This window comes from Meriones unguiculatus, chromosome 14, assembly GCF_030254825.1.
Source record: "Meriones unguiculatus strain TT.TT164.6M chromosome 14, Bangor_MerUng_6.1, whole genome shotgun sequence".
NCBI lineage: Eukaryota > Metazoa > Chordata > Mammalia > Rodentia > Muridae > Meriones > Meriones unguiculatus.
Genome location: NC_083361.1, coordinates 43,878,055 through 43,950,143, shown reverse-complemented (window position 1 = coordinate 43,950,143; position 72,089 = coordinate 43,878,055). Strand labels below are relative to the sequence as shown.

At 39.1% G+C, this 72,089-nt stretch overlaps 1 pseudogene; it reads left to right on the top strand.

Annotated features, from left to right (window-relative positions):
* The first annotated feature begins 32,401 nt into the window (after positions 1–32,401).
* Positions 32,402–70,563, top strand: LOC110562722 (large ribosomal subunit protein uL10-like; annotated as a pseudogene).
* Positions 70,564–72,089: the final 1,526 nt, after the last annotated feature.

Below are 72,089 nucleotides of genomic sequence, written 5' to 3'. Positions count from 1 at the left end.
TATGAGGAAAGTAAAATTTTCTTAAGGATCCATAAAGCAACCAAGCGATATTTCCAGCAAACTGTGTCTCAGTTGAGCCATCTTTCTATGAATAATCTTTACACTCTTGTCAGCAGTTTAAGTGAAGTGAACAGCAAAGTCAAATTCTTCTAGAGCTTTTGATGCACCTGGCTGTATAGCTCCAGGTCAAAAGAGCATTTGCAGGGCATGGAGCATGGTAACAATGCGTGTCGAGGACCAGCACCTCGGTAGCAATATCCAGGATGCACTTTAAAGGCCAGACCTTTGGATAAGTTGGTCTGACGAGAATTACTGGCAGGAAAAAACGGGTTCAAGAAGAGCAATCAGGTGATCAGGGAAGTTTTTGTCTCTGAGATGAAAAGTGACATCACAATTACTGCCCCTGTCATACCACAGAATAGAGTGGCATCATTCTATTCATGTTTTTCTCTATCACTTGAGAATCCGAAAGATTAGTTTAAAGTATTGATATTCTTCCTAAGCTTTGCAGGATAGACAAGGAGGGAATGCTTAGACATGGCGATAAACAGATTCTTATGCAGAGGGGTGGCATGATTATCTCATAATAGTCTCCTTAATTCAGGAGAGCCAATCAGGTGAAGTGATAGCTCCCGGGGATTAGTGCCGGCAGGTAATCTTTAAAACACCTCATTCAGAAAACAAAGTTCACAGTATGAGCTCCCTTATAGTTAGATCCCGCAGACTCTCAACTCTCAAACAGTATACATGTTTAGCCTCTTTTCTTACGAAATTTATTACTTCTAAGAAATACTGTTTTGGTGATCCATTATAGTTGAAGTGAAATTTCTTGTTAAGAATATCTTGAAAATGAATCCTAAAGAGAAATAAACTCCGGAATAGAATATTCCCTCCTCTGCCCAACCACAGTCAGTAAGTCAGTAGGGAAGTCAATTAATGTTAAACAGTAACCCCTTAAGTGTTTAATTATTTCTTTTAACATCTGTGTTAGATGTACTGCCACACAACATGACTTGTTTATTTGCATTGCTTCAGCTGTTTATAAAGAAATAGGCAGGCAATTATTAAGACACTGTGAGATTCCATCTCAACAGGGATAAATATCATTTTCCCTCAAAGGACGCTTAAAGAAAATGAGGCTATTATATCCTAAGAACAAAATAAGGCTTGTGCCATTAACTTTGGCTATTTACTGAGATTTGAAGAAAGTTTTTTTTTTTAATTTTTTTATATTTATTTATTTTTACAGTGAGTCCCATCTTCTTTGAGGTGCTATGGATACTAAAACAACATCTCATTATTAAGAAATAGATTTTGATAATGGCAAACAATCCAAAGATATTCTATCAATATCTGTGTCAACGGTTGATAAGTGTGCAGATAGACAGTGCTAGACAGGTAGCAAGGAGGGGAGAAGCAGAATGGACCTGTGGATAATATTGCAGAAAGGATAAGTAGCCAAATTTCAGTTCCTTTCACAATACTTTCTAGTTATGTGATACTTTGCTGGCCTGGCTATTGTGCTGTAACAAGCTTTGGGTCTCATAAACATAGATAGATACAAAGTGAATTCTCGAGGATCTCCTCAAAACTGTGCATCCAACAGGCACATCATGGCCTTGAGAGGATATAATGGACAGTCAACAACAGTATTCTGTTACCAGAATAAGATCATCTTGAGTGAAGTAAGCCAGAAGCAGAAAGACACACATGGCATATACTCACTCATAACTGAGTGAGGAAAGAACCCTCCTCCATTGCTGGTGGGAATGCAAACTTGTACAACCGCTTTGGAAATCAATCTGGCACCTTCTCAAAAAATTAGGAATAGCATTTCCTTAAGATCCAGCTATAGCTCTCCTTGGCATATATCCAAAACATGCTCAAATATACAACAAGGACATTTGCTCACCCATGTTCGTTGCAGCTTTATTTGTTATAGCCAGAATCTGGAAACAACCCAGATGTCCCTCAACTGAGGAATGGATACAGAATTTGTGGTAAATTTACACAATGGAATACTGCTCAGAAACTAAAAACAAGGAAATCATGAAATTTGTAGGCAAATGGTGGGAACTAGAAAAGATCATCCTGAGTGAGTTACCCTGAAGCAGAAAGAGACACATGGTATATACTCACTTGTAAGTGGATATTAGACATATAATATCGGACAAACATACTAAAATCTGTACACCTAAGGAAGCTAAACAAGGAGGAAGATCCTGTGTAAGATGATCAATCTTCATGCAGAAAGGCAAAGAGGATGAACGTCAGAAGAGGGAGAAAACATGTAACTAGACAGGAGTCCTCTACAGATGGCCGTTGAAAGACTTTACTCAGCAAGGTATGGAAGAAGATGCTGAGACTCATAGCCAAACTTTGGGCAAAGTGTAAGGAATCTTATGAAAGAAGGGGAAGATAGGAAAACCTGGAGAGGGCAGGAGCTCCACAAAGAGAGCAACAGATCAAAAAATTCTGGGCCCGGGAGTCTTTTCTGAGACTGATTGATACTCCAACCAAGGACCATTCATGGAGATAACCTAGAACCCCCTAACACTCTTGCAGAGATGTAGCCGTGGCAGTTCAGTCTCCAAGTGGGTTCCCTACCAACAGGAACAGAAACTGTCTCTGACATGAACTCAGTGGCTGGCTCTTTGATCACCTCTACCTTTTGGGGTACAGCCTTACCAGGCCACAGAGGAGGACAATGCAGCCAGTCCTGATGAGACCTGATAGGCTAGGGTTAGAGGGAAGGGGAGGAGGACCTTCTCTATCAGTGGACTTGGGGAGGGGCATGGGAGGAGATGAGGGAGGAGGGTGAGATTGGGAGGGGTTGAGGGAGGGGGCTACAGTGGGGGTACAAAATGAATAAACTGTAATTTATAAAAATATAAATAAATTTTAAAAAATAACAATAATAAAATAATAAAAATGTGATCACCTCAAAATGCAGTTTACTATCTATCTTAAAATTCATTATTTTTTTTAACACAGACTTTTAATCATACATGCCTAGGTGAAAGAAATATGGAAGAGAGGCACGGTGATTTAAATATTGAGGTGAAGGCTTTCAGAGAAGCAGGTGAAAAGCTTCCAAGTTAAATCAAGCATCCAAGTTTCCCTTCGGGGAAGATGATTGATTAAAGACAGGAATGCATGCGGGGAAACTCAAGGGAAAATCTTCGAGTGCAAAACCTCAAGCAGTGACAACGTGACAGTCAAGGTTGTACATATACAGTGAGGAAGAGCATGTGGCAGGAGCTGGGACTCTGGATAAGGATGATAAAGACCAGAGGGATGAAGTATTCTGTGGTGTATTTGTTTGATTGCAGGTTTTGTTAATTTTCTCCTAATAAAAACTGTAGGGTTTTCTCAACCCCGAAATTGTGAACACATGCCACTCTGAAAAAGTATGTCCAGATAATGAATCGAAAGTCACTTGATGAATGCTTTCTCCAAAATTAGCTGCAGAGTCTTGTCTTTGTAAACACAGAGTGGTCTGAGACCAATACTATATATGAAAGTAGTTCAAGAACACTAAATGTGAAAGTAGTTTAAATTCAGTAGTTTTTGCTTTTAGCTATCATTTATTACTAAAACCTTCACACCTCATTCCTACGATAATTAGTGAAAGTACTCTTGTTGGCTTTATTAGCTTACCACCAGACATTGTGTATATAAACTCTTACTTCTCTTACAGTTTATATCTGAATACAAACTCAAATGTCATGCTGTGTGTCACTAATGGAGTATTAAGAGGTAAAGTATTAGCACGTATCAGGTTGCTTGGGGCCTTTGAAGAATTTACTGGTTACATAGAAATTTTGAAAAAGATTAGTAAATTAATCTTTCTCTCTCTAACTCTGTCTCTCTTTCTCTGTGTGTGTCCCTCTGTCTCTGTCTCGGTCTCTATCTCTGACTCCCTGACTGTCTTGTTTTTCTGTCTGTGTGTCTGTCTCTCTCACACACATACACACACAATACACCTACAATTACATTCTTTATAAGTCAAAGATCCTACATCATGTATTCCCACTATGATATATTTCCTCACCATATACCAAAAGCTGTGGACTATGATATTACTAAAGCTATTAAAACAACAACCTTTTTCCATCACTTTTCATAATTAGGACCATGTCCAGTACCCATTGTCATAATTCAGGAAAACATTTACAAGCCCCCATAATTACCAACCAGCATAACATTATATCTACAACTTCTGTGGTACATAGAAAAAGTCCCTATTATCTAACAATGGCAGATATACAATACAATCCAACTCTGAAAGAGCAGTTCTTAGAAAACCTCATTATAAGCAGTTGGTACGGAAAGTAATCAAATTAAAAGCAGAATGTAATTGTACTCTCTACATTCAGTTCCTGCCTTTTATTGCTGTCTATTCTTATAGAAACAAGAACAAAGCCATCAATTTGCTGTTCTGGGCATCTCCAAGGTCGATTCCAGATACATTATGTAACTAGGGGGATGTATAGGACTCATATAATTTATGATGGCATACTATGGAGTTAAGTCAGAACACAGAAAAGGTACTTTGTACAATATAATTACACATAAACTTGCACAGAAGCTCCAGACTTTCCTCAATAGAGTCTCAAGGACTGCCCTTAGTCTCCCTAGTAATGAATTATGCTCACACAGGTAATGCCATCCTCTCTTGAACCTCAACTGAGGCTCATTGCTCAGGGATCTTAATAGAGACAGTCACACAGAAACTGAATCTTCTTTTAATATGTGGCAAAATTCCAGTCTCCTATGAAGACAGTGAGGTTTTGCGGGATCCATACCTTGTGTGTGAACATGTAGCCAGGGTGAGTTTTTCTTTGTAGTTATGACACTATGGACATATTCCTAGTGCCCAGCCACCATGAACAGCCAGCCTTTTAAGCTGGCTTTCTAAGGACAGTTGTCTTAGAACTGCATGGTGACTCTCACTGAGGATCAATATGAAGAGTTGCTGATGACCTGGTGAGCAATCACTGTGTCAGAGGAATGCCGGATTTAGGACAGCAGTGTCCTAGAAGACTGAGCAAAAACTGAGCAGATTTACCAGGAGATACAGGTTTTATAAGCAGTAGCACAAGTGCATTAATCTTTCTTACTGCAGAGCAGACTAGCTATAGGTCACATAAGGAGAGCACAAATCTGGAAGTTGTACTTTCAGAAGTGTCACAGGATCTTATTGCTTATTATATATCACTGTCCTTAGATTCTGATAAGGAGGCTGATATGAATTCAAAATCCTGGGCTTTTTACCCAGAAAATGTACTTCAGCAAATTTAAAATACTTCACAGGAGTTTGTGGTGTTCTATATTGTGAGTCTAATCTTGTTAGTTTGATTTAATGTGGTTAAAAACATGAACTTCCATATTTGTATTTCTGAATTAGATTCACTTGAGCATAGAACACCATTCTAATTATTAAATTGATTATGTTCATTATTTTTTTAACCTATAATTTATCAAATTACAGTTTAAGGAAGAAAACCCTAACATATTCTTGCTTTAATCCTCACATTATTCTTTGTAGGATATCTTATGGCTGACTTCTCCCAATTTTATTATTTGCTTAGAATTAGTAATTTCATATCCACCTTTAAATAAATTTTTTTGAGCACTTTCTCATGGCTTGAAGGGCTCAAGTGATGTGTGCACACTCATAAATTATTGAAATACTAATTTTTTTTCAATGCAGTTTATTCAGGAACCTTGAACAATCATCTGACCCTGGGAAAAGCCAGCCCACAGCTTAAATAGCCTCTGGGTAGTCAATCCCAGCGTGCCATGTGGGCAATACAGATAGGTCCACATACATGGGAAATACTAATTTTTATATCAGTGACCTGATAAAGGTCATAAGGCTAACCCTTTCAGTTAGAACTGATAGCAGTAGACGAGGTCTTGATATTCCATTTATAGATCAGTAAACCAGTGTTTACAACCATACAGAAATGATACGTGTAAGTTTTTATTTTATTTATTTACTCACTATGTGTTGAGCACACAGGTCTTTACAGACTCTACAGAAGAGGTAATATGCTAATTAAACTTTTCTATACACAAAGGACAAATTATAGAGGCCAAACTTCTTATATATAAATAAAACATATAAACTCTACACATATATTTATCCATTTGTTTATACAATAATGTCATACATTAGTTTTGACACAAACATATAAACCAAATTAAATAAATAAAAAGATAGAAGCAGGCTTCTAAATTTAGTAGACCCAACAGAACTCAACAGAATAATATTGTGTATTAATTGAGTGAAGATCTAAAAATGAGGTATATGACCAGTGGAGTAAATATATTTGAAAGAGAGCCAGTTGTAAGAGAAAACTTCCTCCTGACTGAAAGCATAATCGAGATCATGTTTTGAGTCATGCTTGTCATGAAAAAACTGGAATCAATCAGAGGAGTCCAAAGAGAGTAGGTGAGCTCAAGAATGGCCAGTTTCCATTGACAATTTTTGCCTTTAAAAACATAGTTATATAGAAGACAATGCAGCCACTTTTGATGTGAACTGATAGACTAAGATCAGAAAGGAGAGGAGAACCTCCCCTATCAGTGGACTTGGGGAGTGGCATGCATGCAGAGGGAGGAGGGAGGGTGGGATTGGGAGGAGAGGAGGGAGGGGCTTATGGGGGGATGCAGAATGAATAAAGTGTAATTGATGAAAAAAAAAAACCAAAAAAAAAAACATAGTTATAGAAGGAGGGGGATACATCCAGGATACAAAGTGAGTAAATTGTAATACACAATTAAATAAATTAATTTAAAAAACATAATTGTATTTAAGGTTTCAATGAAGTATAGTTAATAGTATGAATGTGAGGAATATTCAAGGTAGGCTCATATGTTTAAGGCTTGGTTCTGGGCTGATGTCACTATTGAACTGTCATTGAATTATAAGGAAGATAATCTCATTAATCTATTGATGAGTTTCTCTTAGAATTATTTATTAGGAGATAAATAATTGGTAAAATAATAATCTATAATTGGTAAAAAAAAAAAAAGACCATTGAGAGTATGCTTTTGAAGTAAATTTGTTATTACCAAGTATTCTTCTAATTCTTTGTTTGCTGGCCACCAAGGATGAGAAATTTTTTTCTGCAATACTTTTCTGACATAACATTTTACTTTACCAGTACCCTCATGGGTTTTTAATCTAGAAACCATGTGCTAAAACCCCTAAAACTCTAAGTCAAAGCAAACTTTTTTTTTTTAAATGTTATTTGTGTCATGTATTTTGACATAGCAATAGAAAGATGTTTTCCAGAAAGAAGTGGTAGTGGAGTAGACAAGATTTTGTGACTGTTCTTGACTATTCAGACACATTTGCAACTTTTTCTTTCCTTCTTCTTTCCTTCCTTCCTTCCTTCCTTCCTTCCTTCCTTCCTTCCTTCCTTCCTTCCTTCCTTTCTTCCTTTCTTCTTTCTTTCTTTCTTTCTTTCTTTCTTTCCTTCCTTCCTTCCTTCCTTCCTTCTTTCTTTCTTTCTTTCTTTCTTTCTTTCTTTCTTTCTTTCTTTCTTTCTTTCTTTCTCTCTTCTTTCTCATCCCAATTATAGTCTCCTCCCTCCTCTCCTCCCAGTCCCACTCCCTTTCCCTCTTCACTGTATTCTCCCTTCCATCTCCTTTAGAAAAGAGGAGCTTTACCATCCTAGAACATCATGTCATTTCAGGACTGAGTGCATCTTCTACCACATGGACAGGCAAGGCAGGGGGAAATGATCAAGAAGCATGCAAGAGGGTACTTGTCAGAGAAAGCCCCATTTCCCTTACTAAGGATCCCACAGAAAGACCAAGCTGTCCATCAGGTACATATGTGTAAGAGACTTAGGTCCAGTTCACACATTGTCCTTGGTAGGTGTCTCAGTCTCTGCAAGCTCCCAACTAGGCCTAGGTTAGTTGGTTATGTTGGTCTCCTTGTGGAGCTCCTGTTTCCTCCAGGTCCTTCTATCCTTCCTCTCACTCTTCTAGGAGGTTCCCTGTGCTCTCCCCAATGTTTGGCTCTGAGTCTCAGCAGCTGTTTCAATCTGTTGCTGGTGTGACCTCTCAGAAGATAGCTATGCTAGACTCCCATCTGCAAGCATAGCAGCGTGTCATTAATAGTGTTAGGGGTTGGCTCTCTCCCATGGTGTGGCCAGGTGTTGGTTGCACATTACCTCAGTCTTTGCTCTATCTTTATCCTTGTACCTCTTGTAGGCAGAGTAAATTTTGGGTCAAGGTTTTTGTGGGTGGGTTGGTGTTTCCCTCCATAGCTCACGAACTGCCAAGAAGTTACAGATATCAGAAATATATGTGCAATTGATAATACTTTCACTGCAGGCATCCCATCTTAGGCCAGTCTTTTATTCTGTTCTTTTTATTTTGGAGTGAAACATTTACCCTTTTATCAATAATATATGAGTTAGACTTTGAATTATTTAAGACAAACAGAAAAGTTTACCTGAGTCACAGAAAAAAAAAAAACCCACTGTGACTGGTGGCTTAGTATAACTACAAATGCAATCAGCTTTTTGTGATATACCAAGTAGCTTTGGCATTATGTGGTAAACTCAAACTTCTCACACTAGGAGATTAGTAGTTATTATGTGCTGAATATGAAAACTTCACTGCTCATATCTTTAGTACTCAGTTCCCAGTTTCTGATTCTGTTTTTAATGTTTAGGAGGCATGGCCTGGACAGTAGATATAGGTGATGAAAGAAGGGCCTTGAAGATCATAGCCATTCCTGGTTTTGTCCTGTTTCATCTGTTTTAACATGTGAATAAGTCAACCTTCATGTTCTGCCATCATAGAAGAAGCTACTTAGACCTGCCTCCCTCATTCCACAATGGGCTGAAATACCTGTGAAATGGAGCAAAAAGAAGCTTTTCTACCTCAAGTTTACTCTGTCCAGTATTTTTGTTGTTGTTGTTCAGAAACACTAGAAAGGTAACTAATTCAGAAAATTGGTACCAGAGATTTAAGGGGTGATATGATCCTACAGACCTGTTTCTAGCTGGTTTTCTAGAGGATATAGGTTGCAGATGTAGAATATTGTAAGCAGGTACAATGTTGATATGAAGGCAATGTAGAAGGCTAGAATGTAAAAAAAATGTAAACAGTAAACACTGTGGCTCACAAGGTTTTCAAATGAGAATGGGGCTGGTACCAAAAAATTGAAGTGGAGCTCATCCACTCACCTTCTGACAAAGAAACTAGCTGGATTTTGCCCATGTACTTAAAACTTAAGTAGGTCTGATGTCAAAAGCAATAGACTAATTTATTTGATGGGGGAAATTTCTAGACAGCAAAACATTCAAGCTGAAGCAAGAGACCAGAGAAGAAAGACATTAACATGAACAGTTTGGCCAAGAAAAGAACATGATTAATGTGGCAAGAATTGCAAAGTAGTTTAGCATCACTAAAAGAAGCTGTAAACTTTGGAAATGCAAAATAGCAGAGGTGATTGAAAGTTAGGAGCCTTACCATTAAATGATTGAGTTTATAAAAATGCAAATAACATCCAAAAGACTTTCATTTGAATAGAGACATGAGGAACTTCCATTCTGGAAAAAAGCAGTTTAAAGGAATGAGGTCTTAAGCATCTTTAGCAAGACAACCAGCAATCCAGCTATGATCCCAGAGGTCCAGTTACCTCTTTAGTTGGCTCCTTTACAGAGTTGGGTGCTGCATTATGAGAAGGCCCAGTGTCTTTAGGGGTGAATGTTACCATATGAATCTGAAATGTTACTCATGTTTTGAAGCTATGTTTCTAAGCATTGGTGTTCTTTTGAATGGTGATGGATTTGGGGTGTGAGGGATGGGTGATATAAGTAAGTCAGAGCAGAATCTTGAAGGTTACTTCTGTTTCTATTTATGGGTCCACTTCCTTTGCTTTCTGGACCATGGCATGTGAATGAAGAGTTACCTCACATGCCTGCCAATATGGATGGGGCCACACTATTCTGTCATACCTATTTTGAAGGGTGAAACCCTAACCCTAATTCTTTGTGGAAGAATCTTAAATAATAAAGAAATAAATAAACAATGGAAAAAAAAGAAATTATTTTGTCCTAACATGTTCCTCTAAAAAGGAGCAGAGTGGTTGGGCAGAAGTTAAATGTTTAGAAGTTTAGTTAACTTCAGTGTAGTGATAAAATCTTAAAAATGTATTCATCGTTTCCTCAAAGTAGCAAAAGAAAACCAGGACTTAAAATGCATGCCCGAGAGTTGAATGCTTCCTACAATAGATGTGATTGCTGTTGTTTTGATGAATGAATGCCACCAACATTTAAATGTTCCAGTGGTCCCTGCTAGGAAGTTCCAGCAGTCAAAGGTAGAAAGGCCTAACGATGAAATTAGTCTTTTGTAACATTTCTATAAAAATGTGAAGTCGACTCTGGCACTTAAAAATATTTACTTAAAAATCCCTTTCTCACTTAAATTATACACTGTTTTACTACATCTTATTAAAATGTTCATTAAAATGTTTAAAAATAAATCTATGACCTGACTCTATAAATTCAGTATTACTTATTAGAGGGTTGAAGGGATGGCTTAGCACTGGATATTCTTTCACAGAACCTGGGTTCTATTCCCATAACCCACATGGTGGTTCACAATGTCTATTAACTCCAGGTACAAAGGAACCAACATTTTCTTTTGGCCTCCAAAGGCACCAGTAAAAACAAGTGGCAAAACACTGATGCATATGAAATAAAATAATTTAAAATACATTATTTATCAGTATCAATAAATAACTTAGCTCATAATAGAACACAATTATATTTTTATAACTCTTATCTGAGTAAACAAAATATTTGTTAAACTGAGATTGTATCAGGAATGGAAATTAATTTTTGCAGTGAAATATGTGATCACAGCAAGGAATAGTTGCAGATTAATTTTCTGTCACAGGTCTAGAGGTTTAAAAGGGAAGTCAGAGAATACCTCACAATGCAAAACTATGAAAAGGAATTTATTTTACTTTTAATTTTAAGAAGTTAAGTTAGAGTATTCCTTTGGAAATAAGAAAATAACATGTCTGCCCTTCAAATGCTGACATTTACTGATGATGTTCAATTTATGAAAAGCTGTGTGAATACATTTTCATAACATATCTACATTTATGTGCATATTATCACCTTGACTGTGCAGAAATATGAAAATACAGGTATTTATTTATATTCAGGCCTGTAGTCATTACATAATACACATTTAATGTCTACCTAGTAAAAATTCATGTCTGCAAGCATAATCCCGATATAGGTATGACATGCTATTACACACTGTTGTGTAATTGCAGTAGTTAAAAATAATTGGAGGCAGGACAATGGCGGTGCTGGGAGGACTCTCATTCTGAGCAGCAGCACAACAGGATTGGCACAGTGACCAGCAATTAGAACTCGCGGCCATAAAACACAAGTGATTGTGTTTCCCAGGTGAGAGGATACCCCACGGTGGGGGATTCAATCAGCTTTAAATCACACGGCTAAACCACGGAAGATATCCCGGTTCCACCAGGTGCTTGGTCACCAGCCCAGAGCTACATGCCAGCGTGATCTGGTCACTGTCCCAGACTGAACTGTGGAGCCACAACATCACAGACTGGATTTTCCAGTCGAGAGATAACCCCACGGAGCAGAAACAATTGGGACCGATGTTAGGTCACCCAGACATCCCCTGGAAAAGTCTCGGGTTCCGCGGGGGCCCCAGGAGCCAGCCCAGAGCCAGAGCCGGGGACCCAGGTGCCTGCACAGAGCCCTGCCTGCATGCCTGATTCATCATCTCAGATAGAACTGTGGGCACCAGGGCACTAGAGACTGAGTTTCACTGTCAGGTGCAAACCCACAGGGAGGGAAACGGCTGGTCTGATTTCAGAGCACTCAGCTGATACCACCACGCTGAAAAGGTCTCTGGAAAATTACCCAGTTTAGGCAGATGCCCAGGCTCCCAAAGGCCAGAAAGGCGGAGCCACGGGCGGGCGTCTGTGCCTGTAGGTCCTACCCTCCATCCCAGACAGAACGGCGGTCCCCAAAGCAAAGACTGGGTGTCCCTGGCAAGAGGAAACCCCACAGCGGGGGGGATCATCAGGTCTAACGCTCAGGACACCCAGCACAAAAGACTTTCTGGATTCATGCAGACTCTAGGCTCTAGCTTTCTAATGCAGGCAGGAGCGCTGTGCTCAGCTGCCATTATTGAGTACCCATAGGGCACTGGGCACACAACTGCATCCTCAGACCTAAAAAAGCCAGAGAGCCATTACAGCTCTCAGATACTTGGCCAAGGATCAACCAGTTATTCCTAGCTATACTGACAAAACTGTGGGAATCCCTGGTCTTTCAAGAGGGCTGCACCCACAGAGTCCGGACAAGAGCACTGCCTGCAGCTGACATCCCAGACAGAAATACACAGCTTCTGGTCCAGACTGAAGCACCCAGCCTTCAGACCAGAGTGGAGGCCCCAGGCGCCAACTCAACCTAGGTGCACATTCTCCAGGCCCAGAGCAGAGCACTCAGCCTCTGGCCCAGAGACTTGCTGTGTGTCCCAGGATAACTGTGGAGAGCCGGGGTTTGGTCGCCATGGCGCTGGCTTCCGCCCTCAAAACTGGTAAACAAGTCCTAGAGCGTATGACCGTTCTGCAATAGCGCGCCAAGTCACAAGCCCAGCCCGGGGCGTCATATGGGGTGATGGGTGAGCAGCCAATCAGGGGATGATACGTCATCTCACACCACTCTGGTGCGAGCAGGGCTTATATAAACAGCGCCACTTTGGGGCTCGGGGTCTTCCTCCTTTCCTCGCTTGACTGTAATAAAGCTTGCTGCAGAAGGATCCTGTTGTCCGCGTGCATTCTTGCTGGCGAGACGATTACGCGGGTCGCAACATCTGGTGCCGAAACCCGGGACGCCAGGAGCCTGCCATTGCCGGTGCCGAGGAGACCCCCCCCCCCCCCCGTTCGCGGGGAGGATTCAGAACTGCAGCATCGAGGTAAGTTCTGAGAGGTATGTTTGGTCTTGATTTATCTCATCTTTCACCTCAGCTAGCAGGAGCCCTTATTGCTTTCCCTGTTGTGACTGTTGCCCTCGTCCTTTTTCTTTTGGTTTTGTACAAGCTTGAGGGCGATCTCGAAAGGGAAGAGATTAACGGAAAGCTAAGAGCAGGTACTAGATCACTGTGGCTTTTGGTTAAATCTTGCTTGGAAAATGAAAACTGTCGTTCCTCTATTAAGGCTGGTCAGGAAGTGTTGGAGGAGATACAAGACAGCATGTCAGAAACAGAACGGGATAAAAGGTTAAGAGCTCTTACAAAAAAGGAAAAGGGTGTCTTTAAAGATGTCCCTAAGGATAAAGACCCTTCCACGGACGGTAAAGCCGCGGGAGCAAAAGGCAAGGGAAAGGACACCCTGGGAGAGAAACATGATAAGGAGAAGAAAAAAATCTAAAAAGGAGCCTCTCTATCCGACAAAAGAACTAGATGCTTTAGAAATTGGCAATTCTGAGTCGGAGGAGTTAAGTCCCTCCGAGGAGTCAGATCTAGAGGAGGAAGCAGCCCGCTATGAGGAAGAACGATACCACCTGGATGAACGGCCACTACTGAGAAACAGGAAGTGTGCACTTTCTCGGTCGGCTGCTCCTGTTGTCCCTAGTGCTCCTCCTCCTCCCTACATCGGGAGGTACTGCCCTGACTCCTTCTTTTCAACAAAAGATAGACATAAAATTTTTCAGACTTTTCCAGTATTCGAAGACATGGAGGGAGGCCGTGTCTACGCGCCTATAGACTACCCCCTAGTCAAAGAACTGGCAGAATCAGTTAACAAGTATGGGGTGGATGCTAATTTTACAATCATGCAGCTTGAGAGTCTGGGCTCTACAGCAATGACCCCAAATGATTGGCAGACTGTAGTAAAAACTGCCCTCCCCAATATGGGAGTGTATTTGGAATGGAAAGCTTTATGGCATGATGCCTGTCAGTCCCAGGCTAGGGCTAATGTTAATGCAGAGGACAATCAACGAAATTGGACCTTTGACCTACTAACAGGACAAGGTCCACATGTTCAGCAACAGACAAATTATGATTGGGGAGCATATGGCCAGATTTCTGCCACTGCAATTAAAGCATGGAAGGCCCTTTCAAAGAAGGGTGGGACCGAAAGCCATTTAACAAAAATTATCCAGGGTCCTCAGGAATCATTCCCAGAATTTGTGGCCAGAATGACAGACGCAGCAGGCAGAATATTTGGAGACCCGGAAAGGGTCCGACCAATGATAGAGCAACTGGTGTATGAGAATGCTTTGCCAGAATGCAAGGCAGTCATTATCCCCAGAAAGAGCAAAGGACTAACAGATTGGATAAAAGTTTGCCGAGGACTCGGAGGCCCGCTTACCAACGCCGGCCTGGTGGCAGCCATATTACAGAGCAAGAACCGCCCAAGTTCTGGAAACAATAAAGTTTGTTTTAATTGCGGCAAAATGGGTCATTTAAAAAGAGACTGTTGTATGTCTGCGCAAAAGAAAGTTCCTGGACTTTGCCCTAAGTGTAGAAAAGGCAATCACTGGGCTAATGAATGCCGCTCAGTCAGAGATATTCAGGGAAAACTTATATAGCATGACACCCCCTCTGAGGAGAAGGATAAAAATGTTCCAAAAAACGGGCATCAGGGCCCCAGGTCTCAGGGCCCCAAAAGATATGGGACACAGGTAGGCAACAGGAGGGTTTATCCAGCTGTAGAGTAACAAGAGGATCAGCAGGGTTGGACCTCCGTTCTACCTCCCAATTCTTATTAATGCCACACATGGGGGTGCGACCTGTCCCAGTGGAGTTTGAAGGCCCCCTGCATGAAGGAAGTGTCGGTCTTATTTTGGGTCGCTCCTCTCTCACTCTAAAAGGACTTATGGTCCATCCTGGAGTATTAGATCAAGATTTTACGGGACAGCTCCAGGTGCTTTGTTCCTGCCCTCAAGGCATATTTTCTATTTCTCCTGGAGATAGGATTGCTCAATTGGTTCTCCTCCCAAGCCTTCATGATTGTTTTCCATCTACCGAAACACCAAGGGGCGCAAGAGGGCTTGGTTCCACAGGAACAGATTTTGCTCATCTGGTAGTTGATCTTAAAACTAGACCTACCCTACAACTACAAATAGAAGGGAAAAGTTTTACTGGTATTTTGGACACAGGGGCTGATAAAAGCATTATCTCTTCCACCTGGTGGCCTAAGGTGTGGCCTGTTACACAATCATCCCACTCCTTACAAGGGTTGGGATATGAGGCCGGCCCTTCGGTTAGTTCACGTTCTTTGATGTGGAAGGCACCAGAAAGTCAAACAGGAAGCTTCATACCATATGTTCTTCCTCTCCCTGTCAATCTCTGGGGAAGAGATATTTTGCAGGATTTAGGATTGGCATTGACCAATGAGTATTTTCAACAAGCGGTTGATATTATGAAAAGGATGGGGTATAAGGAAGGAAAAGGTCTTGGCAAGAAAGAACAAGGGAGAATAGACCCAATTTCACAAGAAAATAATAAAGGAAGACAGGGCTTGAGTTTTCATTAGCCGCCATTGAGGGTTCTATGCCCATATCCTAGCTCACAGAGGAGGCCGTATGGGTTCCTCAATGGCCCCTTTCCTCTGAAAAGTTAGAGGCTGCCACTCAATTAGTGGAAGAACAAACTCAGCTTGGTCATTTGGAGCCCTCTGCCTCTTCATGGAATACACCCATTTTTGTTATAAAAAAGAAATCAGGAAAATGGAGACTTCTCCATGATTTGAGGGCTATTAATGCACAGATGTGATTATTTGGAACAGTGCAACGAGGCTTGCCTCTGCTTTCAGCCCTGCCTAAGCAATGGAGAATTATAATAATAGATATCAGGGATTGTTTTTTCTCCATTCCATTGTGCCCACAAGACAGACAAAGATTTGCCTTTACATTACCCTCTGTTAATCATCATAAACCAGAAAGATATCAATGGAGGGTTTTACCTCAAGGCATGGCTAATAGCCCCACCATGTGTCAATTGTATGTGCAGATGGCTCTTGAACCAGTTAGACAGCAATTTCCTTCCTTGTTGCTGATTCATTATATGGATGATATTCTCTTGAGCCATGAGGAGTTAGTCATTTTGCAAGATGCGTATCCTTTGTTGCAAAAAACCCTGCAGCAATGGGGATTGCATATTGCCACTGAAAAGGTCTAGATTTCAGAGGTAGGTTCCTTTTTGGGAACCATCATTTACCTGGACAAAATAGTTCCTCAAAAAATAGAAATTCGCAGGGACCATTTACATACCTTAAATGATTTTTAAAAATTATTAGGTGATATAAATTGGCTTAGGCCATTTTTAAAGATTTCTTCTGCTGAATTAAAACCCCTATTTGATATTTTGGAAGGGGATGCTCATATTTCTTCACCCAGAGCCTTAACACCGGCTGCAAGCCGTGCCCTGTAGAGCCTGATAGGCCTAAGGAAATGGTCAAATGGAAGGATGTCTTGACTGGTTAATGGAAAGGCCCGGATCCTATCTTAATAAGATCCAGGGGAGCTGTCTGTGTTTTCCCACAGGAAGAAAACAATCCATTCGCGTGAGTGCCTCACGCGAAAGCTCGCGGCAACTGAAGACGATCTTTCAACGAATATACCTGCAACTACTTGAAGAGCTAAGGGCGGTGGTGGTGACCATTAATTCTACTTGAGTGGATTTATCGCTCACAGATGGCTTATTATCCTGGGTTTCTTCCGCCTTTTCTTATTTTAAGGAATGGGTGGGCGTTGGGATGTTTGGCACTGCCCTGTGCTGTGGTTCAATATTTGTCCTCTGGTTGTTCTGCAAACTCAAAACCCAACAAAAATGTGACAAGGTGGTGATCACACAGGCACTAGCTGCTCTGGAGCAAGCCACCTCCCCCAATATTTGGTTATCCATGCTGAAAAATTAATGTTTGACAAGGTTGCCTCTGTCTTTGCAGGCACATGCCACAATCTGGATTTACAGCCCTTGCACTCCCTGGGATCTGTTTCCCATTGCACGGGGATGGGTGTAAATCACAATTTTTCTCTTGCCAAACGATCTGGAAAGTCAGTGACGGAAGAGTGCAAATAAGTCTTCACCGACCTAAGACAGGACAGCCTCACAGTGAGGAGGTTGCTCCAATGACGGGCAACGGCTGAAGCATTGCCTTCCACCAGGCTCAGACGTTGGCTTTCTGGTATAATGCTGTATTGACAGTAGGAAGCTTACTGTTCAAACAAAATAAAAAAGGGGGAGATGTGGAGAGCCGGGGTTTGGTCGCCATGGCGCTGGCTTCTGCCCTCAAAACTGTTAAACAAGTCCTAGAGCGCATGACCGTTCTGCAATAGCGCGCCAAGTCACGAGCCCAGCCCGGGGCGTCATATGGGGTGATGGGTGAGCAGCCAATCAGGGGATGATACGTCATCTCACACCATGGGTGAGCAGCCAATCAGGGAATGATACGTCATCTCACACCACTCTGGTGCGAGCAGGGCTTATATAAACAGCGCCACTTCGGGGCTCGGGGTCTTCTTCCTTTCCTCGCTTGACTGTAATAAAGCTTGCTGCAGAAGGATCCTGTTGTCCGCGTGCGTTCTTGCTGGCAAGACGATTATGCGGGTCGCAACAGATAACAGACTGAGTTTCCCTGTTGGGAGAAAAGCCCACAGCTAGGGAATCAGCAGGTTCTTCAAGAGGACTGTACCTGGAAAACTTTAACAACAGCAGCAGCTCACTAAATTTATAATGAGAAACCCAGCAGTGGGGCAGGTGTCTTGAGAACTTTTATGGGTAAGAGGAGAGCCCCCCCTGCCTAACAAAGACCACAGCTACTACTCAGGGCTATACACCTGAGGTGAGCAGTGGCAATTCCTGAGAAAAACTGGCCATACAGTGACCATAACCAAAAAGCAGAGGAGGACTCCTTCAGGAAAAATCATCTTTCGGCCAAGGGGATTCTCCCTACCTCAGGACTCCAGGAAGCACAGAAACAAACAGCCAACACCTAAAACAGCCCAATGGGTAGAGATCAGCGTAAAAGCTCAACCAACAAAACACAGAGTAATATGGCATATCCAGAACCGAGCCATCCAGGGGCGAACAGCCCTGGACAACGCAGCATAATAGAAAATCAAGAAGATGACCTTACATCTATGCTGATGAAGAGGATAATAGAGGAAACAAATAAAATACGTAAAGAATTAGAGGAAGATAAAACCAAACAGATCATGGCTATCTGTAAAGAAATGGAGGAAGTTAGAGACAAGCAGATTATGGCCATCCATGAAGAAATACGGGAAGATGCAGCCAAACAGTTTGTGGCCTTCAAAGAAGAAATAATTAAATCACTGAAAGAAATAAAAGAAACAGAGTTGAAGGAACTAAAAGAAAAAGAGGAAAATACAATCAGACAGGTGAAGGAAGTAAACAAAACAACTCAAGACCTGAAGATAGAACTGGAAAAATTAAAGAAAACACAAATGGAGGAAATAACGGAGAGGAAGAATTTAGGGAAGAAAACAGGAACTACAGAGGTAAGCATAACCAAACAGACTACAAGAAATGGAAGAAAGAATCTCAGGTATAGAAGATACAATGGAAGAAATCAATGTATCTGTCAAAGAAAATGTTAAAACCAAAAAAATCCTGACACAGATCATCCAAGAAATCCAAGACAATATTAAAAGACAAAACCTAAGAATAATAGGTATAGAGGAAAAAGAAGACTCCCTTCTCCAAGGCCCAGAAAATATTTTCAACAAAATCATTGAAGAATATTTCCCCAAGTTAAAGGAGAAGCCAATATGAATACATGAGGCCTACAGAACACCCAACAAATTTGACCAGAAAAGAAAATACTCCTGCCACATAATAATCAAAACAGTAAGTATACAGAACAAAGAAAAAAATACTAAAAGCTGCAAGGGAAAAAGGCCAAGTAACATATAATGGCAAATCCATTAGAATCACACCTGACTTTTCAACAGAGACTATGAAAGCCAGAAGGGCTTGGACAGATATCATGTAGACCCTAAAAGAACACAGTTCTCAGCCCAGTCTACTATACCCTACAAAACTCTCAGTCCTCATAGACGGAGGAAACACGATATTCAATGACAAAAACAAATTTCAACAATACCTACACACAAATCCAGCATTACAGAAGACACTGGAAGGGAAAATATAACCCAAGAAAATTAGCTTCTGTCAAGAAAACACAGGAAATAATTAATCTTACTACAGTAAAACAAAAAGCAACCAAGCACACAACCTTATGACCACAACCAACATCAAAATCAAAGGATCTAACAGCCACTGGTCATTAATCTCTCTCAACATCAATAGACTCAACTCTCCAGTAAAAAGACACAGATTAGCAGAATGGATACATAAACAAAACCCAGCAATGTGTTGCATACAAGAAACATACCTAAGGCACAAAGCTAGACATTACCTGAGGATAAAAGGTTGGAAGACGACTTCCCAAGCAAATGGACCCAAGAAACAAGCAGGAGTAGCCATTCTAATATCTGATAAAATAGACATTCAACCAAAATTAATAAAAAAGAGATGGGGAAGGACACATCATACTCATCAAGGGAAAATTCCACCAGGAAGACATCACAATCCTGAACATCTATGCCCCAAATACAAGAGCACCCACATTTGTAAAAGAAACATTGATACAATTTAAACCACATATAGATACCACACATTAATAGTGGGAGACTTCAACACCCCACTCTCAACCAAGGACAGATCAACAAAACAGAAATTAAACAAAGAAACAATATCTCTGACAGAAGTCATGAATCAAATGGACCTCACAGACATTTACAGAACTTTACATCCAAACACAAAAGAATTTACCTTCTTCTCAGCACCTCATGGAACCTTCTCCAAAATAGGCCACATAGTTGGTCACAAAGCAAGCCTCAACAGATACAAGAAGATTGAAATAATCCCTTGTATCTTGTCTGATCACCATGGAATAAAGTTGGACCTCAATAACAACAGAAACAGCAAAAAGCCTACACACACATGGAAACTGAACAACCTGTTACTCAATGACAGCTGGGTCAAGGAAGAAATAAAGAAAGAAATTAAAATCTTCCTAGAACTCAATGAAAATGAAGAAACAACATAACCAAACTTGTGGGACACAATGAAAGCAGTGCTAAGAGGAAAGTTGATAGCACTAAGTGCCTTCAAGAAGTAATTCGAGACAGCTCATTCAAGGAACTTAATGGCCCACTTAAAAACCCTAGAAAAAGAAGAAGCAGACACACCAAGAAGGAGCAGATGGCTGGAAATAATCAAACTCAGGGCTGAAATCAATCAATTAGAAACAAATAAAACAATTCAAAGAATCAATGAAACTAAGAGCTGGTTCTTTGAGAAAAATCAACAAGATCGACAAACCCTTAGCCAGGCTAACTAAAAGGCAGAGAGACACCACCCAAATCAACAAAATCAGAAATGAAAAGGGGGACATAACTACAGACACTGAGGAAATCCAAACAATCATTAGGACTTACTTCAAAAGTCTATATGCCACAAATTTGAAAATCTAAAGGAAATGGACAATTTTCTTGACCAATTCGACTTACCAAAGCTGAATCAGGACCAGGTAAATCAATTAAATAGTCCTATATCCCACAAGGAAATAGAAGCGGTCATCAAAAGTCTCCCAACCAAAAAAAAGCCCAGGACCAGATGGCTTCAGTGCAGAATTCTACCAGACCTTCAAAGAAGAGCTAACTCCAATTCTCTTCAAACTATTCCACAAAATAGAAACAGAAGGAACATTACCAAACTCATTCTATGAAGCCACAGTCACCTTGGTACCTAAACCTCACAAAGACTCAACAAAAAAAGAGAAGTTCAGGCCAATCTCCCTTATGAATATTGATGCAAAAATACTTAACAAAATACTTGCAAACTGAATACAAGAACACATCAAAGATATTATCCACATTGACCAAATAGGCTTCATCCCAGGTATGCAGGGGTGGTTCAATATACAGAAATCCATCAATGTGATCCACCATATTAACAAACTGAAAGAAAAAAACCACATGATAATCTCCCTAGATGCTGAAAAAGCATTTGACAAAATCCAACATCCATTCATGTTTAAAGTATTGGAGAGATCAGGGATACAAGGCACATATCTAAACCTAGTAAAGGCGATATACAGCAAGCCTATAGCCAACATCAAACTTAATGGAGAGAAACTTAAAGCAATCCCACTGAAATCAGGGACAAGACAAGGCTGCCCACTCTCCCCATATCTCTTCAACATAGTGCTGGAAGTCCTTGCTAGAGCAATAAGACAGTTGAAGGAGATCAAGGGGATACAGATTGGAAAGGAAGAAATCAAATTATCACTATTTGCAGATGATATGATAGTATACGTGAGTGACCCCAAAAACTCTACCAGGGAACTCCTACAGCTGATAAACACCTTCAGCAAAGTGGCCAGATACAATATTAACTCAAAAAAATCAGTAGCCCTCCTGTATACAAAAGACAAAAAGGGGAAAAAAAAAAGACAAAAGGGCTGAGAAAGAAATTAGGGAAACAACACCCTTCACAATAGCCACAAATGACATAAGGTACCTCGGAGTAACCCTAACCAAGGAAGTCAAAGACTTGTATGAAAAAAATTTCAAATCTCTGAAGAAAGAATTAGAAGAAGATATGAGAAGATGGAAAGATCTCCCATGCTCGTGGCTTGGCAGGATTAACATAGTAAAAATGGCCATCTTACCAAAAGCAATCTACAGATTCAATGCAATGCCCATCAAATTACCAACACAATTCTTTACAGACCTGGAAAGAAAAATTCTCAACTTCATATGGAATAACAAGAAACCCAGAATTGCTAAAACAATCCTCTACAATAAAAGATCTTCTGGAGGTATCTCCATCCCTGATCTTAAGTTGTACTATAGAGCAACAGTTTTAAAAACTGCATGGTACTGGCATAGAAACAGAATGGTGGATCAATGGAACCAAACAGAGGACCCAGAAATAAACCCACACACTTATAGACACCTGATCTTTGACAAAGACGCCAAAACCATACAATGGAAAAAAGATAGCATCATCAACAAATTGTGCTGGTCTAACTGGATGTCTACATGTAGAAAAATGAAAATAGATCCATACTTGTCACCCTGAACAAAACTGAAGTCCAAGTGGATCAAAGACCTCAACATAAAACCAGACACATTAAATCGGCTTGAAAAAAAAGTGGGAAATACCCTAGAACTCATTGGTACAGGGGAAAATTTCCTGAAAAGAACACCAACAGCACAGGCTCTAAGAGCAACAATCAATAAATGGGACCTCATGAAACTGAAAAGCTTCTGTAAAGCAAAGGACACCGTCATCAAAACAAAGCGACCGCCTACAGATTGGGAAAGAACCTTCACCAGCCCTTCATCTGACAGAGGACTCATATCCAGTATATATAAAGAACTAAAGAAGCTGAAAAGCAGCAAACCAAGTAATCCACTTAAAAAATGGGGAACAGAGCTAAACAGAGAATTCTCTGTAGAGGAATACCGAATGGCAGAGAAGCACTTAAAGAAATGCTCAACCTCACTAGCCATTAGGGAAATGCAAATCAAAACAACCCTGAGATTTCACCTTACACCCATCAGAATGGCCAAGATCAAAAACTCAAGTGACAACACATGCTGGAGAGGTTGTGGAGAAAGGGTAACCCTCCTCCCACTGCTGGTGGGAATGTAAACTTGTACAACCACTCTGGAAATCAATCTGGTGCTTTCTCAGACAACTAGGAATAGCGCTTCCTCAAGATCCAGCCATACCACTACTGGGCATATATCCAAAAGAGGCTCAAGTACACAAAAAGGACATTTGCTCAACCATGTTTGTAGCAGCTTTATTTGTAATAGCCAGAAGCTGGAAACAACCCAGATGCCCCTCAACTGAAGAATGGATGCAGAAATTGTGGTACATCTACACAATGGAATATTACTCAGCAATGAAAAATAAGGAAATCATGAAATGTGCAGGTAAATGGTGGGATCTGGAAAGGATCATCCTGAGTGAGTTGTCCCAGAAGCAAAAAGACACACATGGTATATACTCACTCATATAGACATACAACATAGGACAAACCCACTAAAACCTGTGCATCTAAAGAAACTAAGCAAGAGAGAGGACCCTAACTAAAATGTCCAATCCCCATCTGGAAAGGCAAAGAGGATGGGCATCAGAAGAAGAAGAAAACAGGAAACAACCTAGGAACCTACCACAGAGGGCCTCTGAAAGCCTCTGCCCTTCAGACTATCAAAGCAGATGCTGAGCCTGATGGCCAACTGTTGGGCAGAGTGAATGGAATTTTAGGTAAGAACTGGGAAATAGTAAGAGCTGGAGAGGACAGGGTCTCCACAAATAGAGCAACAGAACAAGAAAATTTGAACACAGGGAACTTCCCAGAGACTCATACTCCAACCAAGGACTATTCATGGAGATAACCCAGAACCCCTGCACAGATGAAGCCCAGGGCAGTTCAGAGTCCAATTGGGTTACATAGTAATGTGAAGAGGGACTGCCTCTGACATAATCTGATTGGCCTGCTCTTTGATCACCTCCCTCTGCGGGGGAGCAGCCTTACCAGGCCATAGTAGAGGACAATGCAACCACTTTTGATGTGAACTGATAGACTAAGATCAGAAAGGAGAACCTCCCCTATCAGTGGACTTGGGGAGTGGCATGCAAGCAGAGGGAGGAGGGAGGGTGGGGTTGGGAGGGGAGGAGGGAGGGGCTTATGGGGGGATGCAGAATGAATAAAGTGTAATTGATGAAAAATTTTAAAAAAAAAGGGAAAAAATAATTTAAGAACCTTAAATGACTTTCAAAAGTGGAGGAAAACATGGAGTTAGTCAATTGGCATGGAGCAGGTCTCACCCTTGAGGGCAATGGTCTCCTGAACCTACTCAGACCTCGGACACCACCAGTGCTAGTTCTAGAACTGATGCAGTATGTTCCAACGAGGGGGTTAAGGCTTCTCATAATATTTCCTATAAGCCCACACCTGTTTGTTTATATCCCCCATTTCTATTCATTATTAGCCAGATAGAGCCAAGTAATTGTGGTGATGATATTTGCTTTTTTGCCCAATGCTGGAATGCTAGTGAATTTAGGTATGCCCTGGTTACTCGCATGCCTCGCTGGGTGCCTGTGCCCATTGATGCCCCTCACGCTATGACTCTCTTCAGACAGAAAAGGGATCTAGGAAGTACAACCACCATTGTTACTGCCATCTCATTGGCGGCTGTTGGAGCTACCACCGGGGCATTAGCCATGAGTCATACTGGGCAGACTGCTCAGACCCTGAATAATCATTTAGCCAATGTAGCTCATGCGTTAGATGTACAAAAAGGAATTAATGCTCAACTAAAAGGAAGCTTGATGGTGTTCAGTCAGAGGATTGATCTCGTGCAGGAGCAAATTGATACCCTTTGGCAAATCGCTCAACTTGGCTGTCAATGAAAATATGGACTTTGAGTCACTAGCATATAACATGAGAATTTTTCCTGTGCTGCAAGTCTGTCTAAACAATTGTCGAGCTATATTTTAGGTAATTGGACTGGAGAATTCAATACTACGATGGAGCAGCTGAGAGTGGCCATTGTCACAGTAAATTCTACCAGAGGCGACACAGGACTAGCCACAGGATTATCATCATGGATTGCTGTAGCCATGAATCATCTGAAGGAATGGGTGGGCATGGGAGCATTAGCATGCCTTCTGGTGTTGGTCTCCTTGGTTTGCCTGTGGTATATATGCAAGATTAGAGTCTCACAACAGCGTAATGCAGCCATGATCATTCAGGCCTTTACAGCCATTGAAGCAGGACAGTCTCCCCAAGCATGGTTGGATACCATAAAAAGTTAAAATGTTACACTCAGGATGCAAGGCTAAGCATTGCACTCAGGGTCAGCCGCTTTGTACCCAGAGAAGAGCATGTCTGATTGCATGCGGGTTGATGCCCCAGGTCCTGCCTCTGAGAAAAAGGTATCAGATGGGTCTGATGCTCTTTGGGTGGATGACAACTAAATGAACATCAATACAAAGTCCCAATTTATTTCTAATATCAGAGATCAGACCTCTACTCTTGCCTGATGCGTCTAAAACAAAAAGGGGGAACTGTAGATAGCTGCAGAATGCTAGGCCTTAAAGATTGACTGGTTTCCGCCTTCCACCTTCCTGATGGTGAGTGCTCTATGTCACAAACAATTCCACATTTGGGTAAGGCTGAGGATCTGGCTTGCTTCCATGTATGTGGACCTATCTGCATTGCCCACGTGGCACTCTGGGGTTTGCTACCCAGAGGCTATTTAAGCTGTGGGCTGGCTTTCCCCAGGGTCAGTGATTGTTCAACATTCCTGAATAAACTGCATTGGAAAAAAAAAACTGCATGGTACTGGCACAGAAACAGAATGGTGGATCAATGGAACCAAACAGAAGATACAGAAATAAACCCACACACTTATGGACACCTAATATTTGACAAAGATGCCAAAACCATACAATGGAAAAAACATAGCATCTTCAACAAATGGTGCTGGTCCAACTGGATGTCTACATGTAGAAAAATGAAAATAAATCCATACTTATCACCCTGCACAAAACTGAAGTCCAAGTGGATCAAAGACCTCAACATAAAACCAGACATGTTAAATCGGCTAGAAAAAAAGTGGGGAATACCCTAGAACTCATTGGTACAGGAGAAAACTTCCTGAACAGAACACCAACAGCACAGGCTCTAAGAGCAACAATCAATCAATGGGACCTCATGTAATTGAAAAGCTTCTGTAAAGCAAAGGACACAGTCATCAAAACAAATTGACTGCCTACAGATTGGGAAAGAATCATCACCAGCCCTTTATCTGACAGAGGACTCATATCCAGTATATATAAAGAACTAAAGAAGCTGTAAAGCAGCAAACCAAGTAATCCACTTAAAAAATGGGGAACAGAGCTAAACAGAGAATTCTCAACAGAGGAATATCGAATGGCAGAGAAGCACTTAAAGAAATGCTCAACCTCATTAGCCATTAGAGAAATGCAAATCAAAACAACCCTGAGATTTCACCTTACACCCATCAGAATGGCCAAGATCAAAAACTCAAGAGACAACACTTGCTGGAGAGGTTGTGGAGAAAGGGTAACCCTCCTCCCACTGCTGACGGGAATGTAAACTTGTACAACCACTCTGGAAATCAATCTGGTGCTTTCTTAGACAACTAGGAATAGCGCTTCCTCAAGATCCAGCCATACCACTCCTGGCATATACCCAAAAGAGGCTCAAGTACACAAAAAGGACATTTGCTCAACCATGTTTGTAGCAGCTTTATTTGCAATAGCCAGAAGCTGGAAACAGCCCAGCACCCCCTCAACTGAAGAATGGATGGAGAAACTGTGGTATATCTATACAATGGAGTATTACTCAGCAATGAAAAGTAAGGAAATTATGCAATTTGCAGGTAAATGGTGGGACCTGGAAAGGATCATCCTGAGTGAGTTGTCCCAGAAGCAAAAAGACACACACAGTATATACTCACTCATATAAACATACAACATAGAATAAACCCACTAAAATCTGTACATCTAAATAAACTAAGCAAAAGAGAGGACCCTAACTAAAATATTCAATCCCCATCCTGAAAGGCAAAGAGGATGGACATCAGAAGAAAAAGAAAACAGGAAACAACCTAGGAACCTGCCACAGAGGGCCTCTGAAAGCCTCTGCTGTGGGGACTGTCAAAGCAGATGCTGAGCCTGATGGCCAACTGAGCGGCAGAGTGAATGGAATTTTATGTAAGAAGTGGGAAATAGTAAGAGCTGGAGAGGACTGGAACTCCACAAGGAGAGCAACAGAAGAAGAAAATTTGAACACAGGGAACTTTCCAGAGACTCATACTCCAACCAAAGACTATTCATGGAGATAACCTAGAATCCTGACAATGCAGACACTTCTGATGAGAACTGATTGACTAAGATCAGAAAGAAGGAGAGGAGGACCTCCCCTATCAGTGGACTTGGGGAGGGGCATGCATGCAGAAAGGGGAGGGAGGGTAGGATCGAGAGGGGAGGAGGGAGGGGCTTATGGGGGGATACAAAATGAATAAAGTGTAATTAATAAAAATTAAATAAAAAAATGGAAAACAATAATTGTAGTTTTACTGTGTTCTAAGTGTCTTATCAGTGAGATGGTTATGCAGCTAAAATGAGGTTACTGAGAAGAAAATTATAAATATTCAGGATGTAGGAAAGGCCTGATAAATACTCACTAATATAAATATGCAAAACTAAGAAAGACTAAGCTTATATGTAACTCCATTTACTCTCTGCTCAAATCTATAGTCACAGGTAGGCTTATCTTGGTACAACATATGCCTTTGCTGAGCCAGTAAGTACTGTTTGTCTTGAGATAGCTCATTCTGCATGTGGATACACTCAAATTTAAGAAGTGTTTCTTTTGTGAATAGCTAGATTCAGCTTCTCATATCTTCTATCCTCCCTGGAAAATCATCAGAGGAACTCCCACTAATGGCATGATTTCTACTTCCTCATCATAAGGATTTTCCACCACCCTGGTGATTGTCCTAGTTTGGTTTGTCTTATTGTGATAAACACCAAAGACAAAAGCAACTCGGGCCGTCAAGTTTTTATTTTCTTACAGTTTGAAGTTAGGAAAGCTGCAGCAGAAATTCAAGGCAGAGGCCTGAATCAGAGTCTGTGGAGAATGCTGTTTACCAGCTTCCTACCTCTGGCTTGCTCAATTACCTTTGCATACAACCAGGACCCACCTTCCTAGGGACAAACAGCCCACAGTGGGCTGGACCCTCTTACCAATAAGCAGTTGGGAAAATATCTCACAGATCTGACAACAAGCTTATCACAGTATACTTATCAATAGTAAGATCTGGATATATATTTCATATGGTTCTTTAATACCTGAAGCGCTGTTTATCACAGAGTTTCCTCCTTCTATGGCTATACAGTTGGGCTGGGTGCTTCATGCCTTTGAGCACTGCTCTTTGCTTTTCATACTCTCATAAAACAGTACTTAACCCACAGGTTTGATATAAAAATTAATTCAATTATCAATCAATATTACTTAAATCACCATAGAAAATATATAATACCATCTCAGCAACTATATGCTAAAGCAATACATAGTCACACAAATTAAATAAATGGCAACTATTGTGTCCAAATTGACTTGAATGTGGTTTATAAAAAAGTATTTACGAATAAGGGTTTTCAGGAACATTTATATATTTTTAAAAACTATCCTCACCGCCAATGCACTTGTCAAATAAACATCAAAGCTACACTCAGGGAGAAAGTGAAATCTCTCTGCTTCCTGTAATGATGTCAGAGTAACCACTTGTCAAATACACTTAAAAAGAAAAACACACCTTTATTTTTAGTTTTATTTTTTAAGTCAATATGTTAACATAATAAAAATATGCAGTGATAATTAAAGACAAAATTGTTAAAATAATAATTATGATAATGTAAAATGTCAAGGTCAAGACATGCTTGTAGAATTTTTAGGTAGACAAAAAGTATGGTAAAAGAGAAAGAATAGAAGGGAAAAGGGGACAGACAGAGAGAGAAACTGGGAGAGGGAGACAGAGGAGATAAATGAATAAACTAAATAGAACTAATTTATATGTCTGTTCATTTGTTTTCACATGCTTTCACTTTAACTCTATCTTTCATTTCCTTTTTCTTTCATGCTTTTATCAAAGTTATTCTAAAGTGTTTTCAAAATTACTGATTTGGATTAATGCACATTGATTAACTTAGCTTTGCAACAATGGTACTTTGATGGAGAATAGAGATTTTCTGTCACTTTAAAAAAACACCCTCATGTAAAATAGCATATGCATGCAAAGGTTATCTATGCAATTGTGCAGAAATATCATAGCTAAACCGTTGAAGCTATTCAGAAAAACAAGTCTACACTTGCAGATTTTTATACCATATACTATCTTTCCTGAACAATGAAAATTTTATGTCTGATCTCTTTCACAAATATTATGAAGTGATGTATTACAATTTGGAAATAATTGATGGATTTACTCTATCTATCTATCTATCTATTTATCTATCTGTGATTGATTTTATTTTTGGGGAGATACATTCTATGTCAATGGAAACAGAAAGAAGAAATGGTAAATTTGAGAATTAAACAAAGGAATGAAACAAAAAGCTTAGTTAAATCTTCAAATTTTTTACCTGTTCTTCATTAGTGAAAATTCAGTTTGATTAAAAACATACCCCTGTTTGAAAATTCAGGAATAAAACATGAAGTTTGGCCAGTGATCATATCCAGATCTGGTTGCTTCTGCATGCAGCTCACCACTTAATTACACAGAAGACCTAGGGGGAGATAGCTGGGGCTGCACATTATGAAATAGGATGAACCATGGATGTATCATTATTAAAATGATTTTGCACCCTTTCTTACATGCAAATTTCCATTAATTCAGCCCGAACAGTCACCCATTTCTATTCTTTTGACAAGGCTCTTCTATATGCAAAAATATGATAATCCAGAAAGAAAAGCATCAAGATACACCTAAAATTATCCAGATGAGGAAATACTCCAACTGCTTAAATTTTTTATGAAAATAATTATTGGCCTATATGGGAAAGATTGTTATATTGGTGTGTTTTCCAAAATAAAACAAATCTACAAAATTTGTTTAGAACTGCTTTAATTCTATCTATTAATGACTGAAAATTAGGAAAGGTTAAATCTGTGGAGTCTTCATCTTAGTTATTATATGGGATAGTAAAAGTAAGTGCCAATAACAAAGCAGAGTGTCAACAAAATTTGGCACCCAAATAAATGAGGAAACAAATCCAGTGCTTTGTGTTAATACCAAAAAACCAGAAAACCCATGTAACAATAAATAGCATACTTTAAGGGATAAAAATAAACATACATTTTGTTTGTTTTTGTTTTTATTGGTATTAGTAAAGCAGAGTGTGTGGGACAATCACTCTCCCACAGCTGCATCTTTTCAGTCAGGAGAGAAATAGAAATTGATTAATGGAAGTATTCCCATTGGTCCCTATTTTCTCATTCTTACAAGTCTATAGTTCCACATTTTGAACTGTAAATTATTGCTTAATTTGTGCATTAAATGCATTGCTGTTTAGAAAATGGAAACAAACTTTTAATTATTACATCTTGCAGTATTTGGTGTCATTACAATGATTGAATCATAGCTCTCAGCACAACTCCGTAATTATTCAAGAATGGCAGTTGCATACTTGACTTCACAGAAGGTGATGACTTGAATAAAGTCTGTACACATTTGGACCTGGACATCCCGTCATGAGTGCGGAGTCCTCACTTCTCCACTAGTTTTATAGGCATCCAACAGCTACTGGGGGGAGGAAAGACATCATGTTCAGTGGATCCGCCACTGATAAGGTGCACATAATCCTAGTGAATGCTTCCCCAACCCTGCTCACGTAAGCAAACCTAATGAAAGGCAGGCACAGTTCCCTTTTCTGTTTACTTAGGAGCCGTGAAGCTAAAGCTGAAATTAACTATTTTCCCCAAACAACCCTTAAGGCTGTCAGTCGGTTACACATTGCCCAGAGTCACAGTTTTGCAAAAGTCTTCTTTATACACTATTATTTCACTTCTGAGACAAAGTCATTTGATCATAATGATGCCCCTTGGTTCGTTCTGAACCTGTGCATGAAATTTCACATTTTTGTTCAAGCCAGGCCCAATGCCTTCCTTTTCCTGTAGCCTGCAGATCTGGATATGGAACTCTCAAGCTACTTCTCCAGCACGCTGACCTGCATGCTGCCATGCTTCCCCGCATGATGAAAACGGGCTAAAAAGATCTCTGAACTCTGTAAGCAGTCCCTATTAAATTTCCTTTCTAAGAGAAAAATAAATAAAATCAGGGGTCCTTGTCCTAGAAAAAAAATCTCATTTGGATAAAAAAATAGGGCAACATATCTGAAATTATGAGTTTGTATTATTCAATAAGTCTGAAAACAAATTATGAATTCAACAGGAAATTTATTATCTTTTGAAATATACAGTATTTGTAGCTTGCAATATATGTAACTATAACAAATGTGAATAATATTCTTTAAATGTTTTGGCAGGTACAAACGGTTGTACTATAATTTATGATGCAATTTTTATTTTTAAATTTCTTATCCGTTTAAATTAAAAAATAAAAATTGTTGGAAGTAGTTATAGTTAAGATTTCTGAGTTAACAAGATGAAATAGACTAAATTCAACAAAGTCTTTACAGATAGAATAAAATGTGACCAGAAGAGTATTTCTGAACATAGTGTGCCATAAAGCACTAAATCCATTAAGCTTTTTCTACTTTTTCATTCTCAGCCTCAAAGGATATGTACATATAGTGAAAGCACAAATACACACCCTGACCCATTTACCTTCCTCTTTGCTGAGAAAAACATGACAAAGAGAACCCGAGGAAGGAAAGTTTTTATCTTGACTCAGAGCCCAAGTGGTAAGGAAATCACACTGGCAGGAGCTGGATGCAGCTCTGCATGCTGCTCTCCTAGTCAGGAAGCCTCCCCGTGAAGAGACCCCACTATGGAAATAATTATAACAAAACCCCCTCATGATTTCAAGCATGCAGAGAAGTAGTCAAAGGTTTAAAGTTTTTTTTTTAAAGCCATATTGAAAAACTCAGTTACATGCAGTCTGCTTCCCTGAAAATCAACGAAAAGAGTACTTTTTTCAAGGCATTTTTCTATTGTAGTATTAAAAAAATCTAAAAATATAAATAATTTTAAAAAGTGGAAAAAATATGAAAAGCTACATACACCACCACCACCAGCACAACACACACACACACACACACACACACACACACACACACACACAATCTACTGTTTAGCTTCCATGGTACCAGAAAATACTGCAAGCTGCTAAGAGAAGGAAAGAAATAAATGGTTCTATTTGGTTGTATTACCCATGAACTATAACAATAACCAGAACAGCAACATATACTTAAAGATGCAACAATCAGCACTCACATGTCATGGGTAACCAGCAGCTGTCTAATTGTGCCTATTCCACAAGAGAGAAATTATGTTTAATACTGAAAACCTAGCTAGCTTCCCGGAGCTAATGAGACCATAGACATTAGACAGAATATACTACCACCACTTAAATAAACCAGCATTATTCCTTGCTAAATTCTCAGTATTACTTTTATACTGACCCATAAGTGTGGCTAGCACCCTTCAACAAAGCACACTTTCTTTGTAGAGAATTGAGGCTGTTACAAGAAACCGCAACTAAACACAATGCAGAGATGGATAGATCGTGGGGAACACAGCAGCAGTGGAAACATCTACATCACAGTTCCTGCATCAACAGCTCAGGGAACATTATGCAAAAACCCAGAATACCAGGACGTGAAGGTCTTCCAGAGAGAGATGCATGGACGAAGCTTCAACAGTGGCAGTGTCAAAAGACATATTAATATGAAAGGTAGAATATTTTTTGGTGTCCCACGCCCAGACAAAGAACTATAGGCAACTAATGACTTCCAGGGGGAGGATTAGCCTTTTCCAGGAATTATCCTTCTCTCTTTATTGGTTATCCAATGCAGAGTGTTCATCTTTGAAACCACACATATGCAAACAACAAAACCAGACTCAGCGGGTTATATTTACACATATGTGTGTAGCAATAACGATAAGAGAAAATGAATGTAGCAATAATAAACACAGACAGAGGCTGTCAACTGGAGAGTGGAAGGAGGATATGGAAGGGGTTAGATGGAGGGTAGCAGGGCTGGAGTGTAGAAAAGATGGAAGGAAACAATGTAGTTCTACTTCCATTAAAAATATTTAAATAACAAACAACCTACAACAGAAACATAAGGCAAATTAAAAATAGAGTTTTACAGTATGATGCTCCGCTCAGGTGTTTGAATCACGAAGCCCCAGCTGGAAAACTCTGGTGATTCTCCCCAGGGCATTTTGGGTTTTCTGAGCTCATTCCCAAACTCTTTCAGGTTAGAAAATTATTATTATGCCATAAATATTTATGAGTACATGTACATCCTGGATATTTCTAGGTCATATGAACAGAACATTAATTTTTATAAATAGTTTATAAATCAAAATATTTCATATTGCTATAGTTCATTGGACTTAACAAAATGATGTTTTAGGTGACACAAGTATAACCAAGAACATTGAGAAAATTTTAAAATACTGGAAAGTTTAGTTAAAACCCAAATAATTTTGTGCACTAAGAATTGGATAGAGATAAGCTATCTATAATTGGTGTGAGATTAGCATATCAATCTTGTATGATTACTCGGTTGAAAAACGGAAGATGTTTTACAAAAATGAATATGAATATAAATATCAATGTTTAATGCCAGAGTAGATAATTTGTTCCCAGTTGCTATAGAGACCTTAAAAAGTATATTAATATCATATTTCATATTTATCCAACTCTTTCTGTGGACTTTAAATCTTTCTTGGTTCCACGAGGTTGGTTTCATATAGCAAACTGACAGAAGAGGGTATCATGCAGTTTCAGGCTTTGAAGGAAAAAGAAAGCTAAGTTTGCTTGTTTTCTTTGTATCTCAAGAGTCGGTTTTCTTAGGCTGAAACTACAGTTGAGTTGGACTATCACACAAGAGGCTATTGATATAAAAATAGCATAATGCAGAGTAGTGGGTTTTCTTTTAGAAATCTGTGTGTGAAAGGAAAGTGAAACTGAATTATTTACATAAAAATATTGTAGTTCATATCCACTAACTTCAAGAGCATGGTACTAAATTATTTTAAGGAAATATTATCCCTTTATGCGCAGCATAATGATTTCCATTATGGCATTGATGTTATATCACACTTGAGGTTCACTGAAAAGTAAAGCACTTGGGTAAGATTGTTGACTACTCTTCTCCCTGGTAGCATGCCTAGTATCTGGCAGCACTATGTGAGTTAGCAAGTACAGATGAAGGGTCCATGTTGGCAGCTGCCAGTTTTCTCTAGGTCCTATGATTCAAGAATGCGGTTTCTGTAAAGGCCTGAATGGTCATGGCTGCATTACTCTGTTGTGAGACTCTAATCTTGCATCTACACCACAGGCAAAACAAGGAGACCAACACCAGAAGGCCTGCTAACGCTCCCATGCCCGCCCATTCCTTCAGATGATTCATGGCTGCAGCAATCTATGATGATAATCCTGTGGCTAGTCCTGTGTCCACTCTGGTAGAATTTACTGTGACAATGGCCACTCTCAGCTGCTCCATCGTAGTATCGAATTCTCCAGTCCAATTACCTAAAATATAGCTAGACAATTGTTTAGACAGATTTGCAGCACAGGAAAAATTCTCATGTTGTATGCTATTGACACAAAGTCCAGCATACTTCCATTGACAGCCAAGTTGAGCGATTTGCCATAGGGTATCAATTTGCTCCTGCACGAGGTCAATCCTCTGATTGAACACCATCAAGCCTCCTTTTAGTTGAGCACTAATTCCTTTTTGTACATCTAAGGCATGAGCTACATTGGCTAAAAGATTATTCAGGGTCTGAGCGGTCTGCACAGTATGACTCATGGCTAATGCCCCGGTGGTAGCTCCAACAGCCGCCAATGAGATGGCAGTAACAATGGCGGCTGTAATTCCTAGATCCCTTTCCTGTCTGAAGAAAGTCATAGCGTGAGGGGCATCAACGGGCACAGGCACCCAGCGAGGCATGCAAGTAACCAGGGCATACCTAAATTCAGGCCTTTACAGCCATTGAAGCAGGACAGTCTCCCCAAGCATGGGAGCTAAAATGTTACGCTCAGGATGCAAGGCTAAGCACTGCACTCAGGGTCAGCCGCTTTGGACCCAGAGAAGAGCATGTCTGATTGCATGCGGGTTGATGCCCCAGGTCCCGCCTCTGAGAAAAAGGTATCAGATGGGTCTGATGCTCTTTGGGTGGATGACACCTAAATGAACATCAGTACAAAGTCCCAATTTATTTCTAATATCAGAGATCAGACCTCTACTCTTGCCTGATGTGTCTAAATCAAAAAGGGGGAACTGTAGAGAGCTGCGTAATGCCGCGCCTTAAAGATGGAGCTGGTTTCCGCCTTCCACCTTCCTGATGGTAAGTGCTCTCTGTCACAAACAACTCCATATTTGGCTAAGGCTGAGGATCTGGCTTGCTTCCATGTATGTGGACCTATCTGCATTGCCCACGTGGCACTCTGGGGCTGGCTACCCAGAGGCTATTTAAGCTGTGGGCTGGCTTTCCCCAGGGTCAGATGATTGTTCAAGGTTCCTGAATAAACTGCATTGAAAAAAAAAAAGAATGTGGTTTCTGAACTGCCATGGGCTACATCTGAGCAGGGGTTCTAGGTTATCTCCATGCATGGTACTTGGTTGGAGTATGAGTCTCAGGAAAGACCCCCGTGCTCAGATATTTTGGTTCTGTTGCTCTCCTTGTGGACCTCCTGTCCTCTCCAGATCTAACTATTATTTCCCACTTCTTTCGTAAGATTCCCTGCATTCTGCCCAAAGTTTGGCCATTCAACATCTGCTTTGATAGTCTGCAGGGCAGAGCCTTTCAGAGGCCCTCTGTGGGAGGCTCCTAACTTGTTTCCTGTTTTCTTCTTCTTCTGGTGTCCATCCTCTTTGCCTTTTGGAGTGGGGATTGAGGGTTTTAGCCAGAGTCCTCCCTCTTGATTAGTTTCTTTAGGTGTACAAATTTTAGTAGGTTTATCCTATATTATATGTCTATATGAGTGAGTATACACCGTGTGTGTCTTTCTGCTTCTGGAATAGCTCACTCAGAATGATCCTTTCCAGATCCCACCATTTACCTGCAAATTTCATGATTTCCTTGTTTTTCATTGTTGAGTAATATTCAGTGTCCAAGTGGGTTCCATAGTAATAGGAACAGGGACTGCTTCTGACATGAACTGATTGGCCTGCTGTTTGATCACCTCCCCCTAAAGGGGGGAGCAGCCTTACCAGGCCACAGAGGAAGACGATGCAACCACTCCTGAAGACACCTAACAGACTAGGATCAGAAGGAAGAAAAAGAAACCCTCCCCTAGCAGTGGACTTGGGGAGGGGAATGTGTGGAAAAGGGAGAGGAAGGAAGGGATTGGGAGGGGAAAAGGGAGGGAACTAGAGGGGGGATACAAAGTAAATAAAGTATAATTAAAAATTTAAAAAAAGAATTGTCTATGAAAAAAAAAAGAATGTGCTTTGTAAGCAATAGTGCCTTGCCGTTCAGCTCTGGAGATTAATGACAAGACTGACAAGATATGCCGCTATTACAATAGTACTGTGAATGTTATAATTGTAACCAATTACTTTATACTTGCTTTTCAAGACTGAACTGATGTCTATTACTGTTGTCCAGACCCAAAATCCATGGGTGGCTGGGTCATAGACTTTAGCTGAAAGCCTAATTTTGTTAAGATGTTATAATTATAAAATGCCCCCTCCCACACAAGTCCTAAGTTTTATATCCATGGACTGTCCCTTCTTCAGCTCTTATCAGAAAACCTTGTTCTTGCAGTAAGTGTTCATCGATACTGAAACCCACAACTGGTCAGTGTTCAAGAGAATAAGTGGAGTGTTCAGCTCTAAATTGGACATGTGTATCGCACCTTTTTTCCCCAGTAAAGATCAATGATCATTATTGTAAAGAGAAAATAAAAAGTAGTAAGAACTAGAGGTTGTGCATATGTGCAGCAAACAGTATTTGCTAGACCTGACAGTATCATTGTGCATGTGAACCCAGATGTTGGAGGTCATTCTGGAATGTTAAATGTTTTCAAAACATCCATTAAATATTTAAAACCCACATCACAAGACTATAGAAAACTTCTGTACACCTTTTTCATTAAACTGGATTTTTTTCTCATTGTGAAGTCGGCTCAGTCCATCTTGGTTTTACAGCTTGTGTTAGTAGACCTCACATCTAATTTTCACTTGAGCACTCACATACTTAGCATAATGAGGGGCTTTTGTACCTTAGGAAGGGATAGCTCCCTAAGCAGGTAGTCCCTGTGATGTTGTCCAGTAATGCCCCACCTACTAAGATTTCTTACAAGCACCTTGTATCAGTTAAATCATGCGCTTTTCTCTACAAGGTAGTTTTCTTCTACATCCATTTAAGAACTAGGCACAGCTGGGAAGATGACTAAGTGGAGGAGATCTTGCCCTTGTGTGAGGCTTTGTTCAGCCCTCCACACAAGCCTGAAGAGTAAGCCAGTCAGAAAAACAGCTCTGTTGAGAAGGGAAGGGATGTAAACGGCTTATTTGTTTTACATTAAAGTTATTACACTAAGCTATCGTTTTTTCTCAATGTCCAGTTTTTTTTTTTTTCCAGGCTAGTCTTAGTTCTTCAAAGCTGACTAGATTCTCCGTCATCAATAACATATTTTTAAATAAGGAACCCCACCAAGAAATTTTCTTCAGCTATGCAATAGCCTCTGGTTCAGAAATCATTTCTTTCATTTATTTTCTGACTTGTCCTGATTTCCATGCCCACAGATTATGAAGAATTTGAAACCTAAAAATGTGTCCTTTTTTCCATTTTCTTTCTTTTTTAAAATTTATTTTATTTTTAATTATACTTTATTTACTTTGTATCCCCCCTCTAGTTCCTTCCCTCCTCCCCTCCCAATCCCTCCCTTCCTCCCCATTCTCTAGGCATGCCCCTCCCCAAGTCCACTGCTAGGGGAGGGTTTCTTTTTCTTCCTTCTTATCTTAGTCTGTTAGGTGTCATCAGGAGTGGCTGCATTGTCTTCCTTTGTGGCCTGGTAAGGCTGCTCCCCCCTCAGGGGCTAAAATGCTCAATCCTCATTTAGAAAGGCAAAGAGGATGGACATCAGAGGAAGAAGAAAACAGGAAACAAGAGCCTCCCACAGAGGGCCTCTGAAAGGCTCTACCCTGCAGACTGTCAAAATGTGTCCTTAATATATACTTAAATCTTACATTACACACACTCCTCTGGTTTTCTCAATATTATAAACATAATAATTCAGTACTAATGCATAGATGTGGATTTCATTAGCTTCAAATTATATAGAAGATTTAATTCTGTGATTAAAACTTTACCTGAATTAAATTAAATGTTTTTCTAATTTGTTTCACTTTAAACATTGCTACAAAGACAAATGTTCTATAGTTTTTTATGTGTATGTGAAAAACCAAAAACATTAAACGAAAGTTCTCTAGAGTTATTGCATCAATAAAAATTCCATGTCAATATTGTTTCCAGCAGCCAAAAACCATGAAACTTTGCATGCCATTTTCCACTTTTGAAAATAACTTCTTGTCCTCCTTAGAGTCATATATTCCACATTTCTGATGGGGTTGAAATTTTTCTTTACATTTAAAAATTTCAAATATAAAAAAAATGTTGCATGACAAAGTCTATCATTCAATGATCTCCATAAATTGGCTGTAAAATATCACAATAACCTAAACAAACAAAATTACACTAACAATACCATTGAATCTGCATGGCCAAGGAGCATGTCTGAGTTTTATAAGCTCATGGGCCTACTTGAAACCCCACCAGCAGAAAGAGTTTGATTGCCATTATTGCAGACTTGCCACCACAGCACATTCTGTCTGGAAGGTTGCTAGTGCAGCACACAGGGCTCACAGCTAAGGAAGCTTGTTGACGGCCATTGTGCTGTAGCAGCTTTCACAGCATAGTCCAACTCCATGAAACCTAGTGACTAAGGAGTTTTCAGCTCAGCTTCAGCTTAATTTCTCTGCATGTGGTGTCGTTAGCAATACAACCTCACTATCTAGTTTTTTGTTGGCAAATGCCAGTGCCAATGTCCTGTTTTGTTTGATGGGCCGTTAAAGTCAACTGTAAGACCTGGGGTCTCACAGCTCAGGAGTTCAATCGCACCCTTCCCAGAAACTCCCCCAGACCAAGACTCGTTGCAAAAGCAAGAGGTTTATTAACCATTGTACAACGGGGTCACCCCTGCCGGTCAGCAAAGAGTGGCACCGGGAGACAAAGGCCTTTAGGTTTTTAAAAGAAAAATTGCGGGAAATTTGAAGTTCTAGTTTTGGCAATTTAGGATTGGATGAGGAAGCTATAAAGTAAGATAATTGGTTAGTCTTAGGTGCTCAAGCTTGGCCAGTCCTGCCAAGTGTGGATGCAGCTGCAGTTGAAGGTGGGGGTGGTTAGCTCATCCTTGAAGATTAGGGCTGCGGGCTCTTGGCTGGAGGTCAAAAGCTACTCAGAAGAAGTCTAGGTTTGTTGCTAAGAAACGCTATCTCAAGGACAAGGGTCTGGTCGTTCTTTTGCTGAGTAAAGGTCATTGCTTGCTTGCCCTTTTTTTATATTTGTCCTCACAGATAGGGTCACATTTCTTTACTCTCTGGAAAGGTACTAAGAGGCTTTAGCTTAACCTGGACCTAAAACTCAAAACTATAGGCTTTAGAGGACATATAGGTTACAAAGTTAGCCTAACCCTTTCACAACAACTTATAGGGAAGTTGCCTACTATTGGCACTAGAATTTTCCTTTAATAACCTTATGGCATTTGAGGCAACTTTATCAACCCATGCTGTGTACTTCTGTCTACAGCGCTTTAAAAAACACTTTGAGATTATTACTCAGCTTTTTATATTCCATAACTTAGCATATAACATACATATTTACTCTTTTTACATTACATTTTTTGATATTGTATTGAATATCACTGAAGTTCTGTAGTCATACTTTGTTGATGTTAATTGTAATATATTAGATCTCCTTGTAGTTATCTGTTTCATCTTTATCAGTATTTGGGTCAATGATAGCTCACATCTAACTATGAAATAAAATAATTGTGAATAACTCTTGTCTGCACATATATAAAGTGTCTTTCAGACAGTAAACAGATATTTGTACTGTATTAATGCATATTTGATATATGTGTAAATATATACACATAGACAAATAAAGGGAGAACTGTGAACCTAGGCTTATGCAGACATATATAAACATTAAAACTGTTAAAGTAGACATTAGACACAGTTTTAAGTTATTAATATAGCTGTTATTTATAGAATTATTGATTTATTGGAGAAAATGTACAGCTTTATTAAATTTAGTAAAGTAGCTTTTATGTGAACTCCGAGATTAATATTGTTATGAAGAATTGTAAACACAAAGCAATGATCTGGGTGGAAAATGTTGGGAATGAGCATGATATTTTCATGTTGGTAAACACATTTCACATAGAAATGAACATCAGGGATCCAGCCACAAAACTGTGTCAAGTTTTTGTTGCTGTGATAAAATGTTTTTTATAAGCCACAGAAAAGGTTCATGGTTTTCATAAGTTTCAGTCCAATGTCTGAATGGGCATACGTGGCTCAGTAATAGAATTCTCACTTACCAAGAACACACTCCACTCATTCCCCTTCTCCACTCATTCCCCTCCCCAAGTCCACTGGTAGGAGTCCAGTTTTTAAGACAGGAGGATAACCCCAGTGGCATCAGACCAATGAATTCCCAAAGCCAGTTACGTCCCCAGTGTGAGAAAATGCAGATGAGCTCAGGATATACAAATAAGGACAGAATCATGTATTTTTGGCTTAATTTATATTTCTTCTTATCTTTTTATCTCATTACATCTGGATTTTCTTTGTATTTATCACATTCTCTGTCAGTGCTTATTAACAGAAATAACTTTAGTTAGGCTTGCATAACTGGTGTCAACATTAGAAATATTTTTACAAAAGCTGTTACAGATTATCAGGAAGAACTCAACAATGGCTCTGTCTTCTACACATTCTCTTAATTTTTTTTTTAACACATAGCAGCAGCCACTTTATGTGGTTCAGAAGTAGAGTGATAAGAAAAGCAATTTTCTTGCTAATATGATGTTTTCATCTAATGTGGAGTGACTTACACTTACATGTGGATATTAATAGATTATTCCAGATAGCAGTAAGTGTGATGAAGAAAATAAAGCTATAAAATGGACTAGAATGCAGTAAATTAATTTACTGTAGCAAATTTTGTTCCTCCAGTAAGCCACCTCTTTGTATATAATTATGTTTCCATCAAAATGTGAGGTATGATCTCTCTCTCCAGCTGTCCTTGACTCAGCCCACTAAACTTGACAAGTGTAATGCCCCTGGTAATATAAGCCAACCCTGACAACAATTATGTTTGAAATTTTCTGACATGTCTCCGCCATCCCAAAAAGACACGCCTGAATAAAGCTAGAGGGTAAGTGCCTTCCAATTTCAATTCATGATGTAAAAACACCGTAAATATTACAGCTGGCTAAGCTGAAAGCCATGGCACCAAGTCACAGAACAAAAGGACAGCACAGAAATAATGCCACGTGCAACGGTGCAATTCCAAGCTCTTTCAGGGTGTCTACGGAGCAACAATTTATTTCCAAAAAGTACGAACACAAAGTGGAAAAAATTTAACCCTTTAAAGAGGAGAAATGAGACATTTAGTGTAGCTCAGTGTGACCAGTTGTGCTGAAGGGAAACACCCTTTTATTGCGTGGTAAGAATTACATATTATTTCTTTGATCTTTCTCCTCAAGAAACACAATTCTAGTCTCATAATGAAAAAAGCATCAAATAATCCAGATCAGTACTCCCGAAAGCAGGTCTTGACACCAAATAAAGAAACCTGAAAAACTGCCATGGAAAAGAGAATATGAAGTAGGTAGAAGAACTAAACATAACAAGGCTTCTTGCAAGGGATCCTGGAGCTTAGAAAGTACCTGATGAAGGTAAAAACTAAAGTGTGGCTTGTAGCTAGATACAATCCACCAATCACTGGCTTGCTGAGTGTGCCCACAGTGTTCTGCCTGACATGTCACCAGTGGTAGGATATGGAAACTCAGCCTTCTATGACACACTGTGAAGCCGAAGTCTTGTGTTTCTCTATCCACAACAGCCTCTCAGCTGCTCATAGAGAATTAGACTCTCCACTTCCACCACTCATCTGGGGAACTGTGAATGACGATATTCCTATGAAGAGGTGGCAGAGCTGAGTTGGAGGGAGATGGAATTTTGGAAGAGAGAGATGAATTTTAAATACTGATTTGCTCTCTGCTAGATTTAGCTATATGTTTTTTTTTTTAAACTGGAGACAGAACAATTATAATGAACACTATATTTCTAACCCTCAAAATATTAGATGATAAAGTATTAAGTGCAAATATATTTAATATGTAATAATGTCTATAGCTACCATTTCATGGTTTTCTTACTGACATACACTAACAAGAGAAGGGGCTAATGGACTGTGACTGGAATAACTGCACTGTAAATCCAGGAGGCTATGAGCTCCTAAAGTTGGTCACCACTTTAACTGACCAGGGCCTCAAAGAGCTTTCTGAATATTGCCTGAAGTTGGAATATAGCAAACGGTGTTTTAAGGTTTTTACTGGGTTTTATATGATGTCCACTAGTGTGGTATTGCCAGATTAATTTAATGTAGCATTTTTGTCCTCTGTCATTTCTGATTGGTCTCCTCCATGAGTTCCCAACTTGGCTTCCCTCTAAAATGGACTATCACTGATCAGGTAAAATAAACCTTCCCAAGCTTCTTTCTATCATGCTTATTACAGAAGCAGAAAGAAAACTAGGACATGACCTTAGTGAAAAAAGGATCATCTAATTATATTAATTTTTACATCACAGTCATGAGGATATCAACAGAATATTTATGAGGAACAAAGGGCTTTATTAGTTACTGTTCTGTTTTCCTTAATATGGAAATTTTTGAAAAAAAATCATAGTTGAATTATTCAGGGTTCTCTAACAGAAAAGAACTGGTAGAACAAATACACACACACGCATTACACACATATGGGATCTGTTAAAGTGACATACAGTGATCCAGGTAGTCCAACAAAGGCTTTCTCCCAGTGGACAGGCCAAGAATCCCATGGGTTTCAGTCAGCAAGAGCGGATGCCTCAGCAATAACAGTCTAGGGCTGGAACCCTGAAGGATTCTTAAAGAACTACTAGTCGTTTCTGTACATCAATGCAGCAATGCCCAAGAAGTAAGCTTCTAATATCAGTGAAGAAATAACTCCATAGGAGGATAGATGAACTTTCCAAAAATGTCGAATTGCTAGTAGGTAAAAAGCGAAAGTTTCTTCCTTTCAGGTTTTTTGATGTAGGCTAATACCAGAAATTATGCCTCAGATTCGCAGTGGACTTCTTATCTCAAATAATCTCAGCAGGAAAAATATCTCACAGGCATACCCAGCTGTTTGGGTTTTAGTTGATTCTAGGTGTAGTGAAGTTGACAACTAAGACTGACCATCAAAATTATTTTTTGAAATTTTCTGATATAAAACTCCGTCTTTCATCAATAAAATTTCAAACAAAAAAACCAATTTTAAATGAAACTGAAATTACTGGGCTAAGAGAAACCATGGGTTATGAAAGGAGGTGTGACATGAACAACGTAAATAGGACATCAGGTGAGGAAAGCAGAAAATTCATGAGGTACTATTGTCCAGTCCTTTCCCTTCAGCGGAGCTGTAAATCATGCCCAATATCCTTAAGAATTCAGTTTAAAAGCAAATAATCAAATTCCTATTATCAGCAAAATAGAAAATGTATCATACACACAACAAGAACCAAGTAATTCCACACAATGAGTTTAAACAAAATTCTCTAAAAGATCATAGATCAGTACAAGGAGATCAGTCCTTTCAGGAGATCAGATAGTCCTAGTCCTTAGCTTTTCTTAAGCAAAAGACGCAGGCATCAAGTTTTAAATATCCCCTCTTAGGGAGATAAATTATAGTGAAAGTCCAAAGCACTTGTAGTGAATTCACCTGACTGTGTAATCTTACACAGACTAGAAAAATGTGTTGAAGTTCAGGAAAGAAGAAATGACATCATATTGCTTTAAAAACACATTATCATTGTTCTCTCTCTCTCTTTCTCTCATGTACTCTTTCCTGATCTTCTCCTCCTCCTCTACCTCCTCCTTTTCTTCCTTCTCCACTGTCTATTCTTTCTCATTCTCCTTCTCCCCTTTTTTGTGTGTGCATGTGCACTTGTACATGTATGTAGGTAAACAATGTTTTAGAAGAAACATTGTTTCTTTATTATGTTGTGATTGTATGGTACCAATAAATAATGGATTAAAGTCTCGTATTAATTTTATATGTGGTAAACATTCTTAGACAATATAACATACATTCAGTAATTTCACCTTCACAACTGTAGAGTAGATACCTATCACTTAATATGGTGTGTGTGGAATAAATTGCTGAAGGTAAAAACATTGTGACTAAAATCTAGGTGGCCTGACTGCATAACTACTGTCTCAGGCAATTATGCTTTTTAATTAATAGCAAACAGATTTTGTGTAGATTTAAGAATATATGCCTAATGTTTAAAAGGAACGAGTAATTGAAAACCCCAAAGGCCATGTAGGCTATTAGAAATGTAGATATTGATCCATACAGGCTGCCGTTAGTGAATAGGAGTCTTAAGGCATTAAGAGAGCAAAGTTGGCATTGAATTGTTATTACAGTAGACTTGCTTCTTTGAAGTTTTCATTAAGCATATGTATTTGGGTCAGTAGCTTTAACCTCTGTATTTGGTAAGCACCCAACCAAAACAGAACATACAGAAATTTCTGTCCACCAAATTAACCTCCTTTTACAGGGGCCAAAAGACAACAGTCACTGCCCTTGAAAACCATGCTCACAATGTAACATCAAGGTTGAGATTAACGTTAGCTTTGAAACCCGTTCCTACCAATGATAATCTTTTGTCATTAACATTGAGCAAATTGGTCTTGAATACCCAACATATGTCTAAGGATCCAATTTAGTGGCTAAATTATGTAGTAATAACTTAGCTTAACATCTGGTTAATGTACTGTTCAAAATGAATTTCATTTTAATAGATTTAAGCTATATAAGCCTCCTTTGGGGAAGAAGCAGATACATTGAATTTTTCTAAAAATATAATGATAAGTGTAATAAATATTTAAGATTTGGAATAATTTTTAGAGAGGAATATATCCATATTATGCAGATATAATACATATAATACATATATGTACATATAATACACATATACATATGTATGTGTAACATTTATGATCACAACAGATACCTACAGTAACATAGTTTTCTAAAATACACTCTGTGTAGATTTCTCTTTTTGTTAATGAGACTATTTGGGTGTCACAAAAATGAGGAAACTATCCTGCTTCATTTTTAAATGATTTATTTTGAGTAAAAATCAGTCTAGCTTCATAGCTGATTTAACAATTTTATTCATTATATTAAAATAAATATGACTTTGTAAGTGACCCTTCAGGAGATTGGAGCAGAAACAGAGACTCACAGCCAAACTTTGGGCAGAGCACAGGGAGTCTTATAGAAGAAGGGAGAGATAGAAAGATCCAGAGGGGACAGGAACTCCACAAGGAGACTAACACAGCCAAAATATCTGGGGCTACGAGGACCTGCAGAGATTGATGCATCAACCATGGACCATGCATGGAGAAGACCTAGACCTGCAGATGTAGGCCATAGGCTGCTCAGTCTCCGGGTGGTTTCCTTAGTGTGAGGGGCAGTCTCTGACATGAACTTAGTTGCCTGCTCTTTGATCACTTTCCCCTGGTGGGACAACCTAGCCATCTCACAGAGGAAGAGGATCCAAGCAGTCCTGATGAGACCTGATAGGCTAGGGTCAGATAGTAGGGAGGAGGACTTATCAGTGGACTAGGGAGAGGGACAGGAGGAATGGAGGGTGGAGGAGAAGGAGCGAGAGTAGGACCAGGGGGAGATGAGGGAGATGAGGCTACAACAGGGATACAAAGTAAATAAACTGTAAAAAGTTATATATATATATGTATGTATGTATGTATGTATACACACACACATACACACACACACATACACACACACACAGAAGGCATTATAAGACCAAAAAAAAAAGATGCTGATTACATTCTAAAAAATATTTGTATTACTGTTTGGTTTAAAAACAAATTATATAGCCTAGGTAACTTACACACCAATCCTACCATTGCACTTGTATCAACTTCATGGAATTTTGGTATTTATTAAAATGGAATAAATGATGTGCTCCATCTGTAATGATAAAAAAGCTCATATCAGTATTATAATTACTATGTGGATAAGACCATTAACTGAAGCTGACTCATTCTGAAATTCCAGATATTGCCATGATCTGTCTCCTTGCCTCTGTAAGAAATTGAAGGTTTCAATAATAGTCTGGGTTTGAGATTCATTTAAACTTCTTCAATCCATTTGCTCACCTAGCTTCTGCAGTATGAACCAATTTATTTGAGTGACTGAACTATGTTCTAATTATAGGCACTTATTAATACTCAAATTCAGCTGCTCTAAATACAGAGTGGAAGAGGATAGAGAGCCCAAAGACAGATTTTTCCCTTAATTTAATTACTAAATATATTTTGGGAAAAGTAACTGATGAAAGGAGATATATGTATAAAGCATTATAGGGTGCTTGGATAGTAACATATCCAGCTGAAAAATAAAACAAAGGAAACTACAACCAGAAGAGGAAACATGTAAATAAAAGTCAGCTTTTTTTCTCTATAACCTTGCTGTACATTCACAAAGCATTATAAAAGTAAGCAATGGATTTAAAAGTCTAATGATTTTGGAAAACATATACATGTTCTTAATCTTGAAATAGTGAAAAGGTCTCTAATTAGGACTCAATGAATACAATCCAAAAGGAAGGCATTTTGCTGTTTATTAGAACTAAATCCAAATCAGGGTCTCAAAAACGACCAATAAAGAAAAAAAAAAACAGTTAAGCCAACGTTTAGAAGAATTTTTTTTTGCATAAAGAATTTCTAAAACAAATTGTAAAGCATTGGCACAGCAAATGAAACAATTGTCTGAAGAAAAAGCCTAAAGAATAGGAAAGTGTTGCCCTCTCTGATTATTCAGCAGAGGATTAATATCTAGGAAATACAAAGAATCTCAAGAAGTTAAACACAGGAAAAGCAAATAATCTTGCTTATAAGTGGCTAAATCAATGGAAACAGTCATCCTTTAAAGTTTCAATGACAACACCCCCCACCATACACACAGAAATATTTACCATCCTATGCACAAGAAAAATTTTAAATAAAATGACACTTAGATTCCAACTGACCCCAGGCAGAATGGCATCACCCAGAAATCAAGTGACAGAAAATCCTGATAAGGGTATGAAAGGAAATTTTGGGTATTATAAAATATAGTACACAGTGTGGGAAACAGTATGAAGGGTCCTCGGGAGCCCAAACTGCCATTTCCATATGCTTTGCCTACACTATTCCTGGATATATTCACCAAAGAATCAAGGTCAGCATGGATGAGAAATATTGCACACCCATATTTACCGATGCTTCATTCACAGGATGTAACTTACAGTCTCAACGTAGGCGCCTATTCCAGAATGGATAGATAAAGAAAATGTGGTTTATATACACAACATAATAATAATCATCTATAAAGAAGAACAAAACCTTGTTGTTTACTAAAAAAAAAAAAAAAGTTGGGACTGGAGATCATCCTTTTCAGAGAAATGAACCAGAGTCATAAAGAAATCACACTTCTTTTTGTATGTGGAATCTCAAAGGAAAAGAGCATAGATCAGTTAGAGAAGAACAAGGGGACTGAACTCTGAAGCAATATGTACCTGGCTGGATCACAAACTCTTAGGTTTCAGCTAAAAAGCTGTTTCCTTTGTGTATGGCTATCACACACTTCTTACGACTTTTCATATCTTCTTGCAAAAATTTAACAAGAATTAAATATTTAGCATATTGTATCAAAACCATCACCGGCTGAACAGTTGTTTGAGGATAGCTGGCGCTCCCTGCTGAGAGTGTGATGGACCCTTTAGTTTGGGGTATGTCAATGGTCCTTTTGTTGAGGGGGTTCAAGGTTGAGTTCCCTAAATGATGAATAACTGCCCAATACAGCAGAATGCTCTTTGGGCACTCTTACTGTTACACTGGCATGTGTATGTAAATGTCCTTACTTTTTAGTGTTTTGGTTTCAACCTATGATATAGTTTATTGTCTATTCTTTCCTAATATATGCTTAAAACCTAATCTGAATTTTCAGAGAAAATATAGGTAGAATAGCTAGAGACCACCTATGAACAGGTGTGTGACTTACACACAGACACTCTATTATGTACTGTATTTAAAAAGCAAAGGAAAAAAATCAAAAAGGAAAAACAAAATAAAGCAGAACAAAGCAGAAAAGTGCAGCATTCTATATATTCTTCCGAATCACATAAAAATGTCATTTCTCAATTTGTGTTTGAAATTATTATTCCATCTTATTAGGATGCTCTAGCTATGTGGTGTTTGGTGAGTTGTTATCAATATATTATATATTATAAACTGGAGAGTGCTCTTCCAGGTGACAGGGCCATCTACCATGTCACTCAACCTGACCAGAGTGGGCATACTTCCTCCTCTCAGGCACTAGAACTAATCATTTATGAAGTTGCAAACAGTCATGACAAAGATCTAGGTGATAAAACACATAATGGATTTTTATAGACGTCAGGATTACGCAGCCAGTGGTAAACATTTCTGACAAGCCTTTTTCTATAGTTGAGCATGACTGAATGTGATGCTCTTCTGTCTGTCTCAAGGATGGATGTGTCAGTTTTCGCCTGTGATACTGTGACAGTAAAATAGATCCACTGAATAATTGTCTCAAAATTTCTTCAGATGCTTTTAAAGCAAAATCTCTCAAATTAATAAAGTAATAAAAGTACTACATCTGAGAATTTTAAATTCTTTTTTATAAAATTATATATATATATATATATTCAATGCAGTTTATTCAGGAACATTGAACAATCCTCGGACCCCGGGGAAAGCCAGCCCACAGCTTAAATAGCCTCTGGGTAGCCAACCCAGGCGTGCCATGGGGGCAATGCAAATAGGTCCACATACATGGAAGCAAGCCAGATCCTCGGCCTTAGCCAAATGTGGAGTTGTTCGTGACAGAGAGCACTCACCATCGGGAAGGTGGAAGGCGGAAACCAGCTCCATCTTTAAGGCATAGCATTCCGCAGCTCTCTACAGTTCCCCCTTTTAGTTTTAGACGCATCAGGCAAGAGTAGAGGTCTGATCTCTGATATTAGAAATAAATTGGGACTTTGTACAGATGTTCATTTAGGTGTCATCCACCCAAAGAGCATCAGACCCGTCCGATACCTTTTTCTCAGAGGCGGGACCTGGGGCATCAACCCGCATGCAATCAGACATGCTCTTCTCTGGGTCCAAAGCGGCTGACCCTGAGTGCAGTGCTTAGCTTCGCATCCTGAGCGTATCATTTTAGCTTTTTATTATAAAATTATATTTTATTTGTTTCCATTTTTTAATAATTCTTAGGATTTAAGCTGTGCCATGTTGTTTGATAATTACTTGTTAGTCACATGAAATCCAGATGGAACCTCCCCACTTGATTTTGTAATATACATTGAATTCTACACCCTAAATAACCTGGAATATCAAATATGTACTCTCTGACACCAGTGGCCAAGAGTAAAGGAGAGCCCAGGCTGAAATTCACTGTTTCCTTGATAAATAATTTGCCCAAGTTCTTAAAATTTTTCCCAGAAACACGTATATAACATTTAACTATACAAATTTTATTTTAAGCAATTTAGAAATGTTGCTGCTTTTAAAACAGCACTATAAAACATGAATTCTAAGGTTCATGCTTTTTTCTGATACCTATGGAGACTATCAAAGGAAGCTATACATCAACATATCATAAAATGCAGTCATGATGAAGGTCTTAGTGGTTCTAAGCAGCTCTGGGGTCAAGGAGTCTCATCTCTTTCCAGTATTTGATCAGTCTTGGGCTGCAAATTGCTTTGTGTCTGGTTTGGTATTTGTCTTGTAAATCAGGATATTTCATGAAAATAGAAACAATAAAATATGAACATATGAAATTTATATAGACTGATACTTTATTGCTAATAAATTGAAAGTTTCCTACAGACATATTAAGATTGGTATGACATCTTAAAATAATGAGGCTGAAGCCCATAAAGACTGGGAAGATATAGAGCTTTTGAGAAGAAAAAGAATTCATGGATTTGTGCTTGAGGCAAGTAACTAAACTATACAAATAGAGAACAAAGGACAAAATTGAAGAGATATTGCAGGAGATGGAACTCTGACATTTAGAACCCAGACCTTGGAATGACTTTGAAAAGATTAGTAGGTCTGGAAATGAACAATGATTTGGGGGAAATAGAATGTTTGGGATAGAAGGTTATTTTAATTTTCAGAAAAATAAATGATTATTATTAACTGTATTCTCAATTGCTTGCTAGAGAATTTCAGAAATAGTTAATTGTAATAATTTTAATTATTGCTTTTGGGTTTAACTATCACCAAAACAAGAAGTGGAGGAAAACGTGGATGGGTGCATTTTTCTTACATCTTTTCTCATTTACTAAGGCCATTTGCTATTACCCTTGCCAATTTCTACACTGACTGATTCTTTTTCTTTTTTTTAAAAAAATATTTTATTTTTATTAATTACAGTTTATTCACTGTGTATCCAAGCTGTAGCCCCCTCTCTCATTCCCTCCCAATTCCGTCCTCCTTCCCTCTTCTCATATGCAACTCCCCAACTTCAATGATAGAAGAGATCCTTCTCCAATTCCATCTGAACCTAGTCTATCAGGTCTCATCAGGACTGGCTTCATTGTCTTCCTCTGTGGACCTGTAAGACTGGTCCCCCCTCAGGGGGAGGTGGTCAAAGAGCTAGCCCATGAGTTCATGTCAGTGATGGTCCCTGTTCCTATTACTGGGGAACCCTCTTGGACACTGAACTGCCATGAGCTACATCTCTGCAGGGGTTCTAGGCCATCTCCATGCATGGTCCTTGTTTGGAATATCAGTTTCACAAAAGACCCTTGTGCCCAAACTTTTGGTTTTGTTGCTCTACTTGTGGAGCTCCTATCCCCTTCAGGTCTTTTATCTCCCTTTTCTTTCATAAGATTCCACACTCTGGAAAAAGTTTGGCTTATGAATCTCAGCATATGTTTTGATACCCTGCTGGGTAGAATCCTTTAGAGGTCCTCTATAATAGGCTTCTGTTCTGTCTCCTGTTTTCTCCCTCTTCCGATGTCCATCCCATTTGCCTTTCTGCATGAAGATTGAACATCTTAACCAGGGTTCACCTTCTTGATCAGCTTCCTTAGGTGTACAGATTTTAGTATGTTTATCCTATCTTATATGTCTAATATCCTCCTTTAAGTGAGTATATACCATGTGTGTCTTTCTGCTTCTGGGACAACTCACTCAGGATGATTTTTTTCTAGATCCCACCTTTCGCCTGCAAATTACATGATTTCCTTGTTTTTAATTGTTGAGTAGTATTTCATTGTATAAATGTACCACAATTTCTGTGTCCATTCCTTTGTTGACATACATCTGGGTTGTTTCCAGGTTCTAGCTATTATGAATAAAGCTGTTATGAACATGGTTGAGCAAATGTCCTTGTTGTGTACTTGAGCATATTTTGGATATATGCCTAGGAGTGGTATGGCTGGATCTTGAGGAAGCACTATTCCTAATTGTCTGAGAAAGCACCAGATTGATTTCCAAAATGGTTGTACAAGTTTACATTTCCACCAGTAATGCAGTAGGGTTCTTCTTTCTTCACATCCTCTCGAGCATGTGTTGTCATTTGAGTTTTTTATCTTAGCCATTCTGATGGGTGTAAGGTGAAATCTCAGGGTCGTTTTGATTTGCATCTCCCTGATGGCTAAGGACGTTGAGCATTTCTGTAAATGTTGCTCTGCCATTTGATGTTCCTTTAATTGAGAATTCTCTGTTTAGCTCTGTACCCATTTTTTTTTAAATTGGATTACTTGATTTGTTGCTGTTTAACTTATTAGGGTCTTTATATATTCTGGATATTAGCCCTCTGTCAGATAGAGGGTTGGTGAAGATTCTTTCCCAATCTACAGGTATTCATTTTGTTTTGATGATGGTGTCCTTTGCCTTACAGAAGCTTTTCATTTTCATGAGGTCCCATTTATTGATTGTTTATCTTAGAGCCTGTGCTGTTGGTGTTTTGTTCAGGAAGTTGTCTCCTGTGCCAATGAGTTCAAGGCTCTTCCCCACTTTTTCTTCTAACATGTTTAGTGTGTTCATTTTTATATTGAGGTCTTTTATCCACTTGGACTTCAGTTTTGTGCATGGTGATAAGTATGAATCTATTTTCATTTTTCTACATGTAGACATCCAGTTAGACCAGTACCATTTGTAGAAGATGCTATTTTTTCCATTGTATGGTTTTGGCATCTTTGTCAAAAATTAGGTGTCCATAACTGTGTGGGTTTATTTCTGAGTCTTCTGTTTGATTCCATTGATCCACAATTCTGTTTCTATGCCAGTAATGCAGTTTTTATAACTGTTGCTCTATAGTATAGCTTGAGATCTGGTGTGGAGATACCTCCAGAAGATCTTTTATTGTAGAGGATTGTTTTAGCAATTCTGGGTTTCTTGTTATTCCATATGAAGTTGAGAATTTTTCTTTCAAAGTCTGCAAAGAATTGTGTTGGTAATTTGATGGGAATTGCATTGAATCTGTAGATTGCTTTTTGTAAGATGGCCATTTTTACTATGTTAATCTTGCCAAGCCATGAGCATGGGAGATCTTTCCATCTTCTGATATCTTCTTCTATTTGTTTCTTCAGAGACTGAAAGTTTTTTTTTTTCATACAAGTCTTTGATTTGCTTGGTTAGAGATACACCAAGGTACTGTTGTAGGTATTAATATTTACTATTGATAATACCTTTTAGTTAATCAGGGGTTGTTCCTAAACCAACTGTATAACCAAATAACCACAGAGACTAGGATTTATTTAATTAACCTAGAGCACAATGCTGGGCAAACTGCTTTATCCTAAACCTCCAAGCCTGCATAATTTCCTACCATTCAGATTCATCCATTATACTTGCTTTTAGTGATATTTTAGGTCCAATTCATTTCTCCACATGGTTCTAAAACCTCTTCTGCAGATTCTCCTCCTCTCCTCTTCCATTCTCTTCCTCCTCCTCCCCTTTATAGATCAGGGTATCCCACCTTATCCTCTCCATTGCTAGGCATTGTGGCTGGTTGTTTTAATTGACAATAAAAAGAACAAATGGTGGCATGTTACACAAACTCGAGACAGGTAATGCTTAGGATAAGGATCACAATAAAATATCTGGATTGAAACCAGATAGTGGGATGGAGAAACCAGCATTTGAATGAACAAGGGTAAATTGTATACATTCCAAAAGAACGTTATACCAACAAAGGTACTTTAGGTCCTTTGTGGCTATTGTGAAGGCTGTTGTTTGCCTAATTTCTTTCTCAGCCCTCTTGTCTTTGATATACAGGAGTTGATTTTGTACCCAGCCACTTTACTGAAGGTGTTTATCAGCTGTAGGAGTTACCTGGTATAATTTTTGGACTCACTCATTTATACTATCATATCATAAGAATCAAAAAACGTTGATTCTTCCTTTCCGAACTGAATCCCCTTAATCTCCTCTAGTTGTCTTATTGCTCTAGCAAGGACTTCACGTACTATGTCAAAGAGGTATGGAGAGAGTGGGCAGCCTTGCCTTGTTCCTGATTTCAGTGGGATTGTTTTAAGGTTCTCTCAGTTTAGTTTGATGTTGGCTCTAGGCTTGCTGTATGTTGCCTTCACTATGTTTAGGTAACTGCCTTGTATCCTTGATCGTTCCAGGACTTTAAACATAAAATGAATGTTGGATTTTATCAAATGCCTTTTCAGCATCTAAGGAGATAATCATGTTGTCTTTTTCTTTCAGTTTGTTTATACGGTGGATTATATTGATAGATTTCCATATATGAAACAACCCCTACATACCTTGGGTGAAGCCTACTTGGTCACAGTGGATGATATGTTTGATGTGTTTTTGGATTTAGTTTGCAAGTATTTTATTGAGTATTTTTGTAACAATGTTCATAAGGGAGATTGACCTGAAATTCTCTTTCTTTGTTGGGTCTTTGTGAGGTTTAGGTACCAAGGTGACTTTGGCTTCATAGAATGAGTTTGATAATGTTTCTCCTGTTTCTATTTTGTGGAATGTTTTGAAGAGTACTGGTGCTAGCTCTTCATTGAAGGTCTGGTAGAATTCTGCGCCGAAACCATCTGGCCCTGGGCTTTTTTTTTTTTTTCCATGGGAGACTTCTGATAATATTTCTATTTCCTTAGGGGATATAGGACTATTTAATTGAATTGTCTGATCTTGATTTAGCTTTGGCAAGTGGAATCAGTCAAGAAAATTGTCCATTTCTTTTAGATTTTCAAATTTTGTTAGCATATAGGCTTTTGAAGTAAGACCTAATGATTGTTTTGATTTCCTCAGTGTCTGTTGTTATGTCTCTCTTTTCATTTCTGATTTTGTTGATTTGGATGATGTCTCTCTGCCTTTTAGTTAGTTTGGCTATAGGTTTCTCTATCTTGTTGATTTTCTCAAAGAACCAGCTCTTGGTTTCATTGATTCTTTGAATTGTGTTCTTTGTTTCTAATTTATTTATTTCAGCCCTGAGTTTGATTATTTCTATCCATCTAACCTCTTGGGTATATATGCTTCTTTTTTTTTCTAAGGTTTTCAGGTGAGTCTTTATGTTGCTTGTATGATATGTTTCAAAATTCTTCTTAAAGGTACTTAGTGCTATGAATTTTCCTCTTAGCCCTGCTTTCATTGTATCCCATAAGTTTGGGTAAGTTGTGCCTTCATTTTCATTGAATTCTAGGAAGTCTTTAATCTCTTTCTTTATTTCTTCCCTGACCCAGCTATCGTTGAGTAGCATGTTGTTCAGTTTCCATGTGTGTGCAGGCTTTTTGCTATTTCTGTTTTCCTTGTGGTCCATGGTGATCAGCTAGGATACAAGGGATTATTTCAATCTTCTTCTATCTCTTCAGGCTTGCTTTGTGACCAGCTATATGGTTTATTTTGGAAATGGTTCCATGAATTTTGAGAAGGTAAATTCTTTTGTGTTTAGGTGAAAGGTTCTGTTGAAATCTGTTAGATCCATTTGATTCATGACCTCTATCAGAGACATTGTTTCTTTGTTTAATTTCTGTTTTGTTGACCTGTCCTTTGTTGAGAGTGGGGTGTTTAAGTCTTCCACTATTAATGTGTGGGGATCTATGTGTGGTTTCAGTTTTATTAATGTTTCTTTTACAAATGTGGGTGCCGTTGTATTTGGGGGATAGATGTTCAGAATTTTGATGTTTTCTTGATGGAATTTTTCTTTGATGAGTATGAAACAACCTTCCCCATCTCTTTTGTTTGTTTTTGGTTGAAAATCTACTTTATTAGATATTAGAGTGTCTACTCCTGCTTGCATTTTGGGTCCTTTTGCTTGGAAAACCATCTTCCAGCCCTTTACTCTCAGGTAACATATATCTTTGTGACCTAGGTGTGTTTCTTGTATGCAACAGATTGTTGGGTCTTGTTTACATATCCATTCTGTTAGTCTGTGTCTTTCTATTGGAGAATTGAGTCCATTGATGTTGAGGGAGATTAATGAACAGTGCCTGTTAGATGCTTTGGTGTTGCTATTGGTTGTAGTAGTGTGTTTGTGTGTTTGGCTACTTTTAGTTTTTGCTGTAGTGATGTTATTTATTTCCTGTGTTTTTCTGAATGTAGTTAGCTTTCCTGGGTTGTATTTTTCCTTCTAGTAGCTTCTGTAATGCTGGATTTGTGGGTTGGTATTGTTGAAATTTGTTTTTCTCATTGAAAATCTTGTTTTCTCTGTCTATGAAGACTTAGCGTTTTGCTGGGTATAGTAGCCTGGGCTGACATTTGTGTTCTCTTAAGGTCTGCATGTTATCTGTCCAGGCCCTTCTGGCTTTCATAGCCTGTGTTGAGAAGTCAGGTATGATTCTGATGGGTTTGCCATTATATGTTGCTTGGCCATTTTCCCTTGAAGCTTTTAGTATTTTTTCTTTGTTCTGTATACTTACTTGTTTTGATTATTATGTGGCGGGAGGATTTTCTTTTCTGGTCTAATTTATTAGGTGTTCTGTATGCCTCTTGTATTCTTGTATTGGCCTCTTCTTTCAGCTGGGGATATTTCCCTCTGTGATTTAGTTGAAAATATTTTCTGGGCCTTGGAGGAGGGAATATTCTTTTTCCTCTATTCCAATTGTTCTTAGGTTTTATCTTTTCATATTGTCTTGTCTTTCTTAGATGCCCTGTGTCAGGAATTTTTTAGATTTAACAGTTTCTTTGATGGATACATTGATTTCTTCCATTGTGTCTTCCACACATTGGATTCTTTCTTCCATCTCTTGTAGTCTATTGGTTATGTTTACCTCTGTAGTTCCTGTTTTCTCCCCTAAGTTCTTCCTCTTCATGATTTCCTCCTTTTGTGTTTTCTTTAATTTTTTCAATTCTATCTTCAGATCTTGAACTATTTTGTTGATTTCCTTCACCTGTCTGACTGTATTTTCCTTCAATTCCTTCAGCTGTTTGTTTGAACATTCCCCTGTTTCTTTTATTTCTTTCAGTGATTTAATTATTTCCTCTTTAAAGGTCACAAACTGTTTGGCTGCATCTTGCCGCATTTCTTTACAGATAGTCACAGTTGGTTTGTCTTTATCTTCCTGTATTTCGGTACAGAAGGCCACAATCTGTTTGTCTTTATCTTCCTCCATTTCTTCAGAAATGGCCATAATCTGTTTGACTTTACCTTCCTCTAAATCTTATGCATTTTATTTGTTTCCTTTACTGTCCTCTTCATAAGCATAGATGTAAGGTCATCTACTTGACTTTCTTTTATGCTCGGGTATTCAGGGCTGCTTTCTCCTGGATAACTAGATTCTGGAGATGCTATATTGCTCTGTATTTTGTTGGTTAAACTTTTATTCTGGTCTCTACCCATTGGGCTGTCTTAGGTTTTGGCTGCTAGCTTCTGTTGCTTTCCGGAATCTTGGGGTGAGGAGAATCACCTTGGCAGGAAGATGATTTTTCCTGAAGGAGACCTCCTCAGCTTTTTGGGTATGATCACTGAATGGCTGGTGTTTCTCAGTAATTGCCACAGCTCACCTCAGCCCTATAGACCTGAGTGGTAACTGAGGTCTTTGTTAGTCAGTGGGCTTCCCTCTCACCTGGAGAAGTCCTGGAGATAGCTGTCCTGCTGCAGGTTTATTGTTTTGAATTTAGTGAGCTCCTGCTGTTATTCTTACACTGTTTTCTAGGCACAGCCTTCTTGAAGAACCTGGGAGCCCTTCAGTTTGGTCAGTTTAGTTAGGGAAAATTGGTTGCCCCTTGGATCAGTATCTGGTGGCTGATCTCAGGGATCTCAGGCTTCTGTAGGTCTGTAGGTCTCAGGTTGGAGCTCTGTGCCCCAGTGCCCAAGTGGTAATCATTTGCAGGTGAGCACAGATCTCATGCATGCAGCAGGAGGCTAGAGCCTGTGGCCTGCGGGATCCCAGAAACTTGTCCAGAGCTGGGTGTCCTGAGGCCAGACCTGATGTTTCCCTCCCACACAGTGGGGTTTCCTCGCAACAGGGAGACCCAGGCTGTGGTGTTTTGTGGTCCACAGTTCTGTCTGGGGTGGTGCATAGAACATGCAGGTGCAGGCAAATGGTGGCTCCAACTGGGAGACTGGGTGCCCTGCAGGCCCCGGGAACTGTTCCTGAGAACTTTTCTGTGTGCGTTTTAGGGGTTCGATTGAACGCTCTCAGTTTGGATTTGTTGTTTCCCTCCCTGTGGGGTTTTCTCCTGACAGGGAAACCCAGTCTCTGGTGCCCCAGTTCTGTCTGGGATGGTGAGTTGTATGCACAGGTAGGTCTCTGGGCTTGTGGATGGGTGCTGGCTGGACCCTGGGATTTTTTTCCAGAGATGACCTGGGTGACCTGAGGTTGGTCCTGTTTGCTTCCTTCCCTGTGGGTTTTTCTCCTGACTGGAAATCGCAGTCACTGTTGTTTTGGTGCCCACAGTTTAGCCTGAGAGGGTGATCGGGACATGCAGACCTGTGGTTCTGGGCTGGTGACCGAGTGACTGCAGAGACCGGAAACTCTTCTTGGTTTTAGCTGGGTGACCTGAGAATGGGTCTGATTGATTTCCACACCGTGGGGTTTCCTCTCACCTGGGAAAGAGCATCACTGGTGCTTTAGGGCCCAGGGCTTGGTTTCTTGTTCGCTGTGCTGACACTGCTGTCCTGCTCCTCAGACACAGTGTCCTTCCGGTGCCACCATCTTGAATCCTCTCTCTTTCTCTTTTTTAAAAGTTCATTTTAAAGTTAAATATTTCTCCAAAATATTTTATTTCTGTATTTTTGAACTCTTTCAAATTGTTTCTAAGTACTTTTTCATGCCTTTAATTTTTTTTCACAAAATTGTATATATGTAATATAATAAGAAAATCAGCATTTTTGCTTAAGATGGACCCTTCAAAGGAGTAAAATGTCTTCAATTTTAGAGAGCCTATTTTTAATCACTATATATGTTAAAAGCATTGTTTAGAAAAATAAAAAAAATATGTAAGTTTTATTTCTCAGAAAGCAATCACCTATAATTTAGTTCATAAATTGCATTTATACCTCTCAATATTCATTTTATTTTAACCAGACAGGAATCCTAGTGGAGTGAGGGTAACACCAACCCACCCACAAAAACTCTGACCCCAAATTTACCCTGTTTACAAGATATGCAGGTATAAAGACAGAGCAGAGATTGAGGGAATGCCCAACCAATGCCTAGCCCAACCTGAGACCCACTGAATGGGAGACAGCCAACCCCTGCCGCTGTTAATGATAGTGTGCTTTGTTCACAGACAGAAGCCTAGCATAGCTATCCTCTGAGAGGCTCCACTTAGCAGTGTATCAAAACAAATTCCGAGACTCACAGCCAATCACTGGGTGAAAGTTAAGGATATAAGGACCTGGAGGTGACAGGAGCTCCACAAGAAGACCAACAGAGCCAACCAACCAGGGACTTTGGTGGGTGGGATGAGGGATGGGGGGAGTAACAGTTGGGGTGTTGGGGTTGAGGGTGAAAGGTGGTGAGTAGTGCTTGTGGAGACTGAAGCATCAACCAAAGACCATGCATGGACTAGACCTAGGGATCCTACACAGATTTAGCAGATGGTCAGCTTGGTCTTCATGTGAGTCCACTAAAAAAGCAGGAACGGGGGCTGTCTCTGTCATGGACTCTGTTGTACACTTTTCCACCACTTACCTCCTGGTGGGACTGCCTCCCCAGGCCACAGTGGAAGAAGATGTACTCAGTCTTGATGCAACTTGATGTGCTAGGATGGGTTGATGGGGTGGGGGGGCTCTCCTTTTCTGAGGAGTAGGGAAGGGATGTAGGGGTAGGAAGAAGAGAGAGGACTGTGGTCAGAATGTAAATAAATAAATAAATAGATAGATATAAAAGTAGGCTGACAGAAAGTTGTCAGCATGTAAAATAAATTCTAGTGGTGATATTTTTTTTCAGAAAAGCTATTAATACATTTTTCTTGATACACAGATACACACTGTTGGTTGTAAGCTAAGTGCCTCTTGAGGGGTTAAGAAGTTTTTATTTCCATGTTATTTAAAGAAGCAAAAACTGACTTCATTTGAAAGTTTAAGTAATGATTCTCATATATATTACAAGGTCAAATTTAGAAGTGAATGAGTATCATGCCCTGAATACTGTTCAGCACACAGCAGAGAATAAAAGAGATAAGATCCTGAATAAGATTAAGAAAAAAATAAATCTCCATTGTGACTTGAAAATCTACCTTCTTGAAAATGTCTCAAAAATCCATTGAAAGTGAAGAAAGGAAATTTCACTTCATGGGTAAATAAAAGGAATTGCATATGGCCAGTAAAACATTATATAAATGTATGTGACCAAAAAAAAAAAAAAAAAAAAAAAAAAAAAAGTATGTGACCATCAGCTCTCAGCCTAAAATAAGACATTGAAGAACACACTGAGAAAACATTTTACCAATAATAAATGTCATTATGAGTCATTTTATTGCTTACTTTATTTTTGTTTTGATTTTTTTAGGACAAGAGTATTTGATTTTACGCTAAGTTCCTGGTCTATTTAGTGTCAGGGTTTTGGTTACCCAGGCACTGTTGAGTATGGGTTTCATTTCTTGATGCTTCCATAAGTCAAGTTAGGTATTGGTTGGTTACTCCCACAAAGTTTGTGTCACCGTTTCCCTACATCTTGCAGGCAGGATACCATCATCGACCCATGGCTTTGTGGCTGGGTTGTTATTTATATTTCTCTCTTGGTATTATGCAGAGTACCTCCCTGTACGAAAGACTGGAACTTAACATGGGTAAAGGCTCTTTATAGGCACTGCTTCAACTTCTCCATGTTTAATGCATTGTGTAGGTGATCTCTTTAGCAATGGGACCTTGCCATCAGTTTGTGTAGAGCAGCCTATAATCTTGGCAACAGCCTGTATTGTTTGGGGATTTCCACGGAACAGCTTTGGCACACAACTCTAGATGTAACCCAAACCCAGTACTTGCAGCTTCATTTGGTGGCAGGAGAAGGCCAGTTTAAACTCTGTCTTCCTCATTATTTGGGGGTTTCATTTAGATCACCTGAACATATTTTAGGAGGCTTCTGCTGTGCTAAGGTACTGTATCAAGGTATGTTGATTTCTTCCTTTCCATTTGTATCCATGTAATCTCCTGCAGTTGACTTGTTGAGCTAAGAATTCAAGTATTACATTAAATAGGTTTGAAAAGAGTTGACAGCCTTGCATTGTTCATGATTTTAGTAGAAATGCTCTGATTTTCTCTCCATTTATTTTGATGTTGGCTATAGGCTTGCTGTAAATGGCCTTTATTATGTTTAGGTATGGCCCTTGTATCCCTATTCTCTCCAGGACTTCTGTCATGAAGGGGCATTGAATTTTGTCAAAGACCTTTTCTTCATCTAATGAGGTAATCATGTGGTTTTTGTCTTTCAGATTGTTTATATTGGGAATTACATTTATCAATTTGTATATGTTGAACCATACTTATATTTCTGGAAAGAAACTTCTTGATCATGGTGGATTACATATATATTTGTGAGAGTGGGGTATTGAAGTCTCCCACTATCTGTGTGTGAAGGTTAGTATGTGTTGTAAACTGTAGTAACATTTGTTTTTCAAACTTGGCCCTTGTGTTTGATGCATAGATGTTAAGAGCTCCAATGCTCCCTTTGTTGAATTTTTTTGTCTTTGATGAGTATACATTTTCCTTTCCCTTTTTATTCTGATTAGTTTTGGTTTAGAGATTACTTTGTTAGATACTAAAATGGCTATGCCAGTTTGCTTCCTAAGATTCATTTGTTTTGAATATTGGCTTCCAATTTTTTACCCTGAAGTGATGTTTACCCTTCAGCTTAAAGTTTGTTTCTTGGATTCAGCAGAAGGCTGGATTCTACTTTCATATCCATCCTGTTAGTCTGTGTAATTTTATTGAGGAATTGAGACCATTGATGTTTAGAAATATCAATGAGTACTGCCTGTCTATTCCCTTTATTTTGTTATTGTTGGTGATGGTAGTATATGTGTGTGTGGTTTTCCTCTGTTGATTTGCTAGTGTTTTCTTAGGCCTCTTTAGGTTGAAGGTTTCTTCTTCTTCTTCTTCTTCTTCTTCTTCTTCTTCTTCTTCTTCTTCTTCTTCTTCTTTTTCTTCTTTTCTTCTTCTTCTTCTTCTTCTTCTTCTTCTTCTTCTTCTTCTTCTTCTTCCTCTTCTTCTTCTTTTGGGCTGGATTTGCATAAATTTAGTTTTATCATGGAATTTCTTATTTTTTCTATCTCTTGTGATTGAAACATTTGCTGGGTATAGTAGTCTGGGCTGGCATCTGTGGTCTTATAGAGTCTGTATAACATTTGTCCAGGCCCTTCTGGCTTTTAGTGTTCCCATTGAGCAGTCAGGTGTTAGTCTAACAGGACTTCTTTTTATATGTTACTTGGTCTTTTTCCCTTGTGGCTTTTAATATTCTTTCCTGGTTCTGTATGTTTAGTGTTTTGATTATAATGTGCCAAGAGAAATTTATTTATTTATTTATTTTTGGTCCTATTTGATGTTCTAAATGCTCCTTGTATCTTGGTATCTCCTTGTTTAGGTTAGGGAAATTTTCTTCTATCATTTTTGTTGAAGATATTTACTGTGCCTTTGATCTGGGTTTCTTCTTCTTCATATATTTTTAATTATTTATAAATTTGGTCTTTTCATACTCTCCTAGATTTCCTGAATTTTTTTTTTTTTTTTTTTTTTAGGCTGGATGCTTTTGGATTTAACAGTTTCTTTGAGGTTCTGATTTCTTCTTTTTTGTGCTCAGTGCCTGGGATTCATCCATCTTTTGTATTCTATTAGTGGAGCTTGTCTTTGAAATTCCTGATTAAATTCCTAAGTTTTCTCTGCCAGATTTCCTTTTATTTGGGTTTTCTTTATTAATTTTATTTCTGCTTTCAGGTCTTGAACTGTTTTACTCATTTCCTTTTACTATTTGTATTTTCATAGATTTCCTTAATGAATTTATTCATTTCCTCTTTAAGGACATCTACCATACACATAAAGAATACTTTATATTTTAATTAATTCATTCATTCACTTTGCATCTCAATTGCAGCCCTCTCCCTCCTCCCTGTCCTACCCTCTCACTTACTCCATTACTCCTCCCTTATTCTTCAGATAAAGGGAGTCCTGTCTACCCACCCATCCCAACCTCATTAAGCTGCATCAAGACTGAGTGTGTCCTCTTCCCCTGTGGCCATGGGAGTGAAAGCAGGTAACAGAATCGATTTCAGAGTCAACTCCAGTTCCCCGTGCTAAAGAACCCACATGAAGCCTGAGCTTCCCAAAAGAAATAGTCCAGTAAAAAAGAAAATTGTCAATGCTTGTTTTAACTATAAAATAACTTAATTATATTATTCAAATAATTTCAATAAATGTACCAATTATATGTAAGAGTCACTAGAACCTGTAGTGTCTTTGTAAAATTGAAAAGTAGAAGAAGCATCTCAAATGAATTAATATGTTGACAATGCCCTAGCAAGACTGATGTGGGTTTAAATGTCTTAATATGAACAATCACATGCACTACATGACTGAAGTGAAATGTAAGATTCCTAAAACAATATAATTAATAATAAATAAAACATTTCACCCTGTTTGAGAATTTCAACTATGGTAATTGAAACTGAATCAAATTGAAAAAAAAATGCTTTAAGATCTTTTCTTGTGCTTGCACTATGTTGCAATACTCAGGGCCTCTGTGGCAAGGTTGCTGGGCTCTCGTGGAGATAGATTGTCCTGGATGTTATTGATTATGCTTTCACTCTGGCAGCTAGGTATCTGGAATTGGGAAGTTTGCAATTCTAGATGCTAATACCTGGTTTGTCTTTGTTGGGTGGCTGTTTTGCTTGCTGGTTTATGTTTCTTAGGAAGGTGTTGTGGCTTTCTGTTGCCTGGAAGGAAATTATTAGGATGCTGATACTTGTGGGTACTGGTGATTCCAGGTAAACATATTTCTGGGTATTGAGAGCTGACAGGAATGAAGATGGGGATGGTGGGTCCACAGTAGGAAGAAAAGCAAGGTGTCCCACCAGAATCTGCTTAGTGCCCTGGGAATTGGGGCAGAGAGTAAGAAAATGCCAAATGAGGTGGTCCTGCTATAAATCTGGGAAAAGACTAAATGAATGGATATGGAAGAATGGAGGAAGAGGTGAAGATCTGCAGTTAACCTACATGCTTTCTTTGCTAGAGTCATGTAAAAACTTTTGCAGATACATGTTGCTTCAAATAGATCTCCTCTATCATAATGCAGGTTTCAACAGTACTGGCCAACATGATACATCTTCAAACCAAAAAGATGGAACCTGCTCTGTTTTATTTTTAAACACAAATTTGAATTACATACAAAATTATAGAAGTCATGATATTTCATCAATAAATACAACTTTATTTTGCTTATATTCACCTTTATTTCCCTGTCACCGTGTTTCCTTAAAACCTTTCTCAAAACAATTGCATATAATGTTTATTGCTAAATAGAATTTCATCAGACACATGTAACATATATTGTTTTTTAACTCATTCATCCGTTGGTGTTTGTTCAGGCTGAGTCCATTCCTTGGGTATTGTTACAGTCCTACAGTACAATGGACGCACGGGCACCTTTCCCGGATGATGACTTGTCTTCCAGGAATTATATGGAAGTTTTGTTTTTAGGTTTGTAAGACACCTCCATAATGTGTTTCCTAGTAGTCACTAGTTTACATTTGTAAATAAATTCCTTCTTTGCCATCTCTTCATTAACAACAGCTTTTTTATTTTTTTCCTCGATGAGTGCTATTCTGATGTGTATGGAAAAAATCCAATTTTCAAATTGCATTTTTTTTCTGAAGGTTAAGGATGTTGAGAATTTTTGAATATACTTATAGAGCAACTATATTTCTTTTTTTCATCTCTGAAGTTTTTAAAAATTTATTACAATCTATTCACTTTGTATGCCTGCTGCAGCCCTCTCCAGCATCTCCTCCTGGTCCCACCCACTTTCCCTCTTCTCCCTGTATGCTTTCCTAGTCTTCTCCCTGTATGTTTCCCTAGTCCCCTGAGAGGGGAGGACCTCCTCACCTTCTATCTGACCTTAGCTTATCAGGCATCAACAAGGCTGACTGCATCATTTTCCTCTGTGGCCTGGAAAGGCTGTACCATAGAGGGGGAGGTGATCAGGGAGCCTGCCACTGAGTTCTTGTCAGAGACAGTCCCTGTACCTCTTACTAGGGAACACACTTGGAAACTGAGCAGCCTATGGGCTTCCTCTGAATATGGGGTCTAGGTCCTATCCATGCAAGGTCCTTAGTTGGAGTATTGGTTTCTGCAGAACCCCTGGGCCCAAGCATTTTGGCTCTGTTGTTCTCCTTGTGGAAGTCCTGTCCCTCCAGGTCTTTCTGTATCCCTCTTCTTCCATAAGGTTTCCATCACTCTGCCCAAAGTTTGGCTATGAGTCTCAGTACCTCCTTCATACCCTGGTGGGTAGAGTCTTTCAGAGGTCCTCAGTGGAAGGCTTCTGTCCTGTTCCTTGTCTTCTATTTTCAATGTCTATCCTGTTTGACCTTCTGAGTGAGGTTTCAGCCTCTTCCCTAAGGTCCTCCTAGTTGTTTAGCTTCTTTAGGAATGTAGATTTGAGTATATTTATAGTATGTTTATCCTATATTATATGTCTAATATCCACTTATAAGTGAATATATGCCATGTGTCTTTCTGCTTCTGGGTTACCTCACTCAGAATGATCTTTTCTTTTTTTCCATTTCTTTTTTTTTAAAAAAATTATTAATTACAGTTTATTCACTTTGAATCTCACCTGTAACTCCCTCCCTCTTCCTCTCCCAATTTTACCCTCCCTCCCTTTTCTCCACCCATGCCCCTCCCCAAGTCCACTTATAGGGGAGGTTCTCCTCCCTTTCCTTCTGATCCTAGTCTATCAGGTCTCATCAGGAGTGGCTGCATTATCTTCCTCTGTGGCCTGGTAAGGCTGCTCCCCTCTCAGGGGGAGGTGATCAAAGAGCAGGCCAATCAGTTCATGTCAGAGACAATCCCTGTTTCTATTACTAGGGAACCCACTTGGACACTGAACTGCCATGGGTTACATCTGAGCAGGGGTTCTAGGTTATCTCCATGAATGGTTCTTGGTTGGAGTATCAGTCTCAGAAAAGACCCCTGGGCCCAGAAATTTTTTTCTGTTGCTCTCCTTGTGGAACTCCTATCCTCTCCAGGTCCTACTATTTCCTACTTCCTTCATAAGATTCCCTGCACTCTGCCCAAAGTTTGACTATAAGTCTCAGCATCTGCTTTGATAGTCTGCAAGGCAGTCTTTCAGAAGTCTTCTGTGGTAGGCTCCTGTCCTATTCCCTGTTTTCTCCCTCTGCTTATGTCCATCCTCTTTGTCTTTCTGAATGAGGATTTAGCATGTTACCCAGAGTCCTCCTTCATTATTAGCTTCTTTAGTTGGACAGATTTTAGTATGTTTATCCTATATTGTATGTCTAATACCCACTTATGAGTGAGTATATACCATGTGTATCTTTCTGCTTCTGGGATACTCAGGATGATCTTTTCTAGTTCCCACCATTTACCTGCAATTTTCATGATTTCCTTGTTTTTATTTGCTGAGTAGTATTATATTGTGTAAATGTACCACAATTTCTGTATTCATTCCTCCATCGAGGGACATCTGGGTTGTTTCCAGCTCCTGGGTATTACAAATAAAGCTTCTATGAACATGGTTGAGCAAATGTCCTTGTTGTGTACTTGAACATCTTTTGGATATATGCCTAGGAGTGGTATAGCTGGGTCTTGATGTAACACTATTCCTATTTGTCTCAGAAAGCACCAGATTGATTTCCAAAGTGATTGTACAAGTTTATATTCCTACCAGCAGTGAAGGAAGGTTCCCCTTTCTCCACATCCTCTCCAGCATGTGTTGTCACTTGAGTTTTTTAACTTAGCCATTTTGATGGGTGTAAGGTGAAATCTCAGGGTAATTTTGATTTACATTTCCTTGATGACTAAGGATGTTGAGCATTTCTTTAAGTGTTTCTCTGCCATTCGATGTTCCTCTATTTAGAATTCTCTGTTTAACTCTGTACCCCATTTTTAAAATTGAATTACTTGATATGTTGCTGTTTAACTTCTTAAGTTCTTCATATATACTGGATATTAGCCCTCTGTCAGATATAGGGTTGGTGAAGATCCTTTCCCAGTTTGTAGGCTGTCGTTTACTCTATCCCTGATCTCAAGCTGTACTATAGAACAACAGTAATAAAAACTGCATGGTATTGGCATAGAAACAGAATAGTGGATCAATGGAATTGAATAGAAGACCCAGAAATAAACCCACACACTTATGGACACCTGATTTTTGACAAAGATGCCAAAACCATACAATGGAAAAAAGACAGCATCTTCAACAAATGGTGCTGAACTAACAGGATGTCTACATGTAGAAAAATTCAAATAGATCCATACTTACCACCCTGCACAAAACTAAAATCCAAAGGGATCAAAGACCTCATTATAAAAACAGACACACTAAACCTGTTGGAAGGAAAAGTAGGGAAGAGCCTTGAACACATTGGCACAGGAGACAACTTCCTGAACAGAACGCCAACAGCACAGGCTCTAAGATCAACAATCAATAAATGGGACCTCATGAAACTGAAAAGCTTCTGTAAAGCAAAGGACACTGTCATCAGAACTATATTTCTTTTGAGAAGTATTTATTCCATTCCTTTACCCAATTTTGAAGAGATCAGTTTACAGTATTTAAATTCTCAAGTTCTTTAAGTATTCTGTATGCAAGAAGTATATTTAGCAAAGATTTGTTCACTTTCTATAGGATTTCACAATGCTCATTATTTTTCTTGGTATGTAGGAACTTTTCTACTCTGGTTTTATTAATTAGATTTATACCTGAAAAGCTCTTGATTTACAAGGGTCCTTATTACAGCTGGCTACCTTAAGTATTGCCTGTTGCTGTATCACCACATGTAAGCACCTTTAGAAGCACTCTGTTTTCTTTAGTTGTTATTAGGAGATTAGGAAACTCTACTGTGCCTGAAAACAGTTATGCAAATTATAACAAATAGAATAATTTTAAAGATACATTTTCAAAATGAATCCTAGTAGGTTATTAAAGTTTGTTTTTAGTTGGATAAGAGTATTCCAAAAGAAAAATAACCTGTTCTTGCATTTTGAAATTGCAGCTGATGCTGCTGATAAGATATGACATACAGAAAAAGAGGTGTTTTAAAAATTGGGTGAAATTGCTGCATATTTTCTCGTTGCTGTTTCCTTTCTTCATGCTAGAGATAAAAATGAAGCTCTAATTTGAAGATATGTATTGCAAGGTATTCACATTTTGATTAGGGATAAGAGGCTTTTTCAACAGCTGTGATAAATGACTGAGTTACAGTTCCAACATCCTTGAATTCATTTTAATGCACATACTCTAAATTTAGAATTTTAAAGATAAGATTGTTTTAGTGGTATTGGTAAGTCTGTTTGCTTGAACTACGTAAACTCTTCTTGACAGTTTAATAAAAAGTATACTTGCAAAGTTAGAATTTATCTCCTAAGAGAAAAGCATTTTTGCAGTTGACTTCCACTATTACTGAGTGGAACTAAAGACAGGATTTCTACAAACACTGCTTCCTGAAAAGTTCTGATAACAGCCCCTCTGGGTCCACTCACTTTCAGTGCCATACAATGGCAGACTTGTGAAGAGCTCAGGATGTGAAGGAAAACACTGTCAAGAAATGCAAGCCCTTCACATAGCTCTGTCTCACAGACATAGTGTAACATAGTTGGTAGCAATCAGAGCTAACTTTGGCTCCCCTTGCTCCATAAACAGGTACCCTTTTGGAGGCATCTATTGCTTCAGTAGTCTGGTAGACTGAGATACACATCTATCTCTTCAGAGAATGTCTATTCCTGCCATGCCTGTCTCAATTTCCAACTTTCTGTTTTAACACCTCAATCTTGATTCAGATTGTCTGTCTGCAGCAAACATAATAAAGAGAATGCAAGTAGGGAGCATGGTCAGAACACACTTAGTAAAAGGGGCTCTTTATAAGAGACATTTTTTTCATAACTTCTTGGTTTTTTTGTTACTTTTGGAATGGTTCTGACAAGCAACTCTGTCTTGCAGTTTTGTAATGAAGTCTCATCATGAAGCCTGTGTAAACCTCCTGTTTCAGCAACTCGAGTGCTAGAATCATAGGCAGCTTTTGTCATGTCCAGTGTGACTTTATTACAGTTGCAATAACTTCTCTTGTCTCTTAGCAATATTCCTTGAAGGTATTGCTGATTTTCCAGTATTTTTGTTTGTTTGTTCTCCACTGCCCCATACCAGGAAAATATTCCTCCTGGTTGTGTGATGTGTTCCCACATTGGAATGTAAGTAACAGATGTCAAGGAGTTAGTGCCAGTAAATCTCGTAGGCCCACTTTAAGCCATAAAGGTATAGAAGTGTGTCTTAGGCCAGGCGTATATGAAGTTTATTCTGCTTGTCCTATGTGTAATTGCTATGAATATCTCAAATAGAATATTAATAGAAAGTATATTTTAAGAGTTTACCAAAGCACAACTATAATCTAATAGACAGAATTTAGCTATAAAGTTTTCCTAAAACTTAACTCACAAGAGTAAAACTAGTTTGAAGATTAAGTAATAGAATAAAAATCTGGTAAAATTCAGATTAGCCTAGATTCTAAGAATGAGGAATTAACATTGTTTCACCCTATCTGTTTACTGATACAATAAAATCATCTGGAAGTGGCCATGAAATTCTTTTTTTGCCAATGTAAGTTTATCATGTTTTTCTCCTCACAGAGAATTATATAAGTACTGACAATTTGTTTTTTAAATATGCATTTATTGCTTCTCTTGCCAGGTATCCTCACTAGAGTGACATCATCTTTAAACCCTGCACAACAATCCCTGACTCACTGCAGTGATACCCAGCGAAGACAGGGCAACTGGAAGTCTGACTACTTTTTTAGGATCATCCAACTTTTGATGATTACCCAAAATGCTTCATTGTAGGAGCAGACAATGTGGGCTTCAAGCAGATGAATCAGATCCACACGTCCCTCCATGGGAAGACCGAGGTGCTGATGGGCAAGAACACCATGATGAGAAAGGCCATCAGGGGCCACCTGGAGAACAACCCAGCTCTGGAGAAACTGCCGCCTCATGTCCTGGTGAATTTGGGCTTTGTGCTCACCAAGGAGGACCTCACTGAGATTAGGGACATGCTGCTGCTGGTCAATACAGTGCTGCCTCACGTCCCAGTGAATGTGGGCTTTGTGTTCACCAAGGAGGACCTCACTGAGATTAGGGACATGCTGCTGCTGGTCAATACAGTGCCGGCTGCTGCTCAAGCTGGTGCCATAGTCCCATGTGAGGTCACTGTGCCAGCACCTTGTTCTTCCAGGCTTTGGACATCACTTCTAAAACATCCAGAGGAACCACTGACATTCTGAGTGATGTGCAGCTGATAGAAACTGGAGACAAAGTGGGAGCCAGCGAGGCCACGCTGCTGAACATGCTGAACATTTCCCCTTCTCCTCGGGTCTGACCATCCAACAAGTGTTTGACGACATCACAGAGCAGACTCTGCACTCTTGCATTCTAGAGGATGTCTGGAATGTTGCCTCCGTGCCACACTCTATCATTAATGGATACAAGTGGGTCCTGGCCTTGTCTGTGGAGACTGACTTCACCTTCCCAACTTGCTGAGAAGGTCAAGGCCTTCTTGGCTGATCCATCTGCATTTTTGGTTGCTACCCCTGTGGCTGTGGCCACCACTGCTGGTCCTGCTGCCCCAGCCCCAGCAGAGGCTGAAGCTAAGGAAGAGGAACCAGAGGAGGATATGGGAGTTGGTCTCTGACTAATCACCTCCCAAAGCAACCAGTTCAGCCACCTTACTTTGAAAAACATGAAAATAAAGGCTTACTTATCTTTAAAAAAACTGCATTTATTTTAAATGTATGTGTTTTTCCAGGGTGTGTGTATGTGTGTGTGTGTGTGTGTGTGTGTGTAGTGTGGGGATGTAGAAGAGTTAGGGAAGGTGAATAAAGAGATAGAAGAAAGCACAAAAAGAAACAAGAGTGAGATAGATGTCTGAATGGAAAACCCACTTCCATATTTTGTAGGTTTTACCACCCAGTGTCATCTCTGCTTTTTTCCATGGGTTCTGCTTTCAAGTGACATTATGAATAATTTTGTTATTGTCAAATAAATATTTACAGATCTTTCTTTCTTTCTTTCTTTCTTTCTTTCTTTCTTTCTTTCTTTCTTTCTTTCTTTCTTTCTTTCTTTCTTTCTTTCCAGGCAGGGTTTCTCTGTGGAGCATTGGTTGTCTTTGTAGACCAGGCTGGTTTTGAACTCACAGAGATAAGCCTGCCTCTGCCTCCTGGAGTACTGAGATTATGGGGGTGTGCCACTGCACCCAACTTCCAGATGTTTCTTACTTAACTGCATTTTCAAAGGTCAAGACTTATGTTTATGACTTAATATATGTGGAAGCAATAAATGCATATTTAAAAAACAAATTGTCAGTACTTATATAATTCTCTGTGAGGAGGTAAAATAATGTTAAGGACTAATTGTGTAATCCTACCACCCCTAAGTAGCCCCATGATTTTAGAAACTATTCTGGCATTTGTGTACTTCTCTTTTCTGAAAAGTGACAAGGCTGCCAGGCCTCCATGGCTCATGGTATTTTTATAGAGCAGACTGACAACAAGGGAAGAAAAGGGATTTTTGATAACTGCAAAGCTTGTTAGAAATATAAGATATACAATACAAATTGTTTCCCCAAATTCTAATTTAACCTATTGTTTAGGCCTACTCATATAATAGGAGACAAAATACAATATCTAGGAAAACAATGGAATCCAAAATGTCCATGTTTATATTCATTAAATGTGGGTTAGAACATCAGGGTGATGAATGTGTAGATGAGTGAGAGACAGGTGCACAAAAATTACTTTAGATACGCAAGGACCTAAACACAGGGAATGGCTGCTTATCTTCATTCTCTTTCAGGCAGCAGAGAAAATTTGAAATATAACCGGACACTTTATTGATTTGATTGCTAGGACATGTCAGTCATAATGACATAGAGTGACAGTGGGATGCCAAATCAAACGGACTTGAAATGGCTTCCAAATATTTGGAGAAATAACTGTGTGGACACAGTGCCTGAAGCCTGTCATACATCTTGCAATAGAGAAGAGATGAATCTCAGAATATTTCAGCTATCATTGGCATGTTGAAAAGCAGAAAAATAAAATGAAATGGAAGCAGAAATTACACAGAAAGTGAGGAATATTGAGTGTGTGAAGATGCTGAGTGTTCATTCATTAGAGTAGACATAAATAAACACGAAATGGATTTATTCCTGTCAGGATG